The sequence below is a fragment of the Schistocerca cancellata genome, chromosome 1 (genome assembly GCF_023864275.1).
Source record: "Schistocerca cancellata isolate TAMUIC-IGC-003103 chromosome 1, iqSchCanc2.1, whole genome shotgun sequence".
Taxonomy (NCBI): Eukaryota; Metazoa; Arthropoda; class Insecta; order Orthoptera; family Acrididae; genus Schistocerca; species Schistocerca cancellata.
Window position 1 is genome coordinate 488,557,861 of NC_064626.1, and position 72,089 is coordinate 488,629,949.

The window sequence follows — 72,089 nt, forward strand, 5'->3', positions numbered from 1 at the left end:
TGCAAAACTCATCTACTACTTGAAGTTTCTAGTTTCCTAATATAATTCCCTCAGCATCACATGATTTCTCTACTACATTCCAATATCCTTGTTTTGCTTTTGTTGTTGTTCATCTTGTATCCCCTTCTCAAGACCCTGCCCATTCTGTTCAATTGCTCTTCCAAGTCATTTGCTGTCTCTGACACAACTCCAGCGTCATCAACAAGCCTCAAAGTTTTTATTTCTTCTCCCTGTACTTTAATTCCTACTCCAAATTTTTCTTTTGTTTCTTTAACTGCTTGCTCAGTATACAGATTGAATATTATTGGGGAAAGGGCTGCCTCACTCCCTTCCCAACCACTACTTCCCTTTTGTGCCACTCGACACTTGTAACTGTCATCTAGTTTCTGTATAAAATGTAAATAGCCTTTCGCTCCCTGTATTTCACCCTTGCCACATTTAGAATTTCAAAGAGAGTACTCCAGTCAACACTGTCAAACACTTTCTCTAAACCTACTAATGCTACGAACGTACGTTGGCCTTTCCTTAACTTAAGTTCTATGAAAAGTCCTAGGGTCATTATTGCCTGCTTGTTCCTAAATTTCTCCAGAATCCAGACTGATCTTGTCCGAGGTCGGCTTCTACCAGATTTTCCAACTTCTGTAAAGGATTCGTGTTAGTATTTTGCAACTGTGTCTTATTAAACTGATAGTTTGATAATTATCACATCTGTCATTACATAATTTCCTTGGAATCGGAATTATTATATTCCTCTTGAAGTATGAGGGTATTTGGTCTGCCTCATACATCTTTCTCACCAGGCGGAAGAATTTTGTCATGGCTGGCTCTCCCAAGGCCATCAGTAGCTCTAACAGAATGTTATCTAGTCCCAGGACCTTGTTTCGTCTTAAGTCTTTCACTGCTTTGTCAAATTCTTCATGCAATATCATATCTCCCTTCTCATCTTCACCTAAGTCCTCTTCTATTTCCATTATACTGCCCTCAAGTACGTCCCCCTCGTATAGACCCTCTATATACTCCTTCCACCTTTCTGATTTCCCTTCTTCGCTTAGGACTGGTTTTCCATCTGACCTCTTGATATTAATACAGGTGGTTCTATTTTATCCAAGTTCTTCAAATTTCCTGTAGGCAGTATCTATCTTACCCCTAGTGGCTTCCTGGACACTGCCCCATTGGCTGGGTATGGTGTACCTCAATATCTCTGTCACTCGATTACAAATAAAGGTTTTCCATTTGTTTGGATGACTCCATACCTATTCCAGAGTGACTCTCGAGTCGCTCCATAAGGTAGCTCTGCTGGCATCAAACCCTGTTTCCTGGCAAAAATAATGAAGGAGTCGTGACCTGACCAGTGCAGCAAGTAACTCCTACCTGGGTAGAGTTACCTTCTTGATAGGAGCCACTCTGTTCTTGCTACAGACAACGTGCACAGTGCATCCAGTTTTGGTAGCTGTCCTTATATACAAAACAGCACCGTATGCTCTTTCAGATGTATCACAGAATACATGCACCTCTGTAGAGCCACCTGTGCCCAGAATCCCTATCCATCGGAGAATATGCTATGATGACAGATGATGAAGCTTTGAGACCCGTTAATCCCAACTACATGCAAGATTTGTGGGCAAAACTTACTCCCATGCAAGACCCCTCAGCCATGTGTCTTGGAAAATTAGCTTTGAAATGATCCTGACAGGAGTGAACACACCAAGGGGGTCACAAAACTAAGCGGCTGCTCGAAGAACATTTCTCTTGATAACCAGTTCGTCCTTTAGATCTTCAGCTATCTTCTCGTAGTCACTGCAGATAGAGTCATTTTCCGTGTTCCAGTTAATTACTAAAACTTGGGTTGTGGACTTCGATTCAAGGCCTTTGACATCCCATATTGTCTTCTGATCATTTGAATTAGTCGCCCATTTATCTGCTGGAAGAGTTCTGTCGATTCATGGTAAATAGCTGCAGCGGTATTGCTGTCTCTGACACTCGCTACGAAATCGTCCATGAATACTAAGTTGTTTACAAGTCCTGAAGCTTATGATGGTTCCTTTGAAAGGGTACGGCCGATTTCTTTCCCCATCCTTCCCTAACCCGAGCTTGTGCTCCGTCTCTAATGACCTTGTTGTCGACGGGACGTTAAAAAAAACCCTAACCCTAACACTGAAGCTTGTGGATATTTTTCACTATTTAGTATTGCTAGTTCCCGTATTGCAGCTGACAACAGGAGTGGGAATGGTGCAAGTCCTAATAGCCAGCATTTGAGACGATATGCAATAACATCAATTGTGGTCATGTTGGCACCATTTCCGGTTGGTTCAGCACGATGCAAAAGGAACCTCGTGAGGTCTCTGTCCCCTCATTCAACATTAACTGCCGGAAAGCTTGGTCCACATCACACACTTATCCCACTGGAAGTGTGCAGAATCGTAACGAGGTTGCCAGAATAACGGGATGTAAATTTGGTCCCTTTCAGCGATGCAGACTCTGGCTCATGCGAGGATGCATCAAAGACTATTCTGTACTTTACACTTCCATTGCTGCTGGGTTTTTTCACGATGAGGTGTGGCTGGTAGAATGTGTTTCCAGCAGTACAGTCCTCAGGTGCTACCTCTTCCTAATTCTTCTCAATATACTTCGACATGATCTCATGATAAATGACCCTCAGCTCTTCATTCCCTCGCAGCTTGTTTTGCAGAGAGCGAAGGCGCGCTTCAGCATTTGTGCGGTTGCCGGAGAGGATCATATCCTTCTTTCAAGGCACGGATACAACTCTGCAGCAATATTTCACACAGTATGACTCTCGGAATTCTGTATAAATAGGGTGGCCCATGATTTTTAATGCTCGCTCTTGATATTCTGTTATCCTGATTGTATCCAGATCCCAAGATCGGCGCTCTGACTTATCACACATATCAACTGCAGCTGTCCTGATTAAAGTTGACGGTTGCTCTTCTAACAGTGGTACTAGATCTGTTTCCACTGAGAACATATCCGAAGACTGTTGAGAGAAGAACCAATGATGGTGATACCTTGATTGGTTGTTCCAAAGTCGGGATTCTCCAGTAATAATCAGCTCCAATCAGGATCTCAATAGGTAGATCTTCAGTGCCTCCTTTAAGATCTGCGAGAGGCGTACCACCAATCAAGGCCAAATCTCCTACATCTTGTAGTACTATTGGTGCTGTGAAAAATTATATGTGCTTTCAAAGGCTGTCACTGATAAGTGGGAATTAGTAGAGCACCCCATCAAATTAAACTGCGCCTTCCTTCATGAGAGGGATGAACTGTAAGTGCATTCGAAATTTGTTATCTCCAGAGTAGTGCTACCAACGGAGAGATTCAATCAGTTAATGGTGAATGAAACTCGACTGACTCCCTGTGTTCAGGATGGTAAGTGTCTGTTTCCTCTTACCAGTTGTTCCTAAGATACTCACAAGAGCAGTCTGCAGGTATGTGAAGTTAGAAGTCATAGTTCAAATTTTATTTATTGTTGTGGCATGGATACTACAGATGGAAACGTGATGCTCACCCTTACATTTCGCGCAGGACGCGTTTCCCCATTTGAAACACTGATTTTTGTTGTGGCCACGTCTCAGGAATAGAAAGCAACGGTTCATTGTCCTGATTGCGTCTATCCGTGCCTGTAAGCTTGCAGTCTTTTGGTAGTGGTGGCTCCAGAGCACCCTTTCGTCGCAATTCACACAGAAGGGTTCTGAATTTACTTGTTTCTTCTCGTCCCTCTTCGTTTTAAATTTTACATGGGAGGCAGATGCTGTTGGTACATAATTTTCATGTGGAACAGTATCTCCACGAATTTTGCGTGTGTTGATAGCTCCTTCCACCTTTTCATTTAAGAACTCCATAAAGCGTGGGAGGTTCCCTTCTTCAGTCTTTTGCCTTCGGGCATGCACAAACTATTTCTGCGAATTTCTTCAGGAAAGGGTGGAAGAAGATTGAGTACAAGAACTCTCCCATACGAGTCCACGTTTTCTCCTAGTGCTTGGATGTGCTTATGGCACTCAATGTAGGTGCAATTGAGAGCCTCTGGACTGAGTGAAGTCGAAATGTTAAGATTCTACAAGAAATCCAGGTGACTTTGGACAATTCTGTTCTTATCCCCATATTTGGATTTCAAAATTTGCCGTCGACCAAATCCTTAACTTTCCCATCAAGATAACCACAGAGGAATACATGCTTGTTCATAGTTGACACCATCGGATTCTCGTCTGTGGAAACTGTGAACTGTTCCCAAAATCGAGGCTAAGCTCCTATGTCCACTGTGAATCGGTGCAGTTTGATTGTAGGCAACTGTATGTCCGTACAGGGGTTTTGTTGAGCCGCCGCCGCATCATTTCTGTCCCCTGAGCGCGCTCCTCTTAGATGACCTTACGCCTATCGGAGGGCGCGTTTGCATTTATCAGTATGTTCCTCACCAGCTTCAGTGTCGCCTTCGTTTTCAGAATCATCCAGCACGTCCTGTAATGTATCGTTCAGTGGTGCCAACTCTTCCAGTGTTTCCTGTAGGCGTTCGACTTGCTTCTGCTGTTGTAGAACTATTGAACGCGTTTATTTGGCTGACAAAACGCGTCGCGTTCGATTGCAAAGTTCGTAGCTACTGCTTCTGTCATTGCGAGTTGGTGGTTTTGCTACCTGTCACGAGAGTGCGTTCAAGGTCGAGACACCCCCGTAAGTTGGATGCTGTCGCTAAGGGATGGCGCTGTCCAGGAGCGTGAGCCGTTAGCAGCCCCCTAGAGATGTTTGCAGTTCTCAACAAATGGCGTGGCCGTGCAATATCCAACTTCCGCAACCCTTAGCAATGGTCACCATTACTAACAAATGGCGCTGCAGTCTACTAATACTTAAGCAGTCCCCTTTGCGCTTAGCAAATAATACACGAACTGCCCTCTATTGCTCTGTCACCAACAAACATGCACCAAGTAACACCATATGCAAATCAGTTGACCTGTAGTGTCCTTTGTTACAGTTTCAGAGCAATTGCGCAACTTACCTGTGTGAGCTGAAAGTGGCGTGACGTGACTGGATTTTCCGATTGAATTCGCTCAAAACCTTCTCCGCCGCCGTCGAGTCCTCTTCAAAATGTTGCTACACACTAAGTGAAATCAAGGACACAGTAAAATTTCTGCTCACACACGTTTTATTTTCACACCTCCATTTTACGGTTACGACGTTATGTCCGCTGCAGCGGGCAGCACAATGTGCAGACTTAACAGAACATCAACAGATGGTGTAGAATTCTTCATTTCCTGACAGACCTAGTCCTTCCTTGTATGGTATCAAGTATAGCCCTTTTCTAATGGCTGCTGCCTCCATCATGCAATTATGTCTTCGTGCCTCCTGCAGTTCCTCCTGAGGGCTTTGTGCATTCTTCTCTGTCCTGGCAATTGCCACAGTTCTCCCAGCCAGTGAACCCACCACTGAGAGACCAGCTAAGGCAGGAGTAAGGAAGGATATAATTCCACCCGATGTCTTGGGTATTGGTAAAACCCTGGGTGGTTTAATCGATTTCTTTTTCTTCCTGCTTCAGGGCGCTTTTAGTTTTTCATGCACCCTCTGGTTTCCATCTTCATCCTTAGCGCTCTACGTGCGGCTGTCATAATTTGGCTGAACTTCTTCACACCGAAACCCACCTTAACCCTACCACACATAGTTTTTTCAACTGCAATTGCTGCAATACGTTGACCTATACCACTATCCTTTCTCGTACGTATTGCCTTAGCTATATCAGCTAAAATTCGATCGGTAGTGTGGCGGTCTTTATTTGCTGCGTAAGCAATGTCGTGTTCCACACACGCTTCGCCGAGTAGATACATCCCCTTACCATAACGTGCCAATCACATCTGAATTTGTGTTCCACGTCCACAGTACTTATATCCAAGAATCTGTAATTCGACTGGTAGTTCGTCGAGAAAAATTGGTTCAAATGGCTCTGAGCACTATGGGACTTAACATCTATGGTCACCAGTCCCCTAGAACTTAGAACTACTTAAACCTAACTAACCTAAGGACATCACACAACACCCAGTCATCACGAGGCAGAGAAAATCCCTGACCCCGCCGGGAATCGAACCCGGGCGCGGGAAGGGAGAACGCTACCGCACGACCAAGAGCTGCGGACGTTTGTCGAGAATACGGCCTCCTCCTCTAATGCGTCTCCTATCACAAATGTTATGCTACTGAGGTGCTTGTGGTCTACGCTTCCTGTTATATAATAAATCGTCACCGTCGGTCCAGCAGTTTTGTGATGCAGGAAAACCAAGCCATTTAACCAACGCTGTATTCCCTCGACGCCATATGACCCTCTCTACGACATACACATCTGGTTTCGAGCTCTTCTGTACCTCTTGCATGTAAAAGCTCCTGCAATTTGAGTACCACTGCTGTCTTTTAAGAGGTAGGTTCTAGGATTCGTTGTCTGCATTTTGGAAACTGTGAATATCTCGGTTGACCATTTTGGCATGAATGATTTCTCAAACGTTGTCCTGTGTTTTGAAATACGTACTAAATCACCTACATAAATTTGCTGTTTGCACGAATCTACCATTTTAGTACGATAGTATACTGTATCTATAATTTTATTATCACGAACATCGATTGGTCTCATTTTGATTGTGCGAAGTTTGGTTCGATTATACTGTGTAATTATTTGTGGCAGGATATCGATCCATGGGTCTGAAGCACGAAGATTTAATTGCATGCACATCTGGGTTTTCACTGTTCAGACGTTCCACGATACTCGCCTTCAGATGGGTGAACGTCGAGTAGTGATGAATTCCTCACCGCTCCATCACAGCCTTGAAATATTTATTGCAAAACTCACCAACATGGTCTGTCTGAAGGTTGTCTGGGCTTCGATACGTCCCCGTCTACAACAGTCCATCAAACACATGAGTGACTTCCTTCCCTGTTTTCGCTTTCACAAGTAATACCATGGCATAATTAGAGTTAGTATTAATGACCATTAAAATATATTTCAATCCGTTATTCACACGTGAATATTCTCTCATGTCAACAAGATCCGCCTGCCACAAGGCGTCCAAGCCTTTAGTCATAACATATCTTTGAGGGTATGTTTTGCGTGCTGGTTTGTGCAGCTCTCGGACTACAGTCTCCATACTTATTCAATGACGCCTCTCTCTCTGAGCTCAGAAATTATTGAAACAGCTTCATTCGAATGAGCTGCATTACCAGAGGCAGCATGCCGGTCAATTAGTTCATTCGGGTCTTCGTAATATATATACTGCGGGAATCGATTGCTCACTCTTTTATGCAGAATGTCAATAGCATCACCACTGCTATTTTTTCCACCATCAAAAACAGGTCTTATAAATGGTTTGCATTTCACATTGCTTCGACTTCTAGGATTCCTATGCAGATCAATTAAAAGCAATATTTCACAATACATTTCCAGATTTTTAGGCGAATAATTTACAGTTTTTGTGGGTCTTAGGAAAATAAGGCTCAGTAGACCGGGTGTTCTTTGAAATTATTTAGCGCCGATCTGTATCGTTTTTCGTTTAAAGTTATACGCTGTGTGCCCAACATGTATGGTTTCTCACCACTAACACCCAATGTCTTGTCTATCCTAGCGTGGCTGTGACGGTCAATGAAATCGGCCATAGCGTCATCGTCGTCGTTGCGGAATTTCGCTGGGAGCTAATCGAGAGATTCAGTAACTGGTTTAAAGGTTACTCGCACTGTCTGCTCCCGCTTCAAGTGCCCTAACCTCAGCAACCGTAACTTCTCGCGAACGGCCTTCCGTGCCTCGATGACTTTATGCCTAGGCGACATCTCGGTGTATACTAATCTGACTTCTGTGAAGCGTGAGGTTTTATATATCCGCTCTTGTTCTTCTTATGCTGCTCGGTAATAGCTATTTTCCCTTCAGTTAAGTTACCTATTTTCTTTTCAATTGGGTTATCCCGTTCGTAAATGTCCAGTTATCAATGACAGCTATCCCCCCTTCCTTTAAACCGTTTACTTCTCGATGCCGGCCGATGTGGCCGAGCGGTTCTAGGCGCTTCAGTCTGGAACCGCGCGACCGCTAAGGTTGCAGGTTCGAATCATGCCTTGGGCATGGATGTGTGTGATGTCCTTACGTTAGTTAGGTTTAAGTAGTTCTAAGTTCTAGTGGACTGGTGACCTCAGATGTTAATTCCCATAGTGCTCAGAGCCATTGGAACCATTTCTTCTCGATTGCATTAACCCGATCTTTCAGTGAATTGTTCAGTCTCAGAAGGGTTTGACAATACGTCTCTAGTTGCTTGCGTACACCTCCAACTTTATGGTTGAGAGTTTGAATTTTCACACCCACGTACAAGCGAATATTTTGTCTATGTACACCCATCCTATCAAATTGAGCTCCTGGCATGCATGTGAATTTATCATTGGTAATGCGTATATTGATGTACTCACCTCTTTGCGTGGCTATATTTATAGGAACTCCTGGAAGTTCCGTCTGTAGATGCCATCATTCAGTTTTCTTGCTTTATCAATAACGAAAACCCATACTGTGATTGATTCCAGCAATCTGCACATGTCTTTACAAAATCATTGAACGACATGTCGGTTCCTACATGAGCCTGGTAAATGTGTTTTAAATTCAGCTTGTCCTGTTTGAATGTTATAATCAGGTTTGCACTATCCTTCAACAGCTCTTTTGGGTTTTCGAATATGTCTGACTCAGATAAAATACATCAACAGCCATATGGCGACCGAAACAGAAATATCGCCTAATTTGATCTGGGTTTTATACAGCAACAACATCAAATATGAACACTGTATTTGGCTTTACTTTTTCCGGTGGAGGGAAGTCACTGCTCTCACTGAATGTCGTTTATGTCACACCATCTACACCAAGCTGAATCTCCTGTAACAGTTGGTATTTGGGCAGAAACAGTGTTTCTGGAAATACACATACATGCTGAAAGTGGACTCCATCCGGATGTGTTCGCAGCGACATGGGATCATTTGCCTTGCCGCGGTTGGATGGACCTTCATTTATTGCACTATGTTGTCGGGAAGGAGTACGCCATTCTTCTTATTTCGGTATTCTTGCGCACCGTCTCAGCTCCAGTCGCTTACAACAAGGAATGGAAAAGAATGGAAAGGGCATAGTGTTCATTATTTTCTATAAAAACCCATCGCACGCCAGTACCTAACGTAGTAGGTGTCATGGTAAGGTGGGTGAAGTTGATGCTTCATCCACCCTGCCATGAGACCTACTACGTCAGGTACTGGCGAGCGCTGGGTTTTTATAGAAAATAATGAACACTATGCTCTTTACATGATACAGACCATTTCAGATACTGGCGTACAATGGGCTTTTACGGAGAATTTAGTTAAATGACTTAATTTTCTCCTGTTACATGTATCCAGTGGAAGTCCTGAGGCAATATCTTTAGTATTTGCAATATAATAAGAGGTAAGAAATAAAAAAAATAAAAAAAACACACATCGTTATATACATCTTTTATTCTGTAATCACACACAGGATGCACTACGTCAACTGGTTCTTTCTTATCTTAACGCCAGTACAGAATACAGAAAATAAAGCCTCCTTGTAAGCATAGAATTCAGCTTGAATTTCTCTCAGAATCATTGGCAGTACATTAGTTTACACCGCCACCAAAAAGAAAAAGGAACCCATTATTCGGTCTACATGCACGCTGTTTCTACTTAGGTTCTCTGCAATGTCTCTATACACAGCTCTAAAACAAGGTAGCCATCTGTTCAGTCTTTCCAACACAATGGACAGCACCATAAGCAGATCGGAAAAATTTTTAATTGTGGTGTGCTGTACATAAAAGGATGTGTCACCTGATTTCACACAGAGTGCAGAGTCATTGTACACTGTTGTAGTGGATAGAGTTACAGCAGCACAGTAAATGTCCGGAGGAGGACGGCTCGGGTGATACGCGGCGGTCAACTGCTGCATGATATACGCTTTTGCAAGACAGAGTTCATCCCCGTCCACATCCGTAAACCGCACTTTAATACTTTTAGCTGCATTCTCCATTTTCTATCACAATACGCCGCTCTCTGCCTGTAGCTGCATCTATACCAATATGTAAACGTTTCGAACCACTATCGGTTAAACTATACACTGAAGAGAAGAGCAGTGTTGCACAGGGCTTAATTGGTATCTTCTCATCCACTTCATCCCCTTTCTGTCCAGGCAGTATCACTCGAATATTATGCGATGGCGCGTATGATGTAGGCCAGTACCGACCTGCGTCATGCTGATTAGGACCTCCGGTGCACTTCAGCGAGCCAGGGGCTGGCTGGGGGTCTTCAACCGGCAATAACAGCTGATTGTCCTGATCCATCAAGCTGACCAGGTGCGTTACAGGGCCCCAGAATGCTGCCGCTGTTGCGGGTCCCAACAGGCTGGAGGACGTCGCATCCGCATATGAGCAAAGAAGAAAACCCGTTACAAGCGATGATAGAAGCACAAAGACCCTCACACGGCAGTAAACACAGACATCAAGCAGGGGTTACTTACTCTTCCGCGGCTTCTTCGTATTCCGTTGGTGCTGCGCCTGACGGCGCTGGACGATCTCGACTGGCGCTTCATTCTGGGTGACTGACCGCAACTCAGGCTGCAGAGCTACTGGGCTGGTCTGTGTGATCGGATGCTGTGTTCCTATTGGCTAACCACCAATTTCAAGTGCCTCTGGCGATTTAATTGTGTTGGGGGGGGGGGGGGAGGGTTACACTTGGGCTTTCCGCCCAGGATAACCAGGGTTCGAGTCCCGGAAAGGGCACCGACATTTTTAATATCCCGTCAATTCCCGGGTGCGGGGTGGGTTGGGATGTCCACACAGCCCTGGGACAAATAAATTCCCACCAAAATTCGAAATTCCAGCCAAAATTCGAGATTCCCACCAGTAGGGTAAGCTGGGGGGGGGGGGAGGGGTGGAGAGGAGGAGAAGAAGGGGGCACACGTGACGTCATCCGTAGGAGGAGATGGGCGTGGTCAGTGGCGGGGGAGGGCGAGGGTGGGCGGGATCGGGGGCGGTGATGCTTCATTGATCAATTTAATTAATTTGGCTATCAATTTGATGTCAAAAGTGGAGTCGTAAGCCCAATTCCCTACTGCTTACATTCTATGAAGTTTTCTGGGCGCCGGCCTCGGTGGCCGTGCGGTTCTAGGCGCTTCAGTCCAGCACCGCTGGACTGCTACGGTCGCAGGTTCGAATCCTGCCTCGGGCATGGATGTGTGTGATGACCTTAGGTTAGTTAAGTTTAAGTAGTTCTAAGTTCTAGGGGACTGATGACCTAAGATGTTAAGTCCCATAGTGCTCAGAGCCATTTGTACCATTTTTTTTTTCTGGGGCATAAACTACACACAAATTACAGACAACCAGCAGAACTACAGAGGTGTGCGGCAGTGGTTGAAAATAATGTCTATGATGCGTAGAAACCACAGTTAGATACTTCAGACATTCTTGGAATGGAGAAGATGTTGTTTCGATCTGATTTTCGCGAAACAAAGGCACTGTACCAGTTATAAACACATGCCACCGTATTTTAACGCTGACAGTCTTGTACATGTTTATCACATTGTCCATAAGATTTTCCACAAGCTCCAGAAGAATCTCACTACATGCTAGTGCTAGACAGATATGAGATATAGACATCCCAACGATCAAAACTGCATATTGCTTTACTGGGATATATGTATCCCATCAGCCACGAAGGAGTTAATTTATGGTGCGGCCGGATGTCCTTCCTGTCGCTACATTGGTACCGCACTGGGCGGAATATGTGTACCCCAATTTTCTGCGTGTAGCGTTATTCATCTGAGAGTATTCGATAGGTTTCTAAATGTTTGCGACTCGCATAACTGAGGCGGGACATGGGTAACAGCCTGGTATGCAGGAAACCGCCTAAAAACCATGTCCAGGCTGGCTGGCAAACCAGTCTTCGTCGTTAATCCACATCCAATCCAATTACCAATCCCGGAATGGCGCTTTAACTCACACTACTAACCGGGTAGGTCTTAAAATCCCCTACCATAATTATATTCAAAATGATATTTTGTTTATTGCCACTGGAAAATGCAACACATTCTTAGCTGACAAAACTAAGTAATTAAATGAAGAATTTCTTTTGTTGTCACTCATGCTACAGTTGACTGGAAGTGTAGGAAGTTGGAACTCACTGGAGCTCCTATTGAAAAAATGTCTTTTCTTTCTTAAATTATCCAGAAACGTAATTTAATTTAATAAATTTCGAATCTCTTTATATTCGTCAACGGCATAATTAACAGAAGATCAAAGTATTTTAACGGAGAAGTCCTGAACACTGTACACGTCGGTAGAACGTACAGTAAAAAATGTGCTGACGTCACGTCTTACGCAGCAATGGTTCCACACGTGGGCCAGGGCTTGAAATGTCGCTCCCGGCTGTGAAGGAAGGCCGTGGAGCGACCCCGCTGCGCCCCTCTCGTCCATCACTGGGTTAATGTGCGGGCACGCCAGCGGCCTTATGGTACGGTAGCGCCATTCAGGCTTACTGCGGGACAAAGCTGAAGTAAAAAGCAGGGCTGCCTCGCTGTTGTTGAGCTCTTCCACGTACAATATGCAGGACGACCCACACGAGTCAGAAAGTGTAACATGCAGCTAAAGTTTGTAATTTTTTCTGATTATATTTCCTCTCTTTCGAAAGGTAAGTAATTTTGTCGACGCATGGTATTTTGAAGAGCGACTGTGTTACAGCAGGACTGAAGAGGCAATTCAATGGCGGTAGCTGATGGGGTTTCGTGGAGGGGCATGAAGGATAACTTCTGCGGTGATGTTACGCGGCATCTGAAATTATTTCACACGCCACAAGGATCATTATATGATTTCCATTTCCACAACTGACTTCTTTGCCTATTTGCAGGAGAAGTTTGTGTCCTGAAATTCTGTTGCTAGTGGAAGCCATACTTACTATGCCTCGCAAGGGATAAGGTAATATTTATCACAGAAAACAGGTAAAAGGAACTTATTACTGCCTTTATCAGTAAGAATCCAGTCGTTTTTCACCTGCCAGGACTATGTTCTTTTTATTGAAGTTAATACCTAGGTATGCGCGAAGGGTGCATTGCAGTTAAATGGAACTACACATGATAATGCACACACACATACACACACACACACACACTCATTTCATAGAACACTCCACTCTGCTACAGCTAGTCACCCGAAGGAATACTTTTATAACGGCTTAACCAGAGTGATATACAGTATGCTCCAAAGTAAAGTAATGACATGCGCTCGCCTCATGGAAAAACTATTCACATGTTGGTTAAAAGGTATCGCGTTTCCAGCCGGATGGCAGAGTTAAAATAATAGCGATCTTTCAACAGTACTACCCGGCTGGAAACTCGAAACCCCGGGAGAGTCTACCATAACGTATGCTCATACGTTGGTGTGTATGTGTCGACAGAGTCGCAGCGAGAACGACTGCCTATCTGACTTTAAAACAAGATCGTGGAGGCCTTACAGCTTTTCCTTTCAAATTTCTTTGGGGGCAGATCTCTGGCAACCTGGCTACAAACGGCAGCTCAAGTAGGCGTGAAATGAAGGAACCATCCCTGACTCCTACGGCACCAAGTCCAACGGCAGGCACCTCACACAGTGAACGGCGAAATCAAGTGGACGTACAGTCGTGGACAAAACGAGGGAGACCCCTCGCCTTCTCGTTATGCTGATCCGCACAGCTGTAAAGTCTGCTGTGCAGCATAACAAGCAAGGCGACGAAGTGCTACCAACATACTATGCACAGGCGTGAAATTGAAAAACTATCCGAACTTTGTTAGACTGTTTTCAAACATGGGTAAACTATATTAATGCTAATTGGTTCAAATGGCTCTGAGCACTATGGGACTTAACATCTGTTGTAATCAGTCCCCTAGAACTAAAAACTACTTAAACCTAACTAACCTATGGACATCACACACATCCATGCCCGAGACAGGATTCGAACCTGCGCTATATTAATGCTGATTAGTGTGTTAAACACAACACGTAAATATAAAATATAAATGAAAGAAGAAACGCTAATTAATATGAACTGTGCTAATAAAAATTAATTTCAGCTTATCGAGATAACATAACCGTTTTAGTAAGACAAAGTACCCCAGATCTTAGCAAAATATTGTGCGCATTCGGCCACGAAACGGTCTGTATCAACGTTCAGACCAGTCATACTGGGTTACCGTTGCTAACCTACCATGAAAGGGTACAAATTTAGCAATGCGTGAAGAGTCATAACGAAATTCTGTTAAAAATCATTCAGTGCCACGCTTAAGTCAATTCAGTTATTGACAGAAGCGGAAGAAGTAGGCAGTAACAAGTATGAGTTTCTACAAGAGTATCATATTGACATCCACAGGGCGCCGGTACAGAATAAATGTAGCAATAAAACGTATTTGGGGCGCGAGAATTTCTTAAAATTGATTTACTGATAGTCTATCTGCCTCCATCGAGATGAGAACCGAACGTAAACCAGACCTCCCCTGCAGTAGCAAACACCTTTCACTATGCTAACGGCTTTCCCAGGCAAACAGCCCTCTATTATTACCCCAGACATGAATAAGCCGGCAATTTCGCAATGAAAATGGCAAAATGATCTGCAGTTTCTGTTGCATAGAGCTTTCTGGACTCAAAAACATGAATTTTCTACCTTTATGTCACCGCTTATGTGACAATCATTCGGGATGTTTATCGAAATAACAAAATGTTATTATTAGCGAGTAAATTTAGTATGATAATTCTGCATGGGCGCCCTGTGGATGTCATTGTGATAATCTTGTAGAATTTTATACTTGTTACTGCATATTTCTTCCGCTTCTGTCTATAACTGAATTGACTTAAGCGTGGCACTAAATGATTTTTAACAGATTTTCGTTATGACTCTTCACGCATTGCTGAATTTGTACCCTTTCATGGTAGGCCAGCAACGGTAACCCAGTTTGACTCGTCTGAACGTCCACACAGACCGTTTCGCGGCCGAATGCGCATAATATTTTGCTAATTCGTAACGACCTAGGGTACTTTGTCTTACTAAAACAGTTATGTTATCTCGATAAGCCGAAATTAATTTTTATTAGTACAGTTCATACTAATTAGCGTTTCTTCTTTCATTTATATCTTATATTTACGTGTTGTGTTTAACACACTAATCAGCATTAATATAGTCTCAACCATGACTGAAAACAGTCTGACGAAGTTCGGATAATTTTTCAATTTCACGCCTGTGCATAGTATGTTGGTAGCACTTCGTCGCCTTGCCTGTTATGCTGTGTAGCAGACTTTAGAGCTATGCGGATCAGCATAACGAGAAGGCGAGGGGTCTCGCTCGTTTTGTCCACGACTGTACATTGCGTGCTGTACCCTTTGCGCCACGCTGTCGGGAATCTTGGTATCCATCGGTCTAACGGCCTAAATTAATGCCCTTAACAGCGTACCGAGGTTTTCGGAGCAAATTTCTTGTCCTCTTTTCCAACATAACTGCTATTTTAAAAAATGTTTCATAGACGTCACACAAAATGGGACGAAATTAAAGATAGGGGAGTGTTTAATGAGATGACTAGCTGATCAGGCAGTTTACAATTATTACGTTTAATAGACCGAGTAAAGGCTGCTATTTCAATGATAACCAAATATTAATTAATGATTTTCCTTGAACAAACTTGTTATAAGCGACTCATTCAGACCTCCAACTGGTAAACTCGAACTAATTTGTAAATTTACTCTGTGTTCCTTAAAGCGAGGACGCAAATCAGTCTCACGGCCCATTTGGAGACTAGATTCTACAAGTTGTGAACTGAATGAAAAAAATATTCCATAAAATTAGATTTTCAGAAAATACCAGTGTTCGAATGTTAATTTCCCAGTAATCGTTCAATCATGACATATCCAGCGGTGAGGCTGGGTTTTGGGTAGGAGGAATCTAACTGATCTTCTCACCCCTACACAAACGGAACTCAAATCGCGCCTCGCCACAAGGAAAGACATATCAACCCAGTATCACTCTGAAAAAATTCAGAACTTCTAATGGATGATGACTATTAGTAAATGTACCCGTAGCCATACAGCATGAAACCGCGGAACTATTGTCCCTTCAAGAACTATTAGGTGATTCCGTACCAGTTTATTGTTCTGTGACTTTGAAATTCACGAGATGTCTTTCTTCGTGCCCCGCACAGACGGCCACGACATCGGTGAACCCGCGCTAATTTTTGGCCAAAGTGTGTACACGGTGGTGTTCGTGTCGCATCTAGCGCCGCTCCAAGGTGAGCTGGGGCAGCAGGCGTCGGAAGTGGGCAGTCCCCTGGTCCGCACTGAACAATCAGCGTCTTCGGAAGACACCCGATGGTCAACGCCGTGCGTGCCAGAGCGTGGCGTGAGGGACGAGGCTATTGGTGGAGTCAGTCTGGGCCTGGAGGTGTGGACAACGGATTGGGCGATGCAGCGACAAGAGCTTCACCTCTACTGGAGGCCACGGTGGCTAGCGGCCGACAAATAAGGGGCGGCGCAGAGCGTGGTACAAAACACTGGCCTCACTCTTTTTGATGGAGCATGGCAGGTCTGTAATTTCGTAGAGGACTGCAGCTGAAGACGGGGCAAATCATGTTGTTGGTAGTCAACGGTCAAGGTAGCCAAATGGGAAACGGTGGCCCCTGGAGCTGGGGTAATGGAATCACTGATGGGCGATGTGGGGCGTGGTCGAGCGGTGTGGAGAACACAGATCAGGATTGTTGATGTCTTTCCTGGTGGCGAGAGAAGACACCAACGCCAGGAAGATAAACAGGCAAGTGAAAGAATCATTGGTCCGTAATGATTCTTGACAACTATTCAAAGTGACATTTGTGTGAGCTAAGTAAAGCGTACTTTGAGCAGAGAAAGCAGTGTACCGTGAGTGTAACGGTTCAGTAATACATCACACTGTGATAAAATGAGCACAGCGCCATGTGTTTAAATGTTTCTCCTAGGCACTGTGCGTAAGCCACAGTGTGCCTCGAGACGATGGCTCTGTAGAATTTTGTATTGTGATTATTTACTGGGTGTCGATACTAAGAGTTACCCCTTTCAGTTTCTTTGTTATTTCGACAGATATTTGCAATTTAGTTTCTGCAGTGCGTAGCTCCAGTTAACCCAAACAAATACTGATCAGCACGCCACTCAGGCAACGCCGAGTGTCGACAAAGAAAGTGAGTTTGTTTCCTGTAACATACACTATCATTTTTAAAGTGAAATCATACGTGCCCATACGAAAGAGCGGTCGCACATTAATCTATTTGTTTTACCTATAAGTATTATCCAGGAAAGTAAAACACGCGGACTGACCAGTATTGTAGCAGCTACTGAGCAGCGCTGTCACGTGGTTCTTACAGTCAGGCGAGCGAGAGTGATAGTGTCGCTAGTGGACTATCGAGTTTTACTATCCCTATTAATAAATATTGACAAAACAATAATCGCACTAGACCTATTTGGCCGCTCCATGGAATACGAACTTCAAGTTCCACTTCAAAAATAGTTTTGTTTGTGACGGAAATAGTTTCAAGCTATCCGTCGACACGGGACGTCGCATGGGAAACTGAAATATGTAATTAGTGTTTCTTGTCGGTTCGAGGTACACTTTGCAAAAACGAAACGGCAGTTAGAGAGGGAGAGATATTTGTATGCCTTGCTGTTACTTTAGCCTAGGTAGAGTTCTAGCTCTTTCATTCTTCAACTGACTTTAATACTTTTTTTTTGGGTCATCAGTCTTCTGACTGGTTTGATGCAGCCCGCTACAAATTCCTCTCCTGTGCTAACCTCTTCATCTTCTTGCAACCTACGTCCTCTATTATTTGCTGGATGTATTCCAGTCTCTGTCTTTCTCTACAGATTTTGCCTTCTACAGCTCCCTCTAGTACCATGTCCTATCATCCTGTCCCTTTTCTTTGTCAGTGTTTTCCACATACTCCCTTCCTCTCCGATTCTGCGTAGAACCTCTTCATTCCTTACCTTATCAGTCCACCTAATATTCAACATTCTTTTGTAGCACCACATCTCAAATGCTGCGATTTTCTCCTGTTCAATTTTTCCCACAGTCCATGTTTCACTACCACACAATGCTGTACTCCAGACGTACATTCTCAGAAGTTTCTTCCTCAAATTAAGGCCGATATTTGATATTAGTAAACTTCTCTTGGCCAGAAATGCCTTTTCTGCCATAGCGAGTCTGCTTTTGATGTCCTCCTTGCTCCGTCCGTCATTGGTTATTTTACTGCCTAGGTAGCAGAATTCCTTAACTTCATTGACTTCGTGACCTTCAATCCTGATGTTAAGTTTCTCGTTGTTCTCATTTCTACTGTTTTTCAATACCTTCGTCTTTCTTCAATTTATTCCAAATCATACTTTGCCCATTAGACTGTTCATTCCATCCAGCAGATCATGTAATTCTTCTTCACATCCCCTCAGGATAGCAATGTTTTAGCGAATCGTATCGTTGATATCCTTTGACCTATGATTTTAATTCCACTTCTGAACCTTTCTTTTATTTCCATCATTTTTTCCTTTATGTACAAATTGACTAGTAGAGGCGAAAGACTACATCCTTGTCTTACACCTTTTTTAATACTTCGTTCTCGGTCATCCAATCTTATTATTCCATCTTAGTTGTTGTACATATTGTATATGACCTATCTCTCCCTATAGCTAATCCCTATTATTCTCAGAATTTCGAACATGTTGCACCATGTTTCATGGTCGAATGCATTTCCAAGTCGACAAATCCTATGAACGTGTCTTGATTTTACTTTAGTCTTGCTTCCATTATTAATCGCAACGTCAGAATGGTCTCTCTAGTGCCTTTACCGCCTTTACCTTTCCTAAAGCCAAACTGATCGTCATCTAGCGTATCCTCAATTTTCTTTTCCTTTCTTCTGTTTATTATTGTTGACAGAAACTTGGATGTATGAGCTGTTAAGCTGATTGTGCGATAATTCTCGCACTTGTCAGCTCTTACCGTCTTCGGAATTGTGTGGATGATGCTTTTCCGGAAGTCAGATGGTATGTCACCAGACTCGTACATTCTACAAACCAAGGTGAATAGTGGTTTTGTTACCACCTCCCACAACGATTTTAAAAATACTGATGGAAATGTTATCTATCCCTTCTCCCTTATTTGATCTTAAGTCCTCAAAAGATCTATTAAATTCTGATTCAAATACAGGGTCCCTTATCTCTTCTAAATCGACTCCTAGTTCTTCTTATATGACATCAGACAAATCTTCTCCCTCATAAAGGCTTTCAGTGTATTCTTTCACCTATCCGCTCTCTCCTCTGCATTCAACAGTGGAATTCCCGTTGAACTCTTAATGTTATCACCCATGCTTTCAATGTCACCTAAGGTTTTTTTTGGACTTTCCTGTATGCTGATTCAGTCCGACTGACAATCATTTCTTTTCAGGTTTCTTCACACGTTTCATGCGGCCATTTTGTCTTAGCAACCCTGCGCTTCCTATTTATTTCATTCCACAGCGACTTGTATTTCTGTATTCCTGAGTCTCCCGGAACATTTTTGTACTTCCTCCTTTGATCGATAAACTGAAGTATTTATTCGGTTACCCATGGTTTCTTTGCAGTTACCTTCTTTGTACCTATGTTTTCCTTCCCAACTTCTGTTATCGCCCTTTTTAGAGATGTCTATTCCTCTTCAACCTTACGGCCTACTGCGCTATTCTTTATTGCTGTACCTATAGCCTTAGAAAACTTCAACCGTATCTCGTCACTCCGTAGTACTTGCGTGTCCCACTTCTTTGCGGACTGATTCTTTCTGACTAATGTCTTAAACTTCAGCCTACTCTTCATCACTACTATGTTGTGATCTGAGTCTATATCTGCTCCTGGGTACGCCTTACAATCCAGTATCTGATTTCGGAATCTCTGTCTGACCACTAACTGAAATCTTTCTGTACGACCCGACCTTTTCCAAGTATACCTCTTCCTCTTGTGATTCCTGAACAGAGTATTCGCTGTTACTAGCTGAAGTTTATTACAGCACTCAATTTCTCTTTCTCGTCTCTCATTCCTTATCCGTAGCCCATATTCTCTTGTAACCCTTTCTTCTACTCCTTGCCCTATAACTGCATGACTATTAGATTTTCATCTGCCTTTACATACTGTATTACCCTTTCAATGTCCTCATACTCTTTCTCTGTCTCTTCATCTTCAGCTTGCGACGTCGGCGTGTATTCCTGAACTGTCCTTGTCACTGTTTGTCTGCTGTTAATTCTGATAAAAGTAATCCTATCACAGAACAGTTCACAGTAACACTCTCTCTGCCCTGCCTTCCTATTCATAACAAATCCTATTCCCATCAAACTATTTTCTGCTGCTGTTGATATTACCCTATACTCATCTGACCAGAAATCGCTGTCTTCTTTCCACATCACTTCAATGACCCCTACTATATCTAGATTGAGCCTTTGCATTTCCCTTTTCAGATGTTCTAGTTTCCCCTACCACGTTCAAGCTTCTGACATTTCACGCTTCGACTCGTAGAATGTCATTATTTCGTTCATTATTCAGTCTTTTTCTCATGGTAAGCTCCCCCTAGGCGGTCCCCTCCCGGAGATCCGAATGGGGGTCTATTCCGGAATCTTTTGCTAAAGGAGAAATCAGCATTAAATTTCTTCAATTACAGGCCACATGTCCTGTGGATACAGGTTTTTGTCTTTAATGTAGTGGTTTTCATTGCCTTATGCATCTTCATCCCGTGGATCTTTGTTGATTTTTTCGCCATCAGGGGCAGTTTCCCACCCTTAGGGCAAGGGAGTGCCCTGAACCTTGTAACCTCCCCACAAAATATAAAAAAATAAATAATATGAATAAGGTTCTAATTTAGTGTAACCTCAAAGCAAAATTCTTTCACAGTGTAACCTCCCCACAAAATTCGTTCCCATTTATAACCTCCCTACAGAAATTCATTCACATTTCACCTCCACACAAAATTCTTTCTGATTTAATCTAAGCTCAAAATTCATTCACATTTAGCGTAACCTCACAACAGAAAAATTCCTAAACCTCTCAACAGTAAAAATTATAATTATGTCGTTCAAATTCAGTGTAACGTCCCAATAAAAAATTAAATTCAGTAACCTGGTAATAAAGCAATGTAACTAACCTCTCAATTAAATTGTCGCTCACTTATGACTTTTCAATAATTCGCTGTGAATTTAACCGCTAAATTTTGGACGACAGCAGTGCTGCGTCATGGCCCTGAAAGATCATTCTGAATAAAAAAAGGAAAAATTCTTACCTCAATAAAGTCGCCGGATAGATCTGCTCTTACAATAAATTTTTCTGGCACAGCTCTGTGCAATGCTGAGCGATATATCTCTCATTTATGAAAGGAAGCAACTGATTTTTCTATTGCAATAGTCGGGATGATCATGGATGGGAGAAATTAGTAAATCCTTTAAATTGAAATGAATGGTCGTTAAAAGTTACTTTTTATATAGAAAATTATTATTACGAGAGTTTTAAAACATTTACATGCGACTTGAGATAACATTACTACATATTCGCGAGGCTGCTTTTTTACCTTATATAATAATACTCAGGCTCCGACATCGCTGCACTGCGACCGGGCCAGCCAACATGATACACCATACCAGACCAGAGCAGAGCAGAGCAGACTCCAGACTAGCAACAACTTGCTGCAACAGCTACACAGTTCCTACTGCAGTCAACACTGCTCTCTGGTCAGAGTCCTTGCATATCGCAGGCAGCGCATGAGCAATACATCGAAATTACATCTGCTCGGACCTCTTACAACCTCTGTCCGCTCCCCCGCCCTCTTTATCAAGGCCGTTGGCAGAATGAGGGTGACTTCTTATACCGGAAGTCTTCGGCAGCCAATGCTGATTATGAATGAAAATTGAAGCAGGGGTGGGATTCGAACCCAAAGCCGAAGAGGTTTTCATTACGAATCAAAAACGCTACCGTAAGACACTTGTAGGATCGAATAGATACTGGGGCAAAGGAACAGTAGAGGTAGAGGTATATTTTATTGTTTAGGTTCAAAATGGCTCTGAGCACAATGGGACTTAACATCTGTGGTCATCATTTCCCTAGAACTTAGAACTACTTAAACCTAACTAACCTAAGGACATCACACACATCCATGCCCGAGGCAGGATTCGAACCTGCGACCGTAGCGGTCACGCGGTTCCAGACTGAAGCGCCTTGAACCGCACGGCCACACCGCGCGGCCTATTGTTTAGGAATTAATGCCCCTTTGTGAAGGCTGAGCCCCAACGATTGATTTTATTGTTTGTGTGTTTTTTTCTTCTGATTGAGAGCTAATTCTGTTTCTGTGCTTGGTTGAGCAATCCTTAGAGACGGAACAAAAGCTCGATTACGAAAGATAGGGTAGGAAATCGGCCATGCCCTTTTCAAAGGATCCATCCCTTTGCGATCTACTTGGAGAGATATAGGGAAATCACCGAAATAATAAATCTGCGTGGATGGACGGGGATCTGAACTGTCATCCTCTCAAATGGTAGCCCAGTATAATTACCACTGCACCGCCTCGCTCGGTGAAAACGAAGAAGCGTCGAAAGTGGTTGCTCTGCACTGAGTGCCATAATTACTCAAATGTCAGAAACCTTAAGGAATAGAACATAAACTGTAACCACAGAATTTAAAAATTGAATACGTTATTGCAACAGAACAAATCAAACAAAAATTAATCTTTCAAATACGACGCAGCAGTCTGAAAATACCAGTATACTCTAACGTTTTGTTCGCCTTCTGAATGAGATGAAAATTAGCAATTGCTGCCATTACTTTCTACCGATAGCTGTCACATTAAGCGATCATAGATTAATGTAATTACGGAAAGGTACAGAAAGTGAACCAAGACACAGAATCATGGCGCCTAACACACTGTAGAGGAACCACTGTCATTACAGCGTCCCCTATTCTCGGAATGGAAAAAAATGAAAAATAGTTGTCGTTTGGGAAACGATGAGGTGGATAGCGATCAGGCATCCTTATCTTCAAAGCAGACTAAAAACGTTAAATTATATTGAGATCTGCTGACTATGGTAGCCAGGGCAGATGCGCTAATTCAGCCTCGTACTGACAAAACCAGCCCTGGTCGATGTGAGTTGTGCGAAAGGAAGTCATGTCGTCTTGAAACACAGCACCACAATTGGTCACCAAACACTGTGTCACAGACCTGATTAGCAAAAATGGTAACCAAATTCTTTGCAGCAATGTGACGATGCAAAGTAACCGTAGGACCTATGGAATACCACGATATGGCTGCTCAAATCATTACCAAAGCCGCGCCGTGTGTCACTCCTGGGACGTAAACTCGTCCAGAACTTCGAAACAGTGTAATAAGACTCATTGGGCAAAGTGGCTTACTTCCATTGCCCCACAGTACATGTTCTACTACATCGGGAACACTTTTTCTCGTGACGGGCACTGGTATCAGACTATCCACTGTGGGCTATTGCATCAGTGACAAGTGGTTTACGAAATCCAGCTCGCCCAGCAATTGCAAGATTGTGGAGCTCCGTTGGTGTTGTCTTGTTGCTGAAAGTGTTTGCGTGTGCCACATTCAGTTCTGGAGTGACTTTCGCAGCTGCCGTCTTTTTATTTTTCGTCAGAATCCCCTTGAATGACCTGTAACTATCGCGCAACACACGCTTTCGTCCGAGTTGTGAAATAGCGGACGATGTCATCCGATTTTTATGTATGAGATAAAAATCTTCGATACGGCGCCTCTTGAAACACCAACGCCTCCTTTACCGTGATTACGGAAGAACCCACCACTCGAGCACCAACGATTTGCCTGTCTACGAACTCACTTTGGTCTGATGCACTCGCAACATTTCGGACCACGACTAACACTTCGCAACACATTGGTAACACTGCACACATACCGTTCAGGATCCAATAAAACAGCGCAACCTGCAGGCTTGGCTAGCATCTGTATTTCCATTCAAGTATGTATTTCTCGCGCTGCTCCCATATTTTTCTACAACACCTTAATCGCTGAATCCAATGGATGATTCATTCCAATGGATGTCTTTTCTGGTCCTCGTCACCAGAGACGTGTGAATCCTGTCGTCATCGCCAGAGATATGTGTTGTGCCTCCAGTTGTAGGTAGCAGATACGAGACTGATATTCATAGTACAATCCTAAGGCATACCGCTAAAACTAAACTCCACCCGAACAGGCCATTGAAGCCTAACGGTGCCGCCCGGCCACTGTGTCATACTCAGCCCATCGGCGTCACTGGATGCGGATATTGAGGGGCATGTGGTCAGCACACCGCTCCCCCAGCCGTATGTCAATTTACGAGCCCGTAAGACATAGAACTTGTGAGGTAACGGGCGAGTTGTCGCACCTTGGCAATATTCTAAGTTCGGAGTTGGCGTGACCACACACGGACCGCTCGGTCAGCGCGGACCACTCGGCAGGTCGACCACGTGGGTCCGGACGTTGGCCGAAGCACGAGGTGTCCACCACGAGAGCATGGTTGGAAATTACATGGTGACGCTGTGTCAATGAAAGAGACTTGTATGTCGAGAGTGCCAAAGAGGGCGGACTTTTTGAAACCATGATGACAGACATTTCACAGTTCGTGTAGAAATTAATGGTAGTCAGATGAATCATGATACCTAAAAAAGAAACAGTACATTACTATTATTTGCACGACGATTCTTATGGTGTAATGAGATTTTCAATATCTTTATTAGTTTACAGTTTAGTATCTGACTGTAAAGTATACAAGCAACACCCAGCAGATGATTTCCAAAATCGAAACAGCTCATCCGATTTCGTCGATCAACGTGTCTTTAGAAAGCTATTAATGTGAACCTAAATTGGTATAAATTACAGGCATGTAACTTGAAGAGTACATGAGTTATTGCATGTCAGAGTGGCTGATTACTATCGATAACGTCAGGACATAAGTACTCGAAGTTACACCAAAAAACGGTAGCAGCATGCTTATAAATATATTTATTCACGTATGTCTTTGTTTACATCCGATATATACTGTTCATGAAGAAATTGGTCAAATATTTACTATGTTTTAGAAAACACAGAGACATTAGGCTACTGGCCGACTTTTGCTTGCTATTCCTTTGATATATGTTTATTTAATTTGTTTATGTATTGAATAATGAATGCTAGAGCGTGTTTATATGGCAACTGTAGGAATATTTATTTAATTTGAAGTTATTTAAATGTAAGTCCAGTATTTCGAATGTGTTTCAATGTCTGTGAGTATGTGTTGGCTAGAAGAAATTGCGGGAGTGCTGTAGCCAATCACAGAGTTCGTTAATGGAAAGACTATATGAAGTGGGGGAGGAGCATGTAATACGGGAGAGGACATGGGCGTAGTCTTGGACAGTGCGTCGCGAGGGACATTCTCACAGGACACAGGAAGTACTGGACGCGACGGCGCAACAGCCGCATGGTCGCGGTAGAGACTTGGACTGTGGATGGGATTGCACGTGGTCGCGAGAGATAAAAATACTTCTGAGTGCTGACATGTGAGATTTCCGAGGTTTCTACAGTGAATATGTAGTATGCGTTTGGAAGTGAATGTCTCACTAGCTATGTTGTTCCTCATAACTAATTACGTGAAGTAGGAATCTATTGTTTCCCTGTTATTCAACTTTTATTTTATTTAATTGCTGGACCATCGACACCAATAAGTGATTGAAAAAAAAACGCATTCTCAAAAGTACTTCTACCATCATACTCATCATTCAAAGTCGTTAATATAGTAACTGCAGTTTTTATTTGATTGCAAAATTTCTACAATACATTAGCATTTGCCGAGTGATAGGAACCTTCGACCATTCGTTTCAAGTGTCTATTCATATTGTATACTGTAGACTCAGCAGTACTTGGCTTGTACTGCGGCAACTAAGTATCCCACCCCCTAGACTACGAAAGCAGCCAAAACATTTAATATTTCAGCTTAGAGTTTGTGGGTGCGTCGTTGAGGCCAACCATCACATCATTTCATTTTATTTGAAAGCCCGCAAGATACATGGGTAAAATTCATACACTTTTATTTACGGGGTTTTGCATGTAGCCATATTTGGAAAAGCAATAATAGATACCTCACTTTTGTGTTGGATTTATAATCGTTTGTGTCACTGAATACTGTCCTTGGCTCTTACAAGGTGCGTGTAGGTCTTGCGGCGAGTGGCGGACACACCAGGAGCTACGCTACTCGGCTGAATCCGGGGCGGCGAGCTGGTAACGTAGAATGCGGTCGGCAGAAACAGTGATGGTCGCTCAGTAGGTGACGAGTCAGAAAGAATTCAAGTAAGAAAGCCAGTGGGTACATGTATGAATATGGCAAAAGGTAAACATCCAAGACTAGAAAGAGTATGGAAGAAAGTCGTAACTACAAGTCCTCCACACATAGAATCAGTGGGCACTGTTGTCTAACAGATAACTGCTGGAAACCCTAAAACCAAAACCCAGTAGAAGCGTGTAAGGTGCTGATTACATGAACAATAAACGCTGCTTCGAAGCACTGAATGGTGGAGTAGTATTGTGTACTTTCTGGTAAGCAAGTGCATAACACAACTGACATTGATGCTATAAACGGGTAATCCAGTGATGTAGTACGATCTGGATACGTCAGTGAAGTATGGAAGAAGAAGGCAGCAAGTACTGATAAAATACTTTGTAAATGAATTGAGATAACAGGAAATCGGGTTTTAGATGTAGTGTCCGAAAACTGTAACACCTCTCTAAAAAGCTGAGTGGCACACTGCGAATAAAGAAACAAAAAGAAAAAGTAGTAATAAGGTCCGATGTTCCATCGACATGAAATGTATCCTTTGTCTTCACACTCTGACGAAGTTACTCTCTATCGTTATGGTGCTTCATGTGCATCCGCTACGCGTCTCGGCTTTCCTCTCCACTTAGTGGAGACTTTCCATCGGTATCTCGTAGGCTGATACCTTTTCGTTTCGTACCTGTTAAATAATTTTTAATCTTGGTGTTTGCCCTGTGGATTTTGATATACCGGGTGTCTCTCCTACCAGTCATCAGGTGCAATTTCGCTGGTGTTTCGGCAGATATTCGCCATTTAGTTTCTGCAAGCTGTAGCTGGAGTCAGTCCAAATAAATCATACTCATCAACTCGCACATGCGATACCTACTGTAGGTAAAAAGCGTCGATATGTTTCTTATTACAAGGACAATGATTTTCAGTTTTCGATTTTACGTCTCAGGTTGGTCTTTTATGATATTCTTTTCATCGATATTTATTAACAGGAACAGTAAAACACGTAGAACAATCAGTTCTCCAGAAACGACTGCGCACTGCTTCTGCATCGCGGTAGCAGTCGCCGTAGGCCAGGGATGTCTTGTCGGCGCTGGGGTACTGGTCACTCCTCGTCATTTGTTGTCCCTGCCAATATACACCGACAAAACGAATGCCGCACTAGGCTAATTTGGAACCAAACTAAACACATGTCACCAATAAGGATGCCCAAATAGTCGCTTCAGTACACGGTGTAGCCCTGATTTGCGGCCACGGAGGCGTATGTTCTCGCATGTAAACGATCATAAAGGTGAAGAATGTTGTCCTGCGATTGATTGTTCCAAGCATATTGCGCCTTTTGTTTCAATTCGGTAATGGTTCTTGCAGGCCCTGCAGAACGAGTAATTTCACGCTTCGGCATGTCTCTTACGTTCAGCCGGTCGGAGTGGCCGAGCGGTTCTAAGCGCTACAGTCGGGAACCGCGCGACCGCTACGCTCGCAGGTTCGAATTCTGCCGCGGGCATGGATGTGTGTGATGTCCTCAGGTTAGTTATATTTAAGTAGTTCTAAGTTATAGGAGACTGATGACCTCAGACTTTAAGTCCAATAGTGTCAGAGGCATTTGAACCAAGGCACTCTTACGTTCAGTTCGTGAGATATCTAGTGATCCTGCAGGCCATGGCAGTATTTGTGCACCGCGAATGCCACGTTGCGATGTAACAGCCATATATGAACGTGCATGCACTGTTGAAAATGCGCACCATCGTCCTGTTGAAAGATGCCAGTAGCAAAAGGTTGACAAACTGTGCAATGTAGAGAGCATTTGTTACTTTACCCTACAGAAATAATACAAAATGTGACCGACCGTTGTACCATGAAGCTTGGGATGGGACCTGCGTATCGTGAGCCAATGCATTCTGTAACAAGCGCCGACCACTCTCATTAGACAGAACCTAATCTCATCACTGAAGACAACGGAGCTCCAGTCCACTCGATTCTCAACTCTTTACCGACTCAGAGTAGCCTTATTTGTCGGTATCGTAGTGTCAGTCGTAGCATGGCCAACCACACACGTCATCTTAATTCTGATGATGCAGACGGTTCCCAATGACTCATCAGGTGCGAAAAGTGCCCGTACTTCATCCCTGTGTAATGTTCGGTTGGCTACCGCTGCTCGCACAATACTTGGATCTTGTATTTGCACTAAGTGGATGACCCGAACTTGGTCTACAGGTGTGGGAATGTTACACAGACTACTGTTGAAAGTAGCGACATACCACGGATACATAGTCAACAACACGTGCAGCAATCCGTTGGCCACGTCCAGTCAGCTTCGTACAGGTTCACATTGCGACCCGGTAGAAATTACTGAAGTGTTGAACAGTAGTCATCGGTGGACCATAGTTATACCCAAGAATTTATGTTCCAAATACCGTTCACCTCTGCACTCAGCACAGTTACCACCAACAGAGTCAAAGCAGAGGATGTACAGCAGGCAACCAGGGCGTCACTTGATCGCGTACGACCGTTACAAACGAATCTCTAACACTATAACCACTCAGTAAACTTCTATCATACACAGATGCAACTGAACACAATCGTTGAGTGTGCCCCATTTTTTCCGGGAGAGTAAAAATCACTGTAGGAAACTAGCGAGAATATTGGAAAATAAAAAAAAAATTGACGATTAGCGAAAACACTATGATTCTGTCAAAGACGGTAAAATAATTGAAGTAACTGTTAAAATGAATGAACTGTGTCTTCAAAAAGAGATTACAAGTAAGAGAAGGGTAATGTAGTGCATTTGAACAAAACAGTTGCTGCTGAGGGTAACGGAGTGTGAAAGGAGACACTCAAAGTAGTAGAAAGCAGAATAAGAGGAAACCTGCAAGGGATAGGTCGACAGGACATCTTGAGACATCAAGGAGTTGTTGGGTTGTGATTGGAAGTGAGAGAGGTAAGGGGGCAGGGTTAAAATGTTCTAGAGGGAGAGCAGGGATTAAACATAGTAAGGAGGTTCCAAGTGGTTGTCAGTTGCAGTAGTTGTATAGAGATCAAAATTTTATACTAGTCTGAACAGGTGAATCAATCCCATCTTGAGTCAAGAGCCAATATTATCAGTCACACTTCGGAGGATTGTATATACCTATGTCAATTATGTACGCAGAAATAGGAAGTTTAATCCAAGGTAGGGAGCTCCGAACTAGTTCCGTAGAAACAAACGAAGGAAGAAAGAAACTATAAGAAGAAATTTTGCCCTTTCCACTGAGGAAGAACAGTGCCGATTTGCGTCGGTTTAGGAATAAGTGCCTACCGCACTTCTCAGATTGCCACTTGCGTCTGCATAGTCGCGCGATGCGCTCTCCAAATGAAGAACCAGAAGTGCGGGAAGTAGCGCCAGCCGCCTCCGCTCCGTTGTTGCAGCTCGGCGGAGGCGCCGAAAGAGGCTGTCGCCAAGTTGAATTGCCAGTGGCTTCCGCGCCGGGCGGAACTTCAGCCCCGCGGAGCGAAGCCTTGCGACGACGCGACGACGACGACAAAGTTGTGCGTGCCGCTCGCTCAGATGGCCAGCTCCGTTCGCCGCTTGAGGCCGCAGCCTGCTACAGCACTTGGCGGGGTGCCGCTCCGAAATGTCGCGAAATCTGAGACTCGCCTATAGGACTGGCGTTACTCGTTCTGCCAAATACGTCATATCCGTATAAAGTTCTGCCCGGGCTTCCTTCCATACCGCGCTCTTCAGAGGAGACCGCAATTGGCACACTTGTCAGAGCTCAATTGTTCTTCGGCTACAGCCGAGAACAAAGGTCGATGGGACTTCCTTTATCCCGAAAACTCAGGTACTTTATTTGACGATTTTTATTAACATTTAGTATTGTTGTTCTCTTTCAAAATATTTCATATAGGCGAAAAAATGTTCCAATCGTTGCACAAAAAATGTGAATGTGTGCCTCTTTATTTCAAATAACGGAGTGAAAAGTGGGCTAACAGCGCCTTTAAAAATTTGCCAAAAAGTTTCGGCACATGAACATACTCGCATTTCTTTTAATATGCAACTCAAACTCCCACAACCTCCTCCTGTAACCTACTCACATCCATGAGTCCATCACTGTAAGTGGTCCATACCCACCCTATGCTTGTTCCCCTTTCTCACTCATTCAGCCCAACTCACTGTCGTTGATGTTTGTGTCTCTCTGTCATTGTCTCATGTACCACAGTCACAATCCCCTTCGCTCTGTCCTGCTGCAGACTCCTCCCATCCTCACCGTCTCGCTCTTGCTTTCTCTAAATGCTAATATCTCCCTTCTTTCCTTCCTTCCTTCCTTCCTACTGCTGCTATTGCCTCTCACTGCCATTATCTCTCTCTTCCACGTTGTCATTGTTATATACCCTGTCTTTCATTATCACTGTCTCTCATCCACTTCCACTTTCTCTTCCTCTTTATTCCAGCCCCCCTCCCTCCCTCCTTCTCTCTTTTCCTAGCACTGCTATGCACTCCCAGCTGTGTTCCAGCAACACATTGTCCCTCTTTTTCTCTCACACTGACATTGTCTCCCCTGCTCTTTCTATAACACAACACTGTCTACTATCTTCCAGTATTTATGATATTGCGCCTCATTCCCATTGGCATTGTCTTCTTCTCTCTCAGCGTAAATGAAAGCTAATGTGTTCGTACACCAAAAGTTTTCGAAAATTTTTTTAATGTGCTGAGAAAGGCATAGAGAGGCACCTAGCATCCCACATCTCAACCAGAGTATTTTAAAATAAGCAGGAACGCATTGACATTTTTTTGAGCTCCTTTAGGAGCCTTTTTCTGCTGTTTCCTTTCTTTTCCCAACTACAGCAGGGAGGATAACTTATAAGAGAAATATGTTGGTCAGAAAAATTTAGATACTCTTCATTTGAAATCGAAATAACGAAGAACTGGTTTTACACATGAGTGAGACCGGATTTCTCCATGCTACGTCACTAACTAAATTTTTTTTTCACCTCACAACCGATTTTACTTCCGTGTTTCATGTGTACAAGTAGGGCACATTTCAATCTATGTATCCCTTTGTTTCCTGACATAAGAAAAAATTTACTTTTTAACATTTTCTTTGCAGAATTTATGTTATTGTGGCCTCAAATGACGGTAGGATTTTTTGTAAAATTTTATTTTATTTTTTACAACTTTTTTCACTCCTGGTACTTAGAAGTACCGTCAGACTCCATGGACAGAATCACAACATGCGCAGAAAAATGCTCCAATTTTTATAACTTGTGCTTTATTCCACATAAATACTAAATATTTTTACATTAGAAAATTAATTAACAAAAATATGATATTTCTGATTTTTTTTAAATTTCGCATAAATTTACCTTCTAGAACAACTTCACAATACATAGGAACTTTGCTATACATTTCTGACATTATGTACATATCACGTATTTAGTGATACCTCATGAAATTGTAGCAAACAGTTCTTTTTCTCATTGCAGCACAAATACATTTTACATGTACTACATTGTGAGTGTGGTCTCGACTGAATTTTATTTTTCGCACACATTTCGCATCGTCCTCTTTTACAACTGAACACTACAAAATGTTTCCCTCGGTTGCCAAGACGTACATCCTTAGGAACAGAAAAGTTATCCTTCCTTCTCTTTGGGGGAGTTATTTCATCTTTACCAGAGTTTCTCTTTTTGAGATTTGGCACTTGCTGTTCATTCATTAGCCCTAGTGCCACAGCATGCCTGAATTCCAGCAGTGGCAGTGCGCCATGTAGATCACTGAAAATGACGTAAGCATTGACAAAAGCAATTTCTATTGCTCCCCAGAAGAGACGGTGCCACCATTTCTTTGATCGCCTGTCAAGACCATAAGTTGAACGTAATCTGTCTGCATGGTCCACACCACCCATGTTTTTATTGTAATCACATACAATAACTGGACATGGTATAGTCATACTAGTTCCATCTTTACGTTTTCTTGACACTACGCTCTGTTCAGTGCCATGGAAGTTTGACACTAAATACACTACTTTATTGTCCCTCCATCGAAATACTGTTAGGTCTAAAGATGACACTCTGTGATTTGATTCCCCACGCCTTAGACGTTTCTCTTTAGGTAAATTCGCTGGCAAACCTCTCCTGTTTGTTCTAATTGTTCCAGAGGCAAATGTATTTACGGAGTTTAATTTCTCCAAATGTGGAACAGAAGTAAAAAAATTGTCGAAGTACAATTTTCTGTACTGACCCCAATACGGTTTAGACAATTTCAGTACTACTGTCTCCCCTAATCCGTACCCTGCAAAGTCCTTCTCCAGTGTCTCATTTCTACTTGATACACTTCAAAATTGAGTGTGTATCCTTTTTGATCACAAATTGCCCATAGTTTATAGCCTATTTTGATTGGTTTTAATGGATTATATTGCTTTATGCTGCTTCTTCCCTTCTAGACAATAATTGATTCATCAATATTGAGTTCTCTAGCGCCCCTGTATATGGACATAAATTTCTTATTCAAAGCAATTAGAAGTGGGCGTATTTTATACAATTTATCAGTGTTTCTTTCTGGAATTTTTGTTTTATCATTAAGATGTAAATTACTCAAAATAAAATAAAACCTGTCCCTACTCATGCATCGCCTTACAACAGAAATACCAAGGTCATCACATGCAGACCAGTAGCGTTTCCACGACGACAGCTTGTGGTAACCCATAAATAAATTAATTCCCAAAAAAGCAAACAGCTCATGTTCCTTCAGATTAAAAATTTTTCCCTTCTGTGTTGCGTAAAGATTGCTCTGGAAAATTTTTTCTTCTACAATTGGCTTCAAAATGAAAATAAGAACATCAGTAGCTGTGTGGCAATCCTGAAATAATTATTCCATAGGCCCTGCAAAACGAATACATGAATGGAATTAGTACTGCAGTTGTCACAGACGGAACAGGATTCTAGAGTAATTCGTGAAATGAAAAAGAAAAAATTGACTAATGCTCAAAAAGAATTTATGATAATCTAAGTGTAAGAAGGTACCTTCACTATATCTGTATTCACAGTTCCTTGTTTCAATGTGTTTGTCTCTCCACATTGTGTTTGTACGATATTCACATTGAGGTGAAGGTGTAAACGGCAAAGAACTCTGAGGCATCATTATCCGAACAAGTGGAGTTTGTTTCACAATCTGCCTCTTGCAAATTGCACGAAAAAGCTTTGTCCAAATTATTAACATTTTCGTCACCATCTTCGATGTCAGTATCCTCTGCAATATCAGAGGGAATGTCCTCATACAAAATTGCTTCAATCTCTGCATCACTCAAAGGTCGAAAGTAGCTACCAGTTTTACGATTTTCGTCCATCTGTGTGAGAAAAAGTGGACAGAACACCTAGTGAGAGGTAACGCATTCTTGCTACAATAAAGTGTACGCACAACCTGACGGTACTAATAAGTCCGCTTTATATTTTCCACTTTATCTCATTCACTTGTAACGTAATGCTTCAAACTATTATAAAAAAACAAAGAAGGTAAGTACCTACAATGTAAAACTCAACGGAAATTGCAATAAATTGCGCACAAATTCGGGCAACACCATGGAAACAAGCACATACAGTCTTCTGTTTTCACAGCAGCGCGCGTAAAACAATTTCAAGCTCTGACCGCCAGAGAGGTCTATGTATTGCACAATAACATCTATGAAACAGTAGAGCAGAGTTACTGTTACGTACCGACAGTCTCCCAGACCACGAAACTGCACCACGAGAAAATAATGAGAGTCAAAACTTACTGGTACTTTTAAGTACCGTCAGGCAACAAAGGGGTATCTCGGATACGGGTAAAGACCTGAAGAAAATTTTCAAAGTTGTTCGAAATTTACAGTGCGTCGTCATGTTGGAATCCTCGGCTGGTTTTTGATCGGCTGGTGGAATTTTCCGAGGAACGGCCCATGAACTAATGTTTCCTGCTTAAGTCCCATCAAGCTCACCGTAGACCACACTAGTAAAGAACCAACCGACTTGCCCCATTTGCCTAAGAAAGGGGAAATTTGTGATATTCGTACTTTGACCCTGTACTGTAGCATAGCGACACTAAGACTTTCCTTCCGTTGTGTATACAAATGGCCCCTAGCCTAAGGGGTCACCGAAACACTTGACACTATCTTTCTGTCATCAATAGGACCCGAGGTATGAGCACCGGAAAATCCCCTTTATATGCTCGGCGTTTTAGAACATATTAGTTACGCATGCATACCGTTACACAACGTTTGTTTCTGGAAGATAATGATGTGCCACATCAGAGCCTAAGCTCGCACAGGTTTAAAACTCGATATCGTACAGCGACTAGCATGAGAGACGTTTCTGTATGTGGTCCCACATAAAGCATGATGGAAGCTCTTCGATTCTACGTGTCTTACCTAGAAACGTTACGCATAGTTAATTATTATGTAGTGATATCTTAATCACAAATAGGTGTACAACTTAGAAACAAATGATTTGTAACTTTCCATTGTTTCGTGTTTGTGATATTACGTAATTTAATGTAGTAGCGATTTCCATAGACATAAAATTTCCTAGCTTATTCTCTAACTCCTACGACAATGCTACTTATATACCGGTGCTAAATTTAACTGTTGATTTTTGGGGTTCCATTTGTTAATCGGTAAAAATGAAACTCTCACAGGATCGCTTGTTGTCGCTCCACTAGTCAGACATCTTTTTCTTAGGAACGGGTAAAAGTATCAACTTGTAACCCGCGTCACGTACAAAAATCTACGATCCCTTGATGGAGTCAAAAATATAAGCTTCTAAGCCAACGCAGTCAAAAGAGATGGCCATTTATGTCATATTTCGATACTCGCAAACTTACTCATCCAAACGTATAGAGTACATTTCACTGACCTAGAATCACAATATTTGACGAGAACCAAGGTTTCAGAATACAAGCAAAGGAAAAAAACCGGAAAATGGTAAGTTGTAATTTTATAGCACACCAATATTTGGTTTTTTTGGCATTTGCTTTCCCTCTATCTGCCTGTCAGTCTGTTGAGACCACTGTGTTGGCAGTTTATATATAGAATGACACTCTGCTTCATCTCCTGGTAATTTTCTAAATTTATTCTACGACCGCTTTCGATGCTTAAGGCTTCATCTTCAGGTGCTACCAAACAGTTATAGATCTTTGGGGGTCGCGCCAGCAAGTCAGTGGGGATGACACCCACATCAAACGAACACGTGGGAGCGTAAGACCAGCAACCGCAGCGTCTGCCTCGACGGCACGACACAGCAAGTGACTAGGAACGTGTAGGTGAAGCAAGATGAAATTTATATCACGTACTAAGTTCTATGGTCCCTTGTCGCAGTAAAACAATTAAATTTCCAAGTCAATACAATCAGAAGGTACGGCCACAAATGTCACATATTCTTATATTCGCAAACTCATTCATCAGAATCTGTAGATGAACTACATATATACGTATCTGACTAGAATGTCAAGCGGTAAGGTGCGTTCCTGAAAACCCAGAGCAAATCCTCGCTCGGACCAAGGATTTTCCTTCTTCATTTAAGCCCAACCTACACCTCCCATCGATGTGAGGAGTCGCCAGAAACAACACATGCTTCGGAGTCCACGCTGAAATGTAGCTGCCCTGGTAACAGGTTAGGACCGAAGTGGCGTCCAATAGAAAGGCTTGTAGCAAGTAACGAAGTTACACGAAATTATTATATGCTTGTATGGATATGGTGTCTGTTCTTTCGAACATGTCCGAAAGAACAAACAACACTGATGACCTGCAGCTACCTAGAACGAAATTAGAATTATATATTAATAACTTCAGCTGATGACGGGCGTTGATATATATAAACGGGGACAGGTGAAAATGTGTGCCCCGACCGGGACCCGAACCCGAGATCTCCTCCTTACACGGCAGACGCTCTACCCATCTTAGCCACCGAGGGCACAGAAGATGGTGTGACTGCAGGGAATATCTCGCGCACGCCTCCCGCAAGACTAACATTCTCACCTTATGTGTCCACACACTACATTCGTAGTGTCCCTTCCCACCACACTCCTTACTAGTGGAAGACATTCTTACCAAGTCCCGTAAGAGTTCGGGTAATATGTCTGCATCCGCACAGAAGAAGTAGGTCACTGCCGGCATTGCCAGAACTTTATACTTATATGGATATGGTGCGATAGTTCCTGCAGGTGCACGAACCTCTGTGCCCTCGGTGGCTCAGATGGAGCCGGCACGGTAGCTCAGCGTGCTTACAAATGGCACTACATTGAAATGTGTTCTTCAATCTATTGTAGGATACAATTCGTGTTAAAACAATTCCAGCACTTCATATTTAGTGCGTTCTCGCTTCCCGAGCACGGGGTCCCGGGTTCGATTCCCGGCGGGGTCAGGGATTTTCACCTGCCTCGAGATGACTGGGTGTTTGTGTTGTCCTCATCATTTCATCATCATCCAGGAAAGTGGCGAAATTGGACTGAGCCAAGATTGGGTACTTGTACGGGCGCTGATAACCACGCAGTTGAGCGCCCCACAAACCAATCATCATCATCATCATCATCATATTTAGTTTTTGTGCTTATGTACTTATATGGTTGTTTTAATAAAGGAAAAAAAAGCGTGTTGGTCAGAGGGTTAGCTGCCCTCTGTAATAAAAAAAACCTGAGTGAATGAATCAACGATTTCCTTAAACGGATGTCACGAGACCTCCGCCCGGAGCAAATGCAACGAACAATAATGAACAAAATGAGATTTTTTTTTAAAAAAAAAAGAGATGGATAGAGCGTCTGCCATGTAAGCAAGAGATCCCAGGTTCGAGTCCTGGGCGGGGCACACATTTTCACCTGTCCCCGTTGATATATATCAACGCCCGTCAGCAGCTGAAATTATTAATATATAATTCTAATTTTGAAATTATTATTGTTATACATACACATAATTAAGTTTGTACAGAACCCTTAAAGTTACTGCTACGTGCGAGCCGAGTTGGTGACACGTCATTCTCAGCACCATGCTGTGATGGCATCTGTTACTCAGCTTGAATCTGCAGTGGATGGGCATCACTGTCATAGGGCGACCATCTGGATCCAACGGACGTCCAGCTTGTCTCACTCCGCCGATCGGTCGACATCCATGACCAGCCCAGATACTCCTCGCACTGCGATTGACCCCTCACCCATCGTCGAGTGGGACGACACCTCGCGATGTGGCAGGCGGCGAACGTATGGGCTCCCCAGTTAGTCTGACAAACAGGTTCCAAGTGCTTCCAAGTCCTGTCTGTGGATGACTCTGTCCCTCAGGCACATACAGTCCCTTGACTAGCTTCAAAGGAAAATTATCAGCCAGCAAGACCTGGGCAATCACAGAATATGTGATCACTGCCAGTTGAGAGCTCCAATGTCAGGCGCGTTATGACATGTCTTCCAAGGATGGGAAGAAAGCGAGGGTGCGCTCCTTGTGCATATTGGGTGGAGACATTACAGACGTTGAACGGGTCCTTGTATATGCCATGGAGACCATAGGGTGCAGCGAACTGCAGGTGGCGTCTGACGTCGAAACCAATGATGTGTGTCGCTTTGGATTGGAAGAGATTCTCTCTGGTTTCGAGCGGCTATCAGAAGTAGTAAAGGTTGCCAGTCTTGCTTGCAAGATGAAAACACAGCACGCTATTTGCAGCACAGTCGACAGAACCGATTCAGACCTCTGGTATAGAGTGGAGGGTCTTAATCAGACGGTTCTGCGACCATATAGGCTGCAGATTGTTCGACTCGCGTCATAGGGTGATTGAGTTTCGGTTTCTGTTAAATTATGTTAGAGGGCCTCGGGGAAATAACGAAGGATTTTAGTCTCAAAGGATGCCGTCGAACAAAGGAAGAACGAAGGTGCAGGAACCACCGGTATAAGTTGTAAAATGTCGTACCTGTTCTGGTAAAGCAGCAGAGCTCCAAGCGCTAATGCAAAGCATTGATGCTCAAATCACTATAGGCACTGAGAGCATGCTAAAGCCGGAGATAAGTTCAGATGAAGTTCTGGGATGTTCGAATGTGTGTGAATTCCTAACGGACCAAACTGCTTAGGTCATCGGCCCCTAGGCTTACACACTACTTAAACTAACTTAGGCTAAGAACAACACACACACCCATGCCCGATGGAGGACTCGAACCTCCGGCGGGAGGGGCCGCGCAGTCCGCGACATGGCGCCTCAAACCGCGCAGCCACTCTGCGCAGCTGAAATTTTGCCGGAGGACGTACCGGTGTTCAGAAAGGACAGGCTAAACCCAGGTGGCCGTGGCGTGTTTGTTGCTGTTAGAAGTAGTTTATCTTGTACAGAAATTGAAGTAGATAGTTCCTGTGAGTTAGTATGTGTAGAGGCCTTCTTGGCAACCGGTATAAAATAGTAAAAAATCGCTCTGAGCACTATGGGACTCATCATCTGATGTCATCAGTCCCATAGAACTTAGAACTACTTAAACCCAACTAACCTAAGGACGACACACACATCCATGCCCGAGGCAGGATTCGAACCTGCGAACGTAGCGGTCGTGCGGTTCCATACTGGAGCGCCTAGAACCGCTCGGCCATATAAAATAGTAACTGGATCCCTTAATCGATCTCCCAAGTCAGATTATACAATTGCTGAAACGTTCAAAGAAAATTTGAATCTAATTTCAAACACGTACCCGGTTCATATAGTTATAGTTAGTGGTGACATCAATTTCCCCTCGTTATGTTGGCGAAAATACATGTTTAAATTCAGAGGGAAGCATAAAACTTCGTCCGAAATTGTGCTAAAAACATTCTTTGACAATTACTTCGAGCAGTTAGTTCAAGAGCCCACATGAATGGTAAACAGTTGTGAAAACACACTTGACATGTTAGCAACAAACCATCCTGAGCTAATAAAGAGCATCAAAACGGTTATAGAGGCTAGTGTCACTAGGTTGTCGTAGCGAGACTGAATATCGTAACTCTCAAATCCTCCAATAATAAACGAGAAGTATACCTATTCAAATAAGCAGATGAACATTCAGTTGACGCATTCCTGAGAGACAATCTCCACTCCTTCCTTATTAACAATGAACCGGTAGATGTAGACCACAAGTGACTCGACTTCAGACGTAATATCGACAGAAATTGAGAGATGTATAGCAAATAAATTAAACGACGGAGCTGATTCCCATTGGTATATAAAACAGGTCAGAATACTGTCGCAAAAAATACAACGAAAGCATGTCAATTTTAAACGAACGCTAAATCTCCAAGATTGGCCATTTTTACAGAAGCTCGAAATTTAGCACCGACTTCAGTGAGATTTGTTTATAACACTTTCCACAACGAAACTTTGTCTCGAAACCTGACAAAAAAATCCATAGCGATTTTCGTCGTACGTAAAGTATGTTACCGGAATGGTACAATCAATGCTTTCTCTGCGCGATAGCTGGGAAATACTATTGATGACAGTACTGTTAAAGCAGAGTTGCTAAACGCAACCTTCAGAAATTTCTTCACCAAAGAAGATGAAGTAAATATTCCAGAATTTGAATCAAGAACAGCTGCTAATATGAATAACTTCGAAGGAGATATCCTCGGAGTAGTGAAGCTACTTAGATCATTTAATAAACGAAAGTTTCCGTTACATCACTTAATAAAAGTAAGTCTTCCGCTCCAGACTGTAAACCAATTAGGTTCCTTTCAGAGTGTGCTGATGCAGTCGCTCCATACTTAGCAACTACATACAACCGCTTGCTCATAGAAAGATCCGTACCCAAAGATTGGAAAAATGCACAGGTCACACCAATATTCAAGAACAGCAGTAAGAGTAAACCACAAAATTACAGATCCATATCATTGACGTCGATATGCAGCAGGATTTTGGAACATATATTGAGTTCCAATAATATCAATTACCTTGAAGGAAACGGTCTGTTGACACATAACCAACTAGAATTTAGTAAAAATATCATTCTTGTGGAACACTACTTCTTTTTTACTCACACGAAGAATGCTGTCGACAAGGGATTACAACTGATTCCTTATTTTTAGATTTCCAGAAGGGTTCTGACTAGAGATGGGGGATCCACTCTTGAACTGATTCATAGAGTTGAATCTCTCAAAGGAGTGAACAATCAGTGATTCAGAAAAAAAGAACGGTAGCTCCAAACGTACCCACGGCAGAGAGAGAGAGAGAGAGAGAGAGAGAGAGAGAGAGGGAGAGACGGAGCATATCAGCAGCGCCTCTGCTAGTCACAGCACAGTGCACGCCACACAACACAGCCAGCGCCGGCCTCTGCCCTGCTTCTACCTTGGCTGCCTGCATTGTGCAGTGCCCCATTGGATTTTGTGTTTCACATATGCCGTACTGCCTCTGTGCGTCGTCTGCCGCGTGCAGTGTCTGGCGCAGCTTAACTTCGCATCGCACACTGTCGGCGGTTGTTTCAGTCGCACGTCCTGCCCTCTGGGCAGTTGATGCGAGCAACTGAACAGAGAGCCACCTAGCGGATAACATAGGAACTACTTGCAACAACCTGCTCGCAAGGGAATGGACAATTTGTCTCAGAGCAGGTGAGTGGTGGCCGTTCACCGCTCCCCCCACCCTCGGAACTCGCCCGTTCAATGCTCATCCCACCATTCTCGACTCTAGCTAGAGCGTTGAGCAAAGCAACTCAGGTGTCACTCTGGTCTCTGCGGTCTTAGCTCACGCAGTAATACAGCTCGCGGCTTGATCTGCTCGACTCAGTGCTTCTGCATCGGAGTTCGTCTCTACTGGATATTGTTCTTCATAGTAATACCGCTATGTATATTACATTATTATGTTATGTATACAACATTTGTTTTTATTTTATTTTTATTTGTTTAAACTGATCAGATTAGGTTCCTGACGACTCCTCTGACTATAGGATTTTTATTATGGACACACGAATTTACGCTTTAATTACGAGCGAACCGATAAACGTATCGCAAAATGTGATACACCAATATTTTCCTTGTTTTATTCTGCGTAAGGCTATATGCAGCACTTTCGTTTTACAGTCAAATTTATATTTTTTTTCTTATTCTGGTACGGATTTTGCGATTTTAGGCGTCTTCGGAAGGAAACGTTCACTTTAAAAATATATGGCTTGTGATGTATTTGTATGAGGTTAATGAAATTTTAATACATTATAGCCAAATATATTGTTAATGTAAATCTCAAGTTACAACATTTTCCGATCACCCAAAAAACCGAGATAGTGCAAAATAAAACAATAATGAAAAACTTTGTCATATCGTGGAAATTTCAATAAACAATACAAAATTCTTACTCATTATCTGTGTTACTTCAAAATAGGATCAAATAAGATCAAAATACAGGTATAGTACTGGAATAAACCAAGTTTAAAGGGCAAAGTGCCTTCCATTTATTTTCTATTGTAAATGAGTGGTGAGTCATGAAAAAGAGCTAATTCATTTCAGGGAGTGAACAGTTCTGATCCGATCTCTGAAAAGAACAGTTTTTCCCATCTCTAGTTCTGACACCGTAACTCACAAGCGACAAGTGAAACTGCGTACGGAATATCGTCTCAGTTACGTGACTGGATAAGTGATTTCCTCTCAGAGAGGCCACAGCTCGTAGTAATTGACGGAAGGTTATCGAATGAAACAGATGTGATTTCCTACGTTCCCCAAGGTAGTGTTATAGGTCATCTGCTGGTTAGTATCTAAGTAAACGATTTAAGAGACAATCTGAGCAGCCGTCTTAGGCTGTTTACAGATGATTCTATCGTTTATCGTCTACTAAAGTCATCAGAAGATTAAAACAAATTGCATAATGATTTGGAAAAAATATCTATATAGTGCGAAAATTGGCGACCTTAAATAATGAAAAGTGCGGGTCATCCACATGAGCGCTAAATGGAGTGCGTTAAACTTCGGTTGCACGATAAATCATTCAAATCTAAAGGCCATAAATTCAACTAAATACATAGGAATTAGAATTGCGAACAACTGAAATTGGAAGAACACACAGAAAACGTTGTGGGGAAGCAAACCAAAGATTGCGTTTTATTGGCACGACACCTTGAAAAGTGACTGCCCACACTCCACTCTTCCTTTCTCCTTTGGAGTACTGCTGCGCAATGTGGGATCCTTACCAGATAGGATTAACGTAGTACATCGAGAAAGACCAATGAAGGGCAGCACGTTATTACTATCGCAAAGTACGGTAGAGAGAATCACTGACATATTACAGGATTTGGGGTGGACATCAATAAAATGAAGGCGTTTTCCGTCGCGGAGGAATCATCTCACGTAAATTCAATCACAAACTTCCTCCAGCGAATGCGAAAATACTTTGTTGAAGCCAACCTACATAGGGAAAATCATAATAAAATAGGGAAATCAGGGCTCACATGGTATTCATTTTTTCCGTCCGCTGTTCGATGTTGGAAGAATAGAGAATTATTGTGAAAGTGCTTAGATAAACCCTCTGCCAGGCACTTAGATTTGCAGAGTAGCCATGTAGATGTAGATAGCGCGCGCCCCACCCTCACCTGTCTGGCTTTTATTACCGATACGATCAGAATTATATGTACAGATGCGCAATTTCAATCAGTTCAGACGACCATCTTCACACACACACAAAAAAAAAAAAAAAAAAAAAAAAGTTTGAACTTCTACACAGAATGCATTTGTGATTCCCGTAGGGAAGGTTCTGACATTTATTTATCAGAAATAACCTAGACCAATGGCAACGCTACACAATCACCACACCCATGCCATGACTTCAGGAGGGGAGCCAACGGCAATATCACACTGTAGCCAAAAGTTTGTTGTGTTTTCCTTTAGTTTCATGATCAACTACTAAATAAAGTAGAAAGCTAATAAAGTCAATAGGTAGCATATTTATCCACGAACGTCACATATCCCGATAAACCGTCTAACATTCTGCGTGGTGTCTGTTCGTTCTAAGTCGTGTCTCCCTACCACTTTCGCCCAACGACGCTCTGAGCGTGTTTTTTAGGGAATTGACTAGTTTGAACCTGGGACCTGTTGCTGGTAAGGAGAGGCCAGACCACACATGACATGTAGAGTTCAGAAGAGTTCAGTGAGACTAGCGATGATATAACCAAATACTTAATGATTTCAGTGTCAGCTCCACTGCACTTCCTGTAAAAGAATCTTAATACTAACTAAATTTAGTGGAAGGGGTTCAAGGCTTTCCTATTTTTAGTTAGCTGGTAAAATAACGTCGAAAAAGCAGTTAAGTTTACCATTGGAAATTTTATTCTACTCACAAAACATTGTTTATAAATTGCACTATTGATAAAAGGAAATGTTTTAATACAGGATGATAAAAACCAAATGCGTTCAACAAAAATGTGAACGAATATTCCCTGAGTGGGTTTCCAAGTTCTACAATGGATCGAAGGATGACCTATGCCATATCACATCTATAATCTAGGTTTAAATTAAGTTTCACAAAAGAGAAAACTATCAAAATGGTCTACAGTGACCCTCAATTATCTTTAATTACTTATCTAACTTGTCGTAAATTACAGTGGCTGATGTGGCTTCTCAATAACTATATAACAGAAAAATCATCGAGTTTCAGATTTTTACTTCAAGTGGCAAATGTGAACACCATGAGCTTTAATTGACGATCGACACTAGTATTACGCAAAAAGGGGGTGTAACAGAGGAGACTTCTGCAGTTCTGAGTGAAGCTTTATACGCTGTTATGCAGCATCGCATGCGTTCATTACCTTTTCGGTGTTCTTGTCGGTGTTCATCAGGGGGCGCGGGCAGCACAGCTCCGCTCACCTCGCCGTCTCGGAAGCAACTCTCTTAACTTCTCCTTACTACAATTTAACGAAGTTGGTTTAAAAAACTATCTGGCTGTGTTTTCATCTGACCAATCATGGTCACAATGTTAACCTTAAGCTCCGCCTACAAAAATTCTGTCTATCCAATGAGAAACGTTATACTTTTCGTGATGGGGCAATGTTTTTAAAGTTTGCAACGTAACAGAGACGCGAAAAGTCTCACGCTAAAACTTGCAGCTGGTGTGGTCCTTTTAGTGTTATCGTAAGATCTATACTGTTCTTCTGGAGGGCTCTAGCTTTTAACATGGGCTTGGGGGTGGTTCTAGCGGTTAGGTGGCGACGTGGGTGTCCGTCCCTTATCGTAGGGCCTTCCAACTTAACACGGTTCTGCTCTCGGCTTCTGTTTTCGTTTCTCCCCTCGGAACTGCGTCTGTCTCACGGTGGGAAGGTATGACATGCATTTAGGCATTCTTGTGTTAGTCTGTGGTATTCCGTTTGCTCACTCGTTAGTCGCATTACTTTGGTTAATTTAATGTCACGATTTATTCGGAGCTATGTGACATACTACTGGATTTGCTTATCATGTCAGGGTTTTCATGGAAGGTGTTGGGTTTCAAATGGTTCAAATGGCTCTGAGCACTATGGGACTTAACTTCTAAGGTCATCAGTCCCCTAGAACTTAGAACTACTTAAACCTAACTAACCTAAGGACATCACACACGGCCGGCGTGTTGGGTTTGCCTGACACCTTACAATCGTGCTAAAAGACACGTTTTGAAGAGATCCTTAGTATTATGTATGTTAACTTCGCTGCGTGCTTAATGTTTTTAACGTTTTCAATTCTAAAATTGACATGTTCCACATTTTGTTAGCCTTCAGTCTACGCCGATTATAAATTTGCGCAATGAAAAACTGATGTTTCTTTGCCGCTAAGGGTCATGTGCTGTGATTGCCCTTTTTTGATGAATAAGTAAATAATGAAACGTTGTCTAAACAGGCGGTGACATAGAAAACAAATTTGCCATTTATTGGCCCATAGTATCTAGCATGTTCACACAGCTGGACAAAAGTGACTCCTGAGATAAAAAGAATTCTTCAATGTACGTAACATCTAAATTACAGAATACACTTCTGTAAAATTAATAAAGAGGTCACAGGACCCTTTAAAACACCTGAAGGTAAAACAAAAACTTGCATGAAGTCGGATACAAACCCACGAACGTTTACACCATAAACCCACACTTACATCTACCAGACTACCGAAATCTTTCACGTAGCTCTATCTGCCATTAAATGATCACGTAGTCGCAAATACGTCGTTAACGGACGTATATTGTAACAAATCGTTTCCTGTCATTTTCTATCAACAAATTGTACCAGTAATGATATCGACATTAAGCTGATATTTTGAAACAGTATATATTCATTAGATTTAGTTTACAATATAAAACCAACCAAGTTGGCGCAACGAATGGCAGCTAGCGCTAAATGAAGAAAAATTAAAATAAAGGAATAGAAAAAAAACCGTAATGTTCGGCTTCAGCATAAATACTGCCCTGCTTGACGCAGTTCCCTGTTTAAATATGAGGGCGTAATATTGTAAAGTGACATGAGACAGAACGAGCGCGTAAGGATTGTGGTAGGGAAGGCGGGCGAATGGTCGATTTCAGTTTATTGGGAGAAATTTGAGGAAGCGTAGTTCATTTGTAAAGGCGACCGCTTATAGGAAGAGAGCGAATTATTCTTGCTTACTGCTCGAATGTTTCGGATTCGTACCATGTCGAATTATATGAAGACATAGAAACAATTCAGAGGGGAGCTGCTAGATTTGTTGCCTTTAGGTTCGAACAACACGTAAGTGTTACAGAAATACTTCGGGAGAGCGACGTTCTTTTCGAGGAACGCTATTGACAAAATTTAGGGAACCAGCATTTGAGCGATTCTTCTGCCACAAAAAAAACATTTCGCGTATGGACCGCGAAGGTAGGGCACGGAAAATAATGGATCCTATGGAGGCTTATTGACATTCGTTTTGCCGGCTAGGGTGGCCGAGCGGTTCTAGGCGCTACAGTCTGGAACCACGCGACCGCTAAGGTCGCAGGTTCGAATCCTGCCTCGGGCATGGATGTGTGTGATATCCTTAGGTTAGTTAGGTTTAAGTAGTTATAAGTTCTAGGGGACTGATGACCTCAGAAGTTAAGTACCAGAGCCATTTGAACCATTTTGACATTCGTTTTCCCCTCGCTCTATTTCCGAGTGGAATAGGAAATATTATGCCAAGTAGTGGTACAGGATACCTTCCGCCACCCACCGTGCAATGGTTTGAGGAATATGCACATACATGTAGAAATATGGAATTGAACTGATTAGGACTTAATCCAATCTGCTGTCTATCAAGTTCAACTTGTGATGTAGACATGTCGTAGTGTAGCGTAGACGGATAGGCTGAGGAGACTGAACTTTCTTGAGGCCAATAAGAGCTGTAATATGTATAAATTACGCCCATAAATATCTACTACATAGGGATACACTGGCACTAGAGGCGTAGGCTTAACTACTACCCGTTCGAAAGACATCAGTCGATATCAGTAGTTCATATGGTTCAAATGGCTCTGAGCACTATGGGACTTAACATTTGAGGTCAGCAGTCCCCTATAACTTAGAACCACTTAAACCTAACTAACCTAACGAATCACACGCATCCATGCCTGAGGCAGGATTCGAACCGGCAACCGTAGCGGTCGCGCGGTTCCAGACTGAAGGGCCTAAAACCGCTCGGCCACAGCGGCCGGCTATCAATAATTCCAAAAACGTTGACTGCCGTGATGTAAATTAGTGTGGGAAACATGCTTCCCGATAATTTAAATTCAGAAAGCCACTACTGAGAAAAGTATTGAAATACAATGAAGGCAAAAAAATCACAACACCAAGAAAAAGTTGTGCGACATGAACGGAAATCGCTAGGCATGTTTCTACATATGAGAGATGATGTTTATTCAAATTTCGCGCCAGTCGCATAAGAGAGGCTCTAGCAGTGCCACTGTGAATATGTAAATCGGGTTGGATTAAATAATGGCTGTAGCGATTGTGAGCGCTACTTACGTTTTAGATTGGAAGTGGTGAATTAATAGTTGTCAATAATGCCTTTAAGGCGAAAAAACGTCATTATCTACTCTCACTGAGGGTGGACGTGGTAGTGTAATAAGCATGTAGCTGTGTGTTCCTCCTGCGATGTTACAGGGAGACTTGGCAGGAATGATGATCACGTGGCATTACCAAGAGGGAAGGTCATCGTATTCGGCATAGGGTTCTGCATATGCATCAGCAATCTGAGCAGCAGTTGACACCACAGAGACCAACGAGGTGTTACTAATTGGTTACTTCAAGGATAGTTCAGAGCCAGATGACATGTAGTGTGCAGTCCAGTAACCTGAAACCATCGCCATTTGCAACTTCAGTGGTGTCAAGCGAGAGCTCGTTAGAGAGTAGCGTGGAGGTCAGTTATTTTTCCTGATGAAAGCAGGTTCTGTCTCAGTGCCAGTAATGGGCGTGTGTTGGTTAGAAGGAGTACAGTAGAGGGCCTGCAACCAACCCGTCTGCGCCCAGACACACTGGACCTAGACCTGGAGTTATCGTCTAGGGTGCGAATTCGTATGACAGCAGGAGGACTCTCATGGTTATCGCAGGCAAACTGGCTGCAAGTTTGTACGTCAGTCTGGTGAGTCCATCTGCTATGCTACCATTCTTATGCAGAATTCCAGGGGGTGTTTCGAACACGATATCGTTCGCCCCCAAACTGCTGTTGTAATGTAGCATGGTCTACAAAGTGGTGAAATATTGTCTAGGCCTGTTCGATCACCAGATCTGTCTAGAATTGAGCTCATATCGGATATTATCGGACAACAACTCCAGTGTTATCCGCAATTAGCTGTAACCATTCACGTACTGACCGACCAAGTGCAACAGGCATGGGACTCCATCCCAGAAACTGACATCCATCACCTGTACAATAAAATGGTTGCACTTTTGCATGCTTGCACCTTTCAATCCGTCGGTTTCACGTATTATTAGGGAACCAGAATTTCACATTTACAATGGCTTACTGCACACTCAAATTAACTCGTGATCTAGCTGTGTTAATCACTTAAATATATTATCTGTACGTATGTATTCCAGAAATTTCTTTAGTCTACATTAATAATTTTTTATATTGCGATTTTTTTCTGCGATGGTGTAAGCTGTAGGCCGGCCGAAGTGGCCGTGCGGCTAAAGGCGCTGCAGTCTGGAACCGCAAGACCGCTACGGTCGCAGGTTCGAATCCTGCCTCGGGCATGGATGTTGGTGATGTCCTTAGGTTAGTTAGGTTTAACTAGTTCTAAGTTCTAGGGGACTAATGACCTCAGCAGTTGAGTCCCATAGTGCTCAGAGCCATTTGAACCATTTTTTGTAAGCTGTAGCCATCACACCGGTTGGCAAAAGATGTTGCAAGAAGATCGAAAACAGGCGCTCCTATCAGCAGAGTGGCCACAGACAGACTCGCTAACAACACGCCGTCAACGCCCTCTCGACCGCCAGTATTTAGATCGCCGCCATGGACCAGAGGACCCCATCAGCCAAAGACAGTCAGCCCAGTCGCAGACAGAGTCGGAGCCGCAGTCGCACTCAATCGGATTCACAATCTGTAGCTCAGAGTCAGTCCATACCTCAGGACGAGAGTAATGTACAGTCGTGGACAAAACGAGCGAGACCCTCGCCTTTTCGTTATGCTGATCCGCACGGCTTAAAAGTCTGCTACACAGTATTACAGGCAAGGCGACGAAGTGCTACCAACATACTATGTACAGGCGTGAAACTGACAAACTATCTGAACTTTTTTGGGCTGTTTTCAATAATTTGTATGACTATATTAATGCTGATTAGTGTGTTAAATACAGCACGTAAATATAAGACAGAACTGAAAGAAGAAACGCTAATTGGTATGAACTGTAAAAAAAAAAAATGAATTTCAACTTGTCGAGATAACATAACTGTTTTAGTAAGACAAAGAACCCCAGATCGTTACGAATTAGCAAAATATTATCCGCATTCGGCCTCGAAACGGTCTGTGTCAACGTTCAGACCAGTCATACTGGATTACCGTTGCTGACCTACCATGAAAGTGTGCAAATTTAGCAATGCGTCAAGATTCATAACTAAATTCAGTTAAAAATCATTCAGTATCACACTTAAGTCAATTCCATTATTGACAGAAGCGAAAAAAGTGGGCTGTAACATGTATGAAATTCTACAAGAGTGTCATATTGATATCCACAGGACGCCAGTGCAGAATAAAGGTAGCGATAAAACGTATTGGGGGCGCGAGAATTTCTTAAAATTGCTTTACTGATATTCTACCTGCCTCCATCGAGATTAGACCTTCCTTTCACTACGCTAGCAGACAACCCAGGCAAACAGCCCTCTATTATTACCCCAGACATGAATAAGCCGCCAATTTCGCAATGAAACCGGCAAAATGATCTGCAGTTTCTGTTGCATAGAGCTTTCTGGACTAAAAAACATGAATTCTCTACCTTTATGTCACCGCTTATGTGACAATCATTCGGGATGTTTATCGAAATAACAAAACACTGTTATTAGAGAGTAAAGTTAGTAGGATAATTCTACACCACCCGAGGAAATAAACGGCTTCATAGCTGCCAAACGTATTCTACACTGTTTCGAATTCTCCACTAGACTCGCCACAGCCAGAAAACGTTGATTAGCCGAAGTGTTTCTTAAGCGAGCTAGCAATGGGAATGTTCCACTTCTAAAACGCTGTGGCATTAATACTGGGATGTGAATTACCACGTGTATAGGCGAATGGATTCTATTTGCATTCCTGTAAACGTGATTTGGATCGAAAGCGTAGCTACGATTAATATGATGAGGTATCTAATGCAACTAGAACATTTCGAATAAAGAGTAGGGGGTGTTATTTATGCGGCCCTCATCTTCAGTAGCTGTCCTAGCTGTTTTCGTTCTTAGGATTTCGTCACCTAAACCGGTAAAAACGGAACCCTACTAGTCTCACTTTCTGACCGTCTATCGGTCTACCCAACCCTTAAAACCCGTTCACATCCAGAACGGGTGGACATAATAAGCGGAAACCGGTCCCTTGGTGGTGTAAAATTGAGCTTCTATATCGACGCAATCTAAAGATAGGGCCGTTTATGTAAAGAAAATTTACGCGAAAGGTCAAAAAATGGCTTCAAGAACTATGCGACCAACCTGCTTAGGTCATCAGCCCCTAGACCTAGAACTACTTAAACCTAGCTAGCCTAAGAACATAACAGACATCTATGCCCGAGGTAGGATTCCAACCTGCGACTGAAGCAACCGTGCGGTTCGTGACTGAAGCGCCTGGAACCGCTCGGCCACCGCACCCGGCGAAACCCTATTCACCTCATGAATAATGATAATATATACTGTCTAGTGAGGATAAACTGTATTCGCCAGCAACTCAGATCGTTTGATGACGGAACTTTTACGAAGCTACATTCTAACTTTGTTCGAATCGTCTGCAATATCCATTTATAAACACCCTAGGAACGTCGTATGCGATATCCACTTCTGAAGACGCTGGCAGATACTGCAGTACCATAACAGGTAGGTAAGCATTTATTGTTATTGGTCCATGCAAGACACTTTATTTCAATATCAATTTAAAGCGACTAGGTGTTCCTATATGGCTGAAACTAATGAACAAAAAGTAAATAAACGGCAAACAACTTCGATGTTAAAAAAAATGGTTCAAATCGCTCTACGCACTATGGGACTTAACATCTGTGGTTATCAGTCCCCTAGAACTTAGAACTACTTAAACCTAACTAACCTAAGGACATCACACACATCCATGCCCGAGGCAGGATTCGAACCTGCGACCGGAGCGGTCACGCGGTTCCAGAATGAAGCGCCTTTAACCGCACGGCCACACCGGCCGGCTTCGATGTTCAAATCAAAGTCACATGTCGCAAATACAACATAATTTCGTTGTTACATCTACATGAGTACATCAACAGGATTTCTTTGCAATGCAAACTTACGTGCCTGGCAGAAGGTTCGGACTATTTCTTTACCGTCCCACACATTAACAGTGTGAGGGAAAAAGGACCACATAAATCTTTTCTTGCGAGCCTTGAATTACATTATTACTATGGTTTCTTCCTCTGTAAGTGCCCGAGGAAATAATGTTTTGTCATTCAGATCAGATTGAAATTTCGTGAAATAATGGTTCAAATGGCTCTGAGCACTATGCGTCTTAACTTCTGAGGTCATCAGTCACCTAGAACTTAGAACTAATTAAACCTAACTAACCTAAGGACATCACACACATCCGTGCCCGATGAAGGATTCGAACCTGCGACCGTAGCGGTCACGCGGATCCAGACTGAAGCGCCTATAACCGCACGGCCACACCGGCCGGCTTTCGTGAAAAGATCTCGCGGCAACGAAAAACGCTTTTGTTGTCATGGATGTTACCCCAACTCGATTATCAAATCTAGGAGCCTCTCTCCCCTATTTCGTGACATTACAAATCGTGCGACCGTTCCTTGGACGTTTTTGCGTGCACAGTCTATCACGTCTGTCATGGATATTATAGCAGTGGACGGACAAACGTAGTGTAGGCAGTGTTTTCAGTTAGCCTGTTGCGTATTCTTAGTGTGCGGCCAATAAAACGCAGTCATTCGTTTGCCTTCCCCACAAAAGTATGTTTACGATCATTCCAGTTTAAGTTTTACTGGGTACTGAGATGAACTGACAGTGCTTCGAATTGTGTTTTGTCATGTAACCGAAAGTTAATTATTGTTATTGGACGCAGCTTTCGTATTTAATGTGTTCCTCATTCAACAGAGTACACTCCTCGTACACCACGCACATCTGTTCCAAAGTATTAAATTGTTACTGATGTTCTAAAGTTGCAGTGGTCATCTTAACTTGCCGTTATGAAACAAAGGAAAATATTATAGCGAAATGTAGCAACCAAGAAGTGGAGTATCCAGATAAACAAACATTTCCGGTTTAGATAGTTGCAGTAGGTCTACTACACAGTAACGTAAATTAGGAGCAAAGTCCATTAGTAGATCGTTATCAGGAAAACGAGCCCTCATAATGCAAAGTGCCACTACAAGAAAGATAGTTTCAAAACATGTCAATGAGTAGTCGAGGAAAGTGGACGCATTCTGTCTACTGAATCCCAACGCACGCCACGTACGAGGCGACACGCCAAGTGTCATACCCCGATCTTGCTGAAACTTCGCTCAGTGAAAGAGGGGACAAAATAAGCGAACACGTGTCTCGTCTTATCTGCTTACACTCTACCGCTTCTGAGAAAACAACGGTAAAAGCTTTCAATGCGCTGTAGCTATACTGTAGATTCCTCTGAGCGGGTAAGGATTCAACTGAAGCGGTGGCCCTACGGCTACCATAGCGACTTCGGAACTTTGCGCTGCGAGTTCGAAACCCGGTTTTTCCTTTGTTTCCCCCCTCACTCAATGAATTATCTACGAATGTTTATTCCAATTTATGTTGAAACACTGTTGTCGTTATTCGTCAGTTAATTTACTGTGTGAAGAAATAAGTTAAAAAGGGAACACACAGTGCGTAATGGGACGATCACTCTGTTGTAGAAATAGCCGGCCGGGGTGGCCGAGAGGTTCTACGCTCTACAGTCTGGAACCGCGCGACAGCTACGGTCGCAGGTTCGAATCCTGCCCCGGAAATGGATGTTTGTGACGTCCTTAGGTTAGTTAGGTTTAAGTAGTTCTAAGTTCTAGGGGACTGATGACCTCAAAAGATAAGTCCCATAGTGCTCAGAGCCATTGGAAGATTTTCTTTTTTTTTTTAGAAGTAATTCGGAAGCCAAGATCGCTTAAATACTATTTACTGGATTACCGGTTTCAACACACTAAAGGTGCCATCATCGGATCTAAATGTAGATTAACATTTATAAACCATTTGGATATAACGATACATGAGGCAGACCAGATGATTTTAGATCAGCTTGTCTCATTCGTATATTATTTTGTTAATTCATTAATTACACATTGAGTTAATTTGCGAATAATGACAACATTGTTTCAACATAAATTAGGAAAAAACATTCGTAGATAATTCTATTGCTATAATGCTAATATAGCAAACTTTTGAATCTACTGGACACTTGGATTCTGTATATTGATTCTAAGAGTTTTGTTATTTCTCTTGTTAGTTACTGTCTCAATGTCATCCGTGAGAATAAAATTAAAGGCAGTTGGATTAGGTTCCTGATCTATAAACTATGATTTAATATTCTGCGCTGCTAAATAAATTTTGAAGGTTATATTCTTTACGTAAAACAGAGTATCGGTTTCAGTCCTAGGATTGATGATGAACTTCAGAAATACAATTACAGAATAGTGGCATATCGATTATGGCTCCTCACCATCAACAATATTTGTTACCCATAGTTTCGTATTTGCCATTTTACCGACAATGCCCTTTAGAGACCAACCTGATCTTTCCACAATGCCATTTTTGACTTGCTTCTTAATATGTCCTATAACAACAGATTTGTTGAAAATATGAACTGTTAAATACGCTATTCCACAAATTAAAAACTTCCCATTATTATTCATATCTTGAAACATACTACCGTTGACTTTCACTGAAGAAAAGATAATTAATAATAAAATGAAATCAAAGATTAGAATGTCAAAGAATAGTGTGAATGGTGAAAATGAAATGAACTAAAAATCATCTTCTTGTCTAAAACACGTTACTCTTCCAGAGAACTTCGGCACCTCTCACAATTTTTTACACCTCTGATGTTTAGCCACATGTGGACAAATAGTGGGTCTCATGATGCAGCACTGTTCAGCCGTCACATAATAAAGCCTCAAAAATCAGTAAATAAAACTATTCTTCCACTGTTGCTCCGAATCGCATATACCAACCGCCCTCTGCTGCGACAACGACTCAAAGTCTATTGGGTATTTGATTTTTCTCTGCTTTTTCGGTCCTCCTTACCTCTCCTTCTAGCCCAACCTTTGTTCTCCAATTACGCCTTCATCGGCGAGCTTCTCCTCAATATTTTTCATTTGTGCTGAATTGTTTTGTAACTTTTTGCATATACACGTGTGTCATGTATTTTTTAGAGACTGCATGAATATATAAGGTGAGTATTTCATCTCTTATCAAATTAAATATTAAATGTCTTGCTGTGAATTAATTTGTTTGTCTTCATTCCACTTACTGCGTTTTCATGAAATTATATAAAATATAATACGTCTGCGGAAAAAAAATTCAAACAGCTGGTGCAGCTGATTGGTGAAGGGCTGAAAAAAAAACACCTCTGCTGATGCTGCTTAGTACTGCGTATAGCCTTCTTCGGCGTCCACAACAGCTCGAAGCCTGTTGGGCATTGAGCCCACAACTTGAGCCACATAACTAGGAGATTCAAGTAACTCATTCCAAGCGTCAGGAATCACATCAGGAAGCTGTCGGCGAGTCGACGGTGGCTGCCCCTTTTCTCGTATTACTCTGACCATTTCTGCCCAAATATCCTCAATGGGATTCATGTCAGCTCCTTTAGGTGGCCATTCCATTACAGTAATATTACTATGGTCATCGAACCACCTCTTAACCACACGTGCCATATGAATAGGCGAGCGATCTTGTTGGAACATGATCTGATCATCGCCAAGTCTTGCTGTCACAGAAGGCAACATCACGTTCTCCAGAATTGATATGTAATTGCGTGAATCGAATCTTCCTTCTACTTCCAACAGGAGCCCACACCCTTCGGCCGATATCCATGCCCATACCGTTACCGTCTCCCTGACACTCCTTCGGCAACTGTAAATATATTTTCGATTATACCTAGCACCTTTAGGCCGGTAAACAGGTACTTTTCCGGTTGATGCCGTAGAGAAAACTTTTTCGTCCGTGAAAATCACTCGCTCCAAAACTAGAGAGCTTTGTCGACATTTTCAGCAGAAAAAGCAAGGCGAGCTTCTCTGTGGGAAACAGTCAATGTCTCTTTCACAGCAGCGCTTCTTGCTCTCAGTCCACCTTCCCTTAGACGACGAGTGACGGTCTTACTGCTAACATTGACACCCAAAGTTTGCTGAATTTGTCGTGCGTTGACAAATGGGTGGTTCTCACTGAAACGGCGTATCTGCTGATCCTGAGCTGCTGTTGTTTTGCGGCGACGGCCATGAGGCCTCCAATTCAGGTTACCACACTCTTCATTTCGTCTGATCCATCTGGCTACCGTCGACTTGTGAAGACCCATAGTTCTTGCTATATAGCCATTTGAAGATCCCTCTGCATGGAGTGCTATTATAGCACCCTTATCTGCCTCAGCCAGACGGGCCAATTAGCGTTGACTGAATGATTCGTCGCGGTTAATATCGACTGCGGAAACAGCGCTAGCAGGAAACAGACTGCCTCCTCCACGATGGCAGCCACAACGCAGTGGCCAAGTATGTGTAACACGGAAATCGATGGCATAAACGAGAGATCGCAAGCCCGTACCCGTGTCATTACAGAGTGGAGCAACTTAGAATCTGTAATTTTTGTCAGAAGGGACTGTTCCACTCTTGTCATGTCTTATGCTGATAAATATGGCAGGAAATGATATGTTTACGTTTTGCATATGCGGCAGGCCTAAAGCAAGAAACATTTCTGAAATATATGAGGCAACCTGAAGAACACTTCGTGAATTTTAGCTGTAGAATGTTGCCTTATAAGAAGGAAAACGTGTTTGTCCCCGCTAGGTGTCATAGGCTGATTGTCCGGAAATTTTGCTCAGTGAAGGAGAAGGCAAAATAAGCGAACATGTGTGTCGACTTATCTCAGACACTCGACCGTTTCCGAGAAAACGGCGGTCAAAGTTACCAATGCGCTGTTGCTGTAGTGTAGATACCTTCTGCAGCCGAGAACGAAATTGAAGCGGTGGCTCAGTGGCTACCGTCGTTCCTTCTTAACTTTTTTCCCGTGTTCGAGACCATATTGGGGTTTTTTGTTATTATTTTTTCCTGCCTCTCTATCAGAATTATCTACGAATGTTTTTTCCTAATTTACGTTGAAATAATGTTGTCATTATTCGCAAATTAACTTAATGTGTAATTAATGAATTAACAAAATAATAAACGAATGAGACAAGCTGATCTAAAATCATCTGGTCTGCCTCATGTATCGTTATATCCAAATGGTTTATAAATGTTAATCTACATTTAGATCCGATGATGGCACCTTTAGTGTGCTGCAACCGGTAATCCAGTAAACAGTATTTAAGCGATCTTGGCTTCCGAATTATTACTAAAAAAAAAAAAAAAGAAAATGTTCCAATGGCTCTGAGCACTATGGGTCTTAACTTCTGAGGTCATCAGTCCCCTAGAACTTAGAACTACTTAAACGTAACTAACCTAAGGACGTCACACTCATCCATGTCCGGGGCAGGATTCGAACCTGCGACCGTAGCGGTTCCAGACTGTAGAGCGTAGAACCGCTCGGCCACCCCGGCCGGCTATTTCTGCAACAGCGTGATCGCCACATTACGCACTATGTGTTCCTTTTTAACTTGTTTCTTCACACAGTAAATTAACTGACGAATAACGACAACAGTGTTTCAACATAAATTGGAATAAACATTCGTAGATAATTCATTGAGTGAGGAGGGAAACAATGGAAAAACCGGGTTTCGAACTCGCGGCGCAAAGTTCCGAAGTCGCTATGGTAGCCGTAGAGTCACGGCTTCAGTTGAATCCTTACCCGCTAAAAGGTATCTATAGTATAGCTACAGCGCATTGAAAGCTTTTACCGACGTTTTCTCAGAAGCGGTAGAGTGTAAGCAGATAAGCCGAGACACGTGTTCGCTTATTTTGTCCCCTCTTTCACTGAGCGAAGTTTCAGCAAGATCGGGGTATGACACTTGGCGTGTCGCCTCGTACGTGGCGTGCGTTGGGATTCAGTAGATAGAATGCGTCCACTTTCCTCGACTACTCATTGACATGTTTGGAAACTATCTTTCTTGTAGTGGCACTTTGCATTATGAGGGCTCGTTTTCCTGATAACGATCTACTAATGGACTTTGCTCCTAATTTACGTTACTGTGTAGTAGACCTACTGCAACTACCTAAACCGGAAATGTTTGTTTATTTGGATACTCCACTTCTTAGTTGCTACATTTCGCTATAATATTTTCCTTTGTTTCATAACGGCAAGTTAAGATGACCACTGCAACTTTAGAACATCAGTAACAATTTAATACTTTGGAACAGATGTGCGTGGTGTACGAGGAGTGTACTCTGTTGAATGAGGAACACATTAAATACGAAAGCTGCGTCCAATAACAATAATTAACTTTCGGTTACATGACAAAACACAATTCGAAGCACTGTCAGTTCATCTCAGTACCCAGTAAAACTTAAACTGGAATGATCGTAAACATACTTTTGTGGGGAAGGCAAACGAATGACTGCGTTTTATTGGCCGCACACTAAGAATATGCAACAGGCTAACTGAAAACACTGCCTACACTACGTTTGTCCGTCCACTGCTATAATATCCTTGACAGACGTGATTGACTGTGCACGCAAAAACGTCCAAGGAACGGTAGCACGATTTGTAATGTCATGAAATAGGGGAGAGGGGGTCCCAGATCTGATAATCGAGTTGGGGTAACATTCATGAAAACAAAAGCGTTTTTCGTTGCCACGAGATCTTTTCACGAAATTTCAATCACCAACATCTGTTCTGAATGACAAAACATTATTTCCTCGGGAACTTACGGAGGAAGAAACCATAGTAATAATGTAATTCAAGGCCTGCAAGAGAAGATTTAAGTGGACCTTTTTCCCGCACACTGTTAATGTGTGGGACGGTAGAGAAATAGTCCGAACCTTCTGCCAGGCACGTAAGTCTTCATTGCAAAGAAATCCTGTTGGTGTACTCATGTAGATGTAACAACGAAATTACGTTGTAATTGCGACATGTGACTTTCATTTGATTTGAACATCGAAGTTGTTTGCCGTTTATTTACTCTTTAGTCATTAGTTTCAGCCATATAGGAACACCTAGTCGCTTTAAATTGATATTGAAATAAAGTGTGATCCATGGACCAATAACAATAAATTCTTACCTGCTTGTTATGGTACTGCAGTATCTGCCAGCGTCTTCAGAAGTGGATATCGCATACGACGTTCCCAGGATGTTTATAAATGGATATTGCAGACGACTTCGAACAAAGTTAGAATGTAGCTTCGTAAAAGTTCCGTCATAAAACGATCTGAGTTGCTGGCGAATACAGTTTATCCTCACTAGACAGTATATATTATCATTATACATGAGGTGAATAGGGTTTCGCCGGGTGCGGTGGCCGAGCGGTTCCGGGCGCTTCAGTCACGAACCGCACGGTTGCTTCAGTCGCAGGTTGGAATCCTACCTCGGGCATAGATGTCTGTTATGTTCTTAGGCTAGCTAGGTTTAAGTAGTTCTAGATCTAGGGGCTGATGACCTAAGCAGGTTGGTCGCATAGTTCTTGAAGCCATTTTTTGACCTTTCGCGTAAATTTTCTTTACATAAACGGCCCTATCTTTAGATTGCGTCGATATAGAAGCTCAATTTTACACCACCAAGGGACCGGTTTCCGCTTATTATGTCCACCCGTTCTGGATGTGAACGGGTTTTAAGGGTTGGGTAGACCGATAGACGGTCAGAAAGTGAGACTAGTAGGGTTCCGTTTTTACCGGTTTAGGTGACGAAATCCTAAGAACGAAAACAGCTAGGACAGCTACTGAAGATGAGGGCCGCATAAATAACACCCCCTACTCTTTATTCGAAATGTTCTAGTTGCATTAGATACCTCATCATATTAATCGTAGCTACGCTTTCGATCCAAATCACGTTTACAGGAATGCAAATAGAATCCATTCGCCTATACACGTGGTAACTCACATCCCAGTATTAATGCCACAGCGTTTTAGAAGTGGAACATTCCCATTGCTAGCTCGCTTAAGAAACACTTCGGCTAATCAACGTTTTCTGGCTGTGGCGAGTCTAGTGGAGAATTCGAAACAGTGTAGAATACGTTTGGCAGCTATGAAGCCGTTTATTTCCTCGGGTGGTGTAGAATTATCCTACTAACTTTACTCTCTAATAACAGTATTTTGTTATTTCGATAAACATCCCGAATGATTGTCAGATAAGCGGTGACATAAAGGTAGAGAATTCATGTTTTTTAGTCCAGAAAGCTCTATGCAACAGAAACTGCAGATCATTTTGCCGGTTTCATTGCGAAATTGGCGGCTTATTCATGTCTGGGGTAATAATAGATGGCTGTTTGCCTGGGTTGTCTGCTAGCGTAGTGAAAGGAAGGTCTGGTTTGTTTTCGGTTCTAATCTCGATGGAGGCAGGCAGAATATCAGTAAAGCAATTTTAAGAAATTCTCGCGCCCCCAATACGTTTTATCGCTACCTTTATTCTGCACTGGCGCCCTGTGGATGTCAATATGACACTCTTGTAAAATTTCATACGTGTTACTGCCTACTTTTTCGCTTCTGTCAGTAATGGAATTGACTTAAGTGTGGCAATGAATTATTTTTAACTGAATTTCGTTATGTATCTTCACGCATTGCTAAATTTGCACACTTTCATGGTAGGTCAGCAACGGTAATACAGTATGACTGGTCTGAACGTTGACACAGACCGTTTCGAGGCCGAATGCGGATAATATTTCGCTAATTCGTAACGATCTGGGGTACTTTGTCTTACTAAAACAGTTATGTTATCTCGACAAGTTGAAATTCATTTTTTTGGTACAGTTCATACCAATTAGCGTTTCTTCTTTCAGTTCTGTCTTATATTTACGTGCTGCATTTAACACACTAATCAGCATTAATATAGTAATACAAATTATTGAAAACAGCCTAAAAAAGTTCAGATAGTTTGTCAGTTTCACGCCTGTGCATAGTATGTTGGTAGCACTTCGTCGCCTTGCCTGTTATGCTGTGTAGCAGACTTTAAAGCCGTGCGGATCAACATAACGACAAGGCGAGGGGTCTCGCTCGTTTTGTCCACGACTGTACATGTACTTGTGCCAGCAGTGGAGCTAACGTGGACAATACAGAAAAGCTTGTACCACAACAACTTGCTTAAGGGTAAGTAAACACTTGTTCTTGTTAATAAAGAACTCTGTAATTATATGTCTGCAGTTGTGTTGTAGAAAAGGAGGTGCAGCAACCAAATGACATACTCTCCCTTGCTTCCCATGGTACAAGACTCAACAGTGGCAACGAGACGACATAAAATTTTCTGTCAATGCACACACTTTGGTTAGTTTTAACACAGAGCCTGTGACTGAGAACCACACCTGCTTCCATATAATTTTAGACGTCACATTTAAAACATATTTGGTATAACAGATAATAGAGACAATAAAACAGTTTAACATACATAACTTATTATCGCTTTTGGAATCATCGCCAGATGTTGATAGTGAATGGTTTTGTATTTTATTTTTATTTTACGATTCTACAACATCAGATACAGGAGACTACTTTTAAGTCTTCTTTTAAAGTAACTGGATATCAGAATTTTATTATCTCAATATTTTATGGTACTAAATGTGCTTTTACTTCGACATTTGAAGTTTATAGCAATTTTAGTTTGATATTTAGATTTGGAAATGGCCATTTGAGATGGTCGAAGCTGCTCACTTGTAAAGATAAATGTGAATGTATCGGATAGAAAATCAACCATATTATCGATCACTTAGCCTCTAGACGATACATGTGCTTTTACTTCGACATTTGAAGTTTATAGCAATTTTAGTTTGATATTTAGATTTGGAAATGGCCATTTGAGATGGTCGAAGCTGCTCACTTGTAAAGATAAATGTGAATGTATCGGATAGAAAATCAACCATATTATCGATCACTTAGCCTCTAGACGATACATAAAAATTGTGCATTACCACGTAATTTTAATTATATACGGCCTATATAACTTTCCTAAGAATAGTCCTCTCATTTTGTTGGATCCTCCGTTACACATGACTTCATATGCATTCAGTAATAACTACTATTATTGCTTCTGCATAACGCTTTACAAATTTCTAAATTGGTATTACTTCAGGCACATACCATCTGTAATGCACAAGATCTTTATCAGGCTACGGAGTCCAAAACTCCCACTTTCACTGACTGGCTCTCTCCCGTATCTTCGCCATATCTCCAGAAAGGACAATCGCTGCACCAGAGTGGCGACCTGTGTTCTTGGCATTTTCTTAGTCGCTGAACTGCATCTAGTCTCGGTGTTTCAATCACGGAGATCCACAAAAGCTATTAGTGATCACATTGTTCAATGCATATCAACATTCATTATCTGATCAAAAGTACCTCGATACTCCTATGTATTATGGAATTAACTACCAGATGTCACGAAAGGCGAGCCTGAAATGCTCAGTCACTTTGACTGTGGACTAGTCACTAGTAACAAATCCATCAGGGATATTTCAACACTTCTAAATCTCCCGACGTCGACTATTGGGGAAGCAACTGTAAAATGGAAGCGTAAAGCAACAAGAATGAAGACGAGATCATGCAGATATCTTACATTGCCGATTGTGGATGTAAAGGCATGAAATCAGTGGATGAAGCACTCGTGGGAGCTACCAGCAAACTAGATAGCACAAGGATTGTGCATAGTTATTTAAAAAGAGTTGGGTACAATTGACGACCAGCTTCTCGTAGGTCACAAATTTCTAACGTCAGTGCTAAGTGACAGTGGAGGTGGTGTAAAGGACGATGCATTGGACAGTGGATGACTGGAAACAGCTGATTTACCGTGATGCCTCACTGTATGCAGCGTGATAATCCGATGGAAGTGCTTGGCTTTGGAGAATGCCTGGGGAACGCTACTTACTGTCATTTGTAGCACCAACAATGAAATATGGTGGAGATAGTGTTACGGTGTGGGGGTGTTTTTTTGTTGTTAGGGTACAGTCTGTGTAACTGTTCGTGCCCCTCTTGACGTACCTATTCATAAGTACAGGACCGGATACTAATTACAACTTCGAGTGGTCCGGACCCAAGGAATGACGTGACGAGTATGATGAATCCTACAGATATGTTAATTTCTATATAATAGCAATTTTTGCACAGGCTTACATTGATGCTTTTCATCTGGTTGGGGGGGGGGGGGGTGATCGGTCTTCTGACTGGTTTGATGCTGCTTGATGCGGCCTGCAACGAATTCGTCTCCTATGCCAACCTCTTTATCTCACTTGTAGCCTACGTCCTCAATTATTTGCTGGATGTACAGTTTTTGCTCTGTACAGCTCCCTCTAGAAGCACGGAAGTCATTCTCTCGTGTCTTAACGGATATCCTGTCACCCTCCTTCTTCTCCTTATCAGTGTTTTCTACATATTCCTTTCCTCTCCGATTCTGCGCGGAATGTCGTCATTCCTTACCTTATCAGTCCACCTAATTTTCGACATTCTTCTGTAGCACCACATCTCAAATGCTACCATTGTCTTCTGTTCCGGTTTTCCCACGGTATGTTTCACTACCATACAATGCTGTACTCCAGACGTACATTCTCAGAAATTTCTTCCTCAAAGTAAGGCCTATGTTTTATACTAGTAGATTTTTCTTGGGCAGGAATGCCATTTTTTTCCAGCGCTTGCCTGCTTTTGATGTCCTTCTTGCTCCGTCCGTCATTGGTTATTTGGCTGCATTGGTAGCAGAATTCCTTAACCTCCTCTACTTCGTGACCATCAATCCTGATGTTCAGTTTCTCTGTGTTTTCATTTCTGCAACTTCTCGTTACTTCCGTCTTTCTTCGATTTACTTTCAGTCCATATTTCTTACTCATTGGACTATTCATTCCGTTCACCAGTTCATATAATTCTTCGTCACTTTCACTCAGCATAGCAATGTCATCAGCGAATCTTATCATAGATATCCCTTCACCTTGAATACAATTCCACTTCTGAAACATTCTCATATTTTCATCATTGCTTCCTCGATGTACAAATTGAACAGTAGGGGCGAAAGGCTACATCCTTGTCTTCCACCCTTTTTAATACAAGCACTTCGTTCTTTGTCCTCCACTCTTATTATTCCCTCTTAGCTGTTGTACATATTGTATATGACCTGTCTCTCCCTATAGCTTACCCCTACATTTTTCATAATTTCAAACATCTTCCACCATTTTACATTGTCGAAAACTTTTTTCAGGTTGACAAATCCTATGAACGTGTCTTGATTTTTATTTAGTCTTTCTTCCATTAATAACCAAACCGTCACATATGCGTCTCTCGTGTCTTTACTTTTCCTAAAGCCAAACTAATCGTCATCTAGCGCATCTTCAGATTTCTTTTCCATTCTTCTGCAAGCAACTTGGATGCATGAGCTGTTAAGCTGATTATGCGATAGTTCCCGCACTTGTCAGCTCTTGCCGTCTTCGGAATTTTGTGGTATGTCGCCAGACTCATACATTCTATACACCAACGAGAATAGCCGTTTTGTTGCCACTTCTCGCCATGATTTTAGAAATTCTGATGGAATGTTATCTATCTCTTCTGCCTTATTTGACCTTAAGTCCTCCAAAAGGCTTTTAAATTCTGATTCTAGTACTGGATCCCCTACCTCTTCTATACCGGCTCCTATTTATTCTTCCTTCGCATCAGAAAAATCTTCCGCCTGATAGAGAATTCAATGTACGCTTTCCACTTATCCGTGGCCTCCCCTGCATTTAAGATCGGAATTCCCGTTGTACTCTTACTGTTACCGATCTTTCTTTTAATGCCACCGAAGGCTGTATTGACTTTCCTGTATGCTGAGTCCGTCCTTCGACAATCATTTCTTTTACGACTCCTTCAGATTTTTCATGCAGCCATTTCGTCTTAGCTTCCCTGCAATTCCTATTTATTCCATTCCTCAGTGACTTGTACTTTTGTATTCCTGAATTTCCCTGAAAATTTTTGAATTTCCTCCTTTCTTCGATCAACTGAAGTATTTCTTCTGTTACCCATTGTTTTGTTCTCAATTACCTTCTTCGAACCTATGTTTTTCTTCCCAGTTTTTGAGGTTGCCCTTTTTAGAGTTGTCCATTACTCTGCAACTCTACTGCCTACTGAGCTATTCTTTATCGCTGCATCTATGGCCGTCCCACTTCTTTGCGTATTGAGTCTTCCTGACTAATGGCTTAAATTTCAGCCTGCTCGTCATCCTACTACGTTGTGATCTGAGTCTATATCTGCTCCTGGGTACGTCTTAAATGCAGTACCTTATTTCGGAATCTCTGTCTGACCATGATGTAATCTAACACATCTTCCAGTATCACCCGCCCTTCCTAAGTGTACCACAGCCTTTTGTATGTCTGAAACAGAGTACATGCTATTACTAGCTGAAATTTTTTACGGGGCTCAATTAGTTTTTCTCCTCTTTCAGTCCTTGTCCCGAGGTTGTTGTAACCTGTGTACGCCGGTGGGCGCAATAAAATAAGGGTGACTTTAACCCATTTATTTCAGCAAGTACATCTCTTCCAGAATGAGATTTTCACCCTGCAGCGGAGTGTGCGCTGATGTGAAACTTCCTGGTAGATTAAAACTGTGTGCCGGACCGAGACTCGAACTCGGGACCTTTGCCTTCCGTGGGCAAGTGCTCTACCAACCGAGTTCGAGTTATGGTCCGGCACACAGTTTTAATCTACCTGGAAGTTTCAGTACATCTCTTCTTTAGAGACGCTACGGCGGTCCTCTGCCTCTGCTTGTCCGGGTGCGCCTCGAGCCTCCAGCAGTTACTCAGGAAGTGAATGCTGCGCCTCTACCCTCCACACTCGAAATTGGTGCGTGCATGTGTGGCTTACACACGCCGGCCTAGGAGGTCCTCGAGCCCTCCCGTAACTGTGGCTCATTTCTGCTCTCTGAACCGCGATGACGGTTGTCGTGTGGTCGTCAAGTGCGCACGAGCCTGGCCTGCTATGGAGGTAGGGGCCCATTGGCTCCGCCGAAGTACCAGGAGCTGTGTTGTCCAGGCCCAAGTCGACACGGAAGACCCAAAGACCTTCCCATCTGCGTTGGAAGCTGTCAGCAGCACCGAACTCGTGACTAGTGCTTATGGAGAGGAAGATATCTCTCCGGCGGCTGTTGGCGGTGTTTACTACGAGCAGGAAATTTACAACAGACTTTTACCCAGCGTTAAAACTGTGTCAGGCAATCGAGTATGCGCGTCCTATACCCCATCGATCCTTCTGACCAACACCCTCCTGAACTCAAACGCTGTAGTATTTATAGTGTGAAATATCGGCTGGTGTTGACCCAATGTCACCTGTAATGACCGCATAGACTTTCCTAATACGAATGTATCAGCGATTAATACAGCGCCCTATTTGCTTAACATACTTGTTATACCAACAGACTGGTCCGTAACAATATTCAGTACGCTTTCTTGCGTTGGCGACGCGGCTTCTTGTGTCACGTAACAAGGTGACATGATATTTCTCAGTCTTATTGATTTACTAAGCTCCTGCTGATGCCAGCTATCCAGTTCGCTCATAGCTCTGATGTCCTCCTCTCCGCCTGACCTGCTAACGTGATGAAACTCTGTCGTTTCGTGTCGCGCTTGCTGATACACCCCTGCAAGGAACACAAAGTGAACGAGGTCTCTCAGATGAAATTCTGCGGCCAGCTGGCTGATGCAGGGTTGGTACGTGAAAACCCCCTTCCTCCTCCTCCCCCCCCCCCTTTAGAATAATTCGACCCGAATTTTAAGAATCACCAAATAATTCTCAGACCTGTAAATTATGATACTATTTATAACATCTTTATTAATTTTAGCCTTATACTTCACTTACGCTCAATCCCGTCTGGGGTAATCCAATTCAGAGCAATCTCGTGTGTAGGTTTACATTCTGATTGCGCTATTCTACGCTTCAGAAAAGACTAACTGCATAAATGATTCCTAGTACTGCGGTTATACTAGTGCCTGTTACACTAATGGTAATTGTACATTGCTTCCGTTTACGACGAAACTCCTTCATACATCTTAACATCTGATCTACGGCAACTTGTCCATTCCCCTCGTCAATCAATTTATCGAAACTATGCAGTCTTTTAGTGTCTAGAGTGTAATTTAGGAAAGAAATATTCTGACTAGGTAAAATGCTCGTGAAATGTTCCGGCCGATACAACTTTGGTTGATCGCTATTGATTACCATAGTACCCGTAACGGTTGCTGACAAATAGAAGCCTTCCGCTGCTATGTCACAATTCGTTACGTTAACCAATCACCCACTAAGCTGCAATTTTATTTTCATCATTCCTGAAAAACCTTTGTTCTCGTAACACCTCGTAACTAGTTTGTGGTCTATACACAGAATAAACCCAATGATTTCAAACTCGCTGAAAATACCTTTCTGGCTTCATAATAATATTATAACAATCTGGTGTATTCATGTTCCCCAAAAATAATTGCAATTCACACGACCCTTTGTCCATCTGCACCACCCGTGCAGGACTAATAGTCTCACTTATACATCCATCAAGATCTTTTACTGCCATAACCATGTGTCTCTCTCGCTGTTCCGATACTAATAATACTGCTTTCATAGAACATATAACCCATTTATTGATGCATGAACAGTATAACAATTAAATCTTGACTTTAAACTAGTTGCTGGAAATTGTACATTGATATTGTTCTTCGTCACAATAAACTTTTACAATGGAAACATTATAATGAAATTCCATGTTATTCTTTGTTACTGGAACAACATGATGATGACCTACTGGAAATTCTTTTTCTGCTTTTCGTAATCCCAGCAAAAATGCTTCTGGTGCTAGCAGCGTAGTGCTTAATTGTCAATGCGTAGCGTGGTGGATAGCTTCCTGAATTCTCTCCACCTCTACCCTCACATCATTAAAGCTGTTTGCTAGCTCTCTCGTTAACCTAGTTATTTGTATTCTACTGTCCAGTGTCTTCAGATGATTTTGCACCATACCAAAATCCTTATTCACAGTAATCGTGGAATCCTTAGCATACTGCTGTTACTCAACTGTTACTCTGCGCATGACCTTAGTTATATTTAGCAATCCCTGTTCCATACCAGCAATTGTGTTGTTTGTCATTCCATATCCTGCACCTTTAGTGCTATTTAGACTCAAAATATCATCGCTATCTGCTATACCAAACACAGTTTTCAACAGTTTACTTCCTGCATTTAACGATCCTCTCTTCCTTCGTACCAAGGAATACGGAATCATACTATCTATTTCATATAACTGCTCCCTTAATTTATCATACAAAAACTTAATTTCCAGATACTCGCCCTGAATATCCTTTAACATATTACCCCTTTCTGCTCCGCCCAGTATATTCAAAAGCATATCCTCTAAATTCCTCACTTCATTCCATACCTTCGAAATGTCGATCGGTGATTCGTGAGCACCATATCCGGTTGTTGTGCAAACAAAATCCCGTTGCCCAATGGTTGATCGTCAAATCCTGAGCCCCTATGCTGATCGATATCGTCCCGCACAATAAAACCCATGTAGGCATTATCTTCGCCATCACCTACGGAAAAGAGTCTACGTACAAACCCTTCCCATTCCGGAGAAAAATAAAAATAAAATAAAAAACAAAAAATAGAAATACAATGCAAAACTCTACGCAAACATAAACAAAGCAGAAATTGAACAATTACACCTGTGGTTCCTTTCTACACTACTTATTCCTTGATCTTAATGAGTAAGGTGTATCGCCAGATCTATGATTACCTTTCGTTTTTTTGTTCTGCATACGCAGTACTTCAGCTGGTACTTGAGTAAAAGAATGTACTGCTCCCTGAAGAGGTTTAATTCTAGCCACATGCACTACTGAATTTCTCCCTGGTAACTGCAACTTCACATTTACAGACGACGCTACTTCAGTCACTTGGTAAGGACCCTGAAACTTCGTTAAAAACTTCTTGGTCTTACCCTTCGTAATGTACGGGTTCACAAGTAATACCCGCTGACGTATTCGGTACTGTGGCAACATCCTGCTGCTCAACTCTTCTCGTTCTTGGCTTTCCAATGCTTTTGTGTTCGCCTTCTTGACTTTCTGCCAAATATCCCTTAGCGTTCTGGCAAATGTCTTGACATTTCCCCGTCTTTCTCCAATTTTGTTGGAGTTACACCGAACGGAGTTGGCATTTTACGTGCATACAACGACCTCATAGGGCGATAATCCTGTCCCTGTATGAGTTTTTGCGTTGGAAGCACAAACGACGAAATCTAGGTATATATCCCAGTCCTAATGTTGGGATCCCACGAAGTGACTCGCCGTTTTCGCTGTAGTCCTATGCATTCTTTCTGTACGACCATTTGCCTGCGGGTGAAATGGATTCGTACACAATTTCCTAACTTTCAGTAAGCGACACAATTGCTTAATGAGATCTGACATGAAATTAGTCTCTGGTCTGTGATAATTGTTTTCCATACCCCAAACTTAAGAATCCAAAGATTCTCCATAGCGTTCGCTACAGTACTTTCTTCTGATCCGGTATTCCTGCCATAACCAAATACCTCGAGTCATTGTCAATACACATTTGTTACCTGACTGACTCTTGTGAAACGGTCATAGGATATCAGCACCTGTAATTTTAAATGGGAAATCAGACTCCGGTAACCTATGGAATTGCACCTTCTGGTGACTCAAATCAGCACGTTGTGCACACGGAATACAGTTATTTACATACTGTTCCACATCAGCCCGCCTTGTTCTCCATCAGAACCTCTCCGCTACCCTTCTGTCCGTTTTTCTCTTACCCTCATGACCTGATAGTATATGATCATGAGATTGCTGTAGTACCTCTGTCCGTAAAGCAGGTGGAACTACCACACGTGGTCCACAATTAGTTGATCTACACAATATGCCATCTTGCATGACAAACTGTGCCTGTTTGCTATACACTTGACACTCTTTATTCTTCGCTTGTTCTCTCTTTAGATCTTTTAAGTCGTACCCCGAAACCAGTATTGCTCCTATCTTCCTACTAAGCACATCAACATTTGCGTGTTTTACGTCATAGTCAAATTCACTTGACTTCAAAGCCCATCTCGTAAGACGACTTGCAGGATCTTTTAGACCAAGTAATCATTTCAGTGCTGCATGATCAGAAACAACAGTGAATTTACGCCCATGTAGGTAACATCTGAAATAAGAAAGGCCATAGATCAAAGCTAACATCTCCTTCTCCATGGTAGAACTATTTTTCTCGGCCTTATTAAGGAAGCGTGAGGCATAAGCGACTGGATGCTCTTTCCCCTCAATCTCCTGTCCTAAAGTAACACCCAAAGCCGTAGAGCTAGCATCGCAAGACAACATAAGCTCTTTTGTGAAACCTAGAAGTAGCAAAACAGGATCTGAAGTTTATATATCCTTTAAATTTTGAAATGCTGACTGACACTCGGGCATCCAGCTAAACATAACCCCTTCTTTTTAATAATTTCTTCAATGCTTGTTCTATTTTAGCAAACCCCTTCACGAATCGACGATAATAGTTTGATAATCAAATATACGATTGTAACTGCTTAACAGTCTGAGGGACTGGAAAGCCATGTACTGCCGATATAAGGTGAGGATCTGTTCCTACAACATCCTGAATAACTATATGCAACAGAAAGTTTACTTGGGTCTGTGCAAAGTGTCATTTTTCAATACTGAGCGTCAGTCGAGCTTTCTCTAACTTGTCAAATACTGATTCCAAGCGCTGCGCGTGCTCCTCTACATTTTTTGCAAAGACAATTATGTCATGCAAGTAGAACATACATTTACTAGGTTTTAATCCTCTGAGGACTACATCCAACAACTGTTGAAACATGGCTGGTGCGTTCTTCAACCTAAAAGGCATCCTACGATATTAGTAATGCCCAGATGTTGTGGTAAATGTTGTTTTATGTCTATCATTAAGATGAACTTCAATTTGGTGGTACCCATTTCTCAAATCCTGCGTGGAAAAGAACTTGCATTGACCCACATTATCAAACGTGTCCGTAATATTAGGAAATGGCTATGCATATGACGCTGTTTTCTCATTCAAAGATCTATAATCACAGCAAAATCGATACTTCTTTGTCCCATCTAATGATTTTTCAGGCACAAGCGCCACGCTGGTGGACCACGCACTGTCCGTATGTTATATGATCCCATCCGACAATTGTTCATCAACAAACTGTTCTATCAAAGGCTGTAAATGCTTTGGCACTCGATACTGTTTCCTAAATACTGGTGGATGATTCCCCATTGGTATTGTATGTTGCGTGACCGGTGTAGCCGATAACGCTCCATGTGTATTGAACAAATCCCTACACTTCGCTAACAGTGTTTCCATCAATGATTTATCCTCACTTTTCAGGTACTTCACCTTCTCTCGCAATGAAGACAAATTGACAGTTCCTTCTGTTTCACTCTGAAACCCATAATCCTCCATACCCTCATCCACATAAAATTCTAACGTGGCTACAAGCAAGCACTTTGGGAGAGTAACTTCGTATTGTCGAAAACTACCCAGGCTTATTGGCACCATAACCTGACCTCTAATGTCCCTTGTATTCGTAATACACCTACGCACAAAACAATGTCGCTCATCTAAAGCGTCATTACTCACTAGTGGTTCTACCAAACAGGCTACATATTGCGGAACGTCAATATAATGGTTACCCAAATTAGTTTTCCTGTACTTGCTGGTACTCTGTTGTGTAAATCAATCTTTAATGCACTAATACACAGTTTATATGATGCTACCTTTGCAATAGGCATATCTTGCGATACAGAAACACTTGCAACTGTAGTCCTCGAAGGAAATAGCTTACCATCGATTTCAACAGTTCGTTGCCAGAGACCGATTCTACCATGATGCCTAACCAGAAAATCTAACACCAGTATCGCAGCAACGCTGTCCCACAATCGGCAACACCTCAATTTGCTTTACTAAGCTCCTGCTGATGCTAGCTACGCAGTTCGCGCAAAGCGCTGATGTCCTGCTCTCCGGCCTGGCCTGCTAACGTGATGATACACTCTCTTTTAGTGTCGCGCTTGTTGACAATACGGCAGGGAACACAAAGTGAACGAGGTCTCGCAATTATGAAATTCTGCGGCCACCTGCCTGATTCAGGATTGGTTCGTAACGGTGCTGTATTATTCTTTCAATATCCTCATATACTTTCTCTATATCTTCATCTTCCGCTTGCGATATCGGCATGTACACATGAACTATCGTTGTCGGTGTTGGTTGGTTGCCGATTTTATTAAGAACAACCCATTCGCTAAACTGTTGACAGTAACACACTTTTTGCCGTACGTTCCTCTGCACAACGAATCCTACTCCTGTTATACCATTTTCTGTTGCTGTTTATGTTACCCCTTACTCATCTGACCAGAAATCCTCGTCTTCTTTCCATTTCACTGCACTGACGCCTGCTACATCTAGATTGACCATTTGCATTTCCCTTTTCAGATATCCTAGTGTCCCTAGCACGTTCAAGCTTCTGACATTCCGCACCTTATCCTTTCGTTGGTTATTCAATCTTTTTCTCATGATCACCTCCCCCTTGGCAGTCCCCTCCCAAAGATCCGAATGGGGGTCTATTCCGGAATCTTTTGCCAATGGAAAGATCATCATCACACTTTTTCAGTTATAGGCCACATGTTCTATGGTTACACATGTCTTTAATGCAGTGGTTTCCACGGCTTTCTGCATGCTCACGCCATTGATCATTGCTGATTCTTCGGTATGTTGGAGCTGTTTCCCACCCTAAGAATAAGAGAGTGCCCTGAACGCCTGTCCGCTCCTCCGCCCTCTTTGACGAGGCCATTGGCAGAATGAGGGTGACTTCTTATGCCGGAAGTCTTTGGCCTCCAATGGGGTTTGTGTACAGTACAGTAAGTGCTCTATGGTGACTCCGATATTTCCCCTCAAAT